This window comes from Helianthus annuus, chromosome 15 (assembly GCF_002127325.2).
Source record: "Helianthus annuus cultivar XRQ/B chromosome 15, HanXRQr2.0-SUNRISE, whole genome shotgun sequence".
Lineage (NCBI taxonomy): Eukaryota > Viridiplantae > Streptophyta > Magnoliopsida > Asterales > Asteraceae > Helianthus > Helianthus annuus.
This window is the reverse complement of record NC_035447.2, coordinates 14,620,533-14,692,621: the sequence shown is the minus strand read 5'-3', so window position 1 is coordinate 14,692,621 and position 72,089 is coordinate 14,620,533. Positions and strand designations below refer to the sequence as shown.

Genomic DNA, 72,089 nt, shown 5'->3' with positions numbered 1-72,089 from the left:
CAGAAGTTGTTCTCAGCAGGAAGTCACTCGATCGAACAGCCTGTTCGATCGGCTGGCATTCCATACTACGAACGAGTTGCAAAATCGATTAAGTGTTGAAGCATAGTATCTCATGATCCGAAGAGTAATGTTTACCAATCGAGTAGCATAATCGATCGAACATCACTTCGTCAATAGTATACTTCATGAAGTTTTGAAAAGTGTGGGACCATGTGCTAGCCGTTCGGCCAGCATTTCTGACCTGGTCGGCCTTTCGTCTAACACTTGGCTGTTTTGATTGTTTTGGCATGACTTTAAGGTATTTTGACAGCAAGTTAAACCGTAGAACGTGGGTTCTTACTTGCTTCACCGGTTCGGACAGGAATCACCCAAGTCCGGCCGGTGAACTGTTCGGAACGGTAGTTTGATGTTTAACCCGAAATCGGTGAACCTCGTAGATAGAATCCGAATCTTGAACCTCTTGACTGTTAGAATGTCTAGTTAGTTGGTTCGAGCTTCGTTTCTATCGGTTTTAAGGTTTTGAGTGTAAAAGAGTTGAAGGAAAGTTGGGAATCCTTCCATGAAAATGTTAAGATTCTTACAAATCCTTGTTTGTTTATGTGGAAATCGGTCAGATCTAAGCTATTCACGGTTGAATGAGGCCAAAGTATGATGTTCTTCAAGAACACCATGATGACATCACCCAAGAACACTTAGATCTTGGTGATTTCACGGTTAGAAATCAAGTTTTGAAAGATAGAAAGGTGTAGAATCGTGTAATGATAAAAAAAACATACAAGAATTAGAGTGAAAACTTACCGGAGTTGAGAGAAATCTGAGAAAAGGTGAAGAACAAGGGTTGGTTCGGTCAGAGCTTTCCAAAAGTAGAAAGAGTGACAATGACAGGGCTATTTATAGGCTCCAAAAGAGGAAAGTGTCAGCCGATCGGTCAGGATCTCCGATCGGCTGGGCTGCTCGATCGAACAGCATGTTCGATCGGCTAGCCTGTTCGATCAGTGATTCCTGTTCGATCAGGAACCCCCTTTTCGAGTGTTTCGCGACGATTTTCGATATTTCGATTTCGATGGACGATGATACGAATACGATAGAGTTCCTAGTCAAATTACTTTCAGTCCCAACTACTATATCTAACATACAATCATCTGTAAGCCACGTTTCGATGTCGGTTTCGATTGAGTTTGATTGCATTTCGAGTTTCGATTCGAGTTTCGATTGATTCGATTGAATACCACACAATACATAAAGTAAACATGCGCAAGTAACACATAAGGCACACACACATATAGCATTACCAAAATTTGCATAATTCGAGGTTCGAGTTCGATGATTGATTTGATTACTTGATTATCGATTGATTAACTTTATCGCATTGTTACTTCCTACTATTCACAGTCGTAAATCGGTCGCATTGATTAAACATTCGATCATTTTACTTAGACAACACTTACTGCACATAATACAAAAATAAGAAAAGACCATTATCAGTGAAAGAAGTCAAAGTTGACTTGGACTTTGACTTTGACTTTGACATTTGAAAACACGGGGTGTTACAGCCTCCCCTTGTTTAGGGAATTTCGTCTCGAAATTAGGCTCGAAGCTACACATCATCGTGAGTCGTTTACCAATTTGACGTTTCAGATATTTATTTAAACAGTTGCGGGTACTTGGCCTTCATGTCGCTTTCAAGTTCCCAAGTGAACTCCGCGCCTCGCTTGCCTTCCCATCGGACCTTCACGATAGGGATGCGCGAGCGCCTGAGTTGCTTGGTTTGGCGATCCATGATTTCGACAGGCTTTTCCACGAAGTGTAAGGTTTCGTTGACCTGAAGATCGTCGAGTGGTATGATTAGATCATGATCAGCAAGGCATTTTCGGAGGTTAGACACATGGAAAGTTGGGTGGACGTTACTGAGTTCCTCCGGTAGTTCGAGTCTGTAGGCGACTTTTCCGATCCTTTCGAGAATCTTAAAAGGTCCAACATATCGAGGCGCTAGTTTCCCTTTCTTGCCGAATCTGACTACACCCTTCCAAGGGGATACCTTTAGGAGTACGTAGTCGCCAATGTCAAATTCCAGGGGCTTGCGTCTTCTATCGGCGTAACTTTTCTGCCTACTTCGAGCTTTTACCAAGTTGTCTCTAATCTGGAGGATTTTGTCAGTCGTTTCTTGTAGTATCTCCGGACCGGTTAATTGCGAATGACCGATCTCGTGCCACACAATAGGCGATCGAAATCTCCTTCCATACAAAGCCTCGAATGGTGCCATTTGGATGCTGGCATGATAGCTGTTATTATACGAGAATTCGACCAGTGGCAGGTGTTTGTTCCAACTACCGCCAAAATCTATGACACACGCCCGGAGCATGTCTTCAAGAGTACGGATCGTTCTTTCAGTCTGTCCGTCCGTTTGTGGATGGAATGCAGTACTCAGATTAAGCGACGTACCAAGCGCTGCTTGAAATGTTTCCCAAAATCGAGAAGTAAACCGAGCATCACGGTCAGAGATGATGTCGCGAGGCGTACCATGACTACAAATGATCTCGTCGGTGTAGATCTGGGCTAGTCGTTCCACCTTATAGTCTTCTCGTATCGGCAAAAAGTGGGCTGATTTTGTTAGACGATCAACTATAACCCAAATACTGTCGTGACCTGATGGCGTGGGCGGGAGTTTCGTTATGAAATCCATAGCTATACTCTCCCACTTCCATATAGGTATCGGCGGTTGTTCGAGTAAGCCAGAAGGTCTTTGATGTTCAGCCTTGACTCTTGCGCAAGTTAAGCAACTTCCAACATAAAGAGCGATATCACGTTTCATACCCGGCCACCAGTACTTGTAGCGAAGATCCTGGTACATTTTATCGGCACCGGGATGAATAGAATATCGGGATTTGTGGGCTTCATTCATGATAATCTTTCACAAATCGGTACGCTTAGGGATCAAAATTCGGTCCAGATAGTAGAATATCCCATCTGCCTTGCTTACCAGCTGAGCTCCATCATGGTAAATCCTTTCTTTCTTCAAGGTGCGTTCATTAAAACACGCATGCTGGGCTTCGTGGATGAGGGCTTCGAGATTATGCTGGGCTTGAACGTTTCGGATACTGAGCACATAACTCCTTCTGCTGAGCGCGTCGGCAACCACATTCGCCTTGCCTGGGTGATAACGAATCTCGCATTTGTAATCGTTGAGGAGTTCTACCCATCGGCGTTGACGCATATTAAGTTCCCTCTGATTGAAGATGTGTTGTAAACTCCTGTGGTCAGTGTAGATTGTACACTTAGTGCCATATAGGTAGTATTGCCAAATCTTCAATGCAAAGACAACCGCGCCTAGCTCGAGGTCATGGGTTGTATAGTTCTTCTCATGGATCTTGAGCTGTCGAGATGCGTAAGCTATAACCTTGTCTCGCTGCATGAGAACACAACCAAGACCAAGGTTGGAAGCATCACAGTAGACAATGAAATCGTTGCTTCCGTCGGGCAGCGTAAGAATCGGTGCATTGCACAGCATGTGCTTGAGGGTTTGAAAGGCAGACTCTTGTGCGGCTCCCCACACAAAAGGCTTGTCTTTATGGGTAAGAGCGGTAAGCGGCACAGCGATTTTGGAGAATCCTTCAATAAATCGTCGATAATAGCCCGCTAGTCCGAGAAAAGAACGAACTTCAGACGTGTTCTTAGGCGTAATCCAACTTTTGATGGCTTCAATCTTCGCGGGATCGACGTGTATTCCCTGACTATTCATGATGTGACCCAGAAACTGAACCTCCTCTAACCAGAATTCACACTTGGAGAACTTGGCATAGAGTTGGTTCCCCTGAAGTAGCTCGAGAACCAAACGTAGATGTTGCGCGTGTTCGGTCTTCGATTTGGAATAGATCAAGACATCGTCAATGAATACGATGACGAAACGGTCTAAGAAGGGCTTACACACGCGATTCATCAGATCCATAAAGACCACGGGTGCGTTAGTTAAACCAAAAGGCATAACAACGAATTCATAATGGCCATATCGGGTTCGAAAAGCGGTTTTGGGGATGTCTTCCTCTTGAATGCGCAACTGATGATAGCCTGAACGTAGATCGATCTTCGAGAAACATTGGGCACCTTGTAGCTGATCAAATAGGTCGTCGATTCGGGGCAAAGGGTATCGGTTCTTAATGGTTAGCTTATTCAACTCCCGGTAATCGATGCACATCCGGAAGGATCCATCCTTCTTTTTGACGAAAAGGACTGGCGCGCCCCAAGGAGAGGTGCTCGGGCGAATAAAGCCTTTTTCGAGCAATTCCTGGAGTTGGTTTGAGAGTTCCCGCATATCGGATGGAGCGAGTCGATAAGGAGCTTTGGCAACGGGGTTAGCTCCAGGAATAAGGTCAATACGAAAGTCGATATCACGACTTGGAGGTAGTCCAGGAAGATCATCAGGGGACACGTGAGGAAATTCACGAACCACTGGAACGTCTTTGACTTCAACCTTCTTTTTCTTTTCCTTCCCCGCTACTACAATGTTGGCCAAGAAGGCTCGGTATTCCTTGCGAAGATACTTGCTGGCTTGGACGCATGACATGAGCTTGAGACCTTTCGACGCAGTTTCACCTTACACGCATAACAAATCGCCATTCGCGAGCGAGAATCGAATCATCTTTTCAAAGCACACAACTTCAGCATGGTTTTCGCGAAGAAAGTCCATGCCTACTATGACATCAAAACTTCCGAGTTGCATCGGAATAAGGTCGATTGGAAAGATGTGATTGTTGAGCTCGAGAGTACAATCACGAAGAACAGAGTTAACGGTGACAGTTCTTCCAGTAGCAACTTCGACTTCGAATGACGAGGACAGATAAGAGCGCTTACGACTAAGGAGCTTCTCGAATTCAAACGACACAAAGCAGTTATCGGCTCCAGTATCAAACAAACATGATGCATAAATACCATTCACAAGGAACGTACCATTAACCACGTTGTTATCCGCCTGAGCCTGACGGGCATTGATGTTGAAGGTTCTAGCATGGGCTGCTTGCTGCTGTTGCTGAGGCTGCTGTTGTTGCTGCTGGGGCTGCTGGGGCTCTTGCTTAACCACCCTGTTCGGGCACCTGTTTGCAAAGTGGTTAGGATCACCACATGCAAAGCAGACTCGAGCATTGACTGCAGGTGCTTGAGCTGCTTGTTGGCCTTGAGGGGCGGGGAGTAGAGCTTGGTTGACAGTAGCTTGCACTGGGGCTTGACGGGGACCAAAACGACAGTTCGCAGTGAAATGACCGTAAAGGTTGCAGTGAGCGCAAAAAAGACAGGCTAGACCCACTGGATGATGATACGAGCATGTCGGGCAGAGCGGGTGAGGGCCTGTGTATGCATGCTTCACTGGCGGTGCATTGATCACTGGAGCTGAGCGGTGGTGCTGTTGCTGCTGAGCTGGTACAGCTTGTAGAGGAGCAGCAGTTGTTGCGGCAGCACAGCTCTTGTTGCTGGAGCTGTTGTTGTTGTGCTTCTTCTTTATTCTTGATGACTTGGAGGGTTGAGCAGATGAGTCGGTGGGTGCTGCGGTGGTGGCTTGGTGCAGAGACTTGGTTTGCTTATCCCAAAAGCCAGATTTCACTCGCTTGTCATTTATCTCAGCGGCGAGTAGGTAAGTCTCTTCAATCGTTGCTGGTTTGGCGGCGTGAACAAAGTCGGCTACACAATCGGGCAGAGCTCGAATGTACTTCTTGATGTTTTGATCTGGGGTCTAGACTTGATCGGGACATATGATGCTAAGCTGCTTGAAGCGAGCAGTGAGAGCAGCGTTGTCTCCATCCTTTTGCTTGATGGTCCAAAACTCGTCCTCCAGCTTTTGGCGTTCATGAGGAGGGCAGAATTCGTCGATCATAATTGCCTTCAACTCCTCCCATGTTAGCTCGTAAGCTGCATCATTTCCGCGCTTGTTTCGTTCGGCTGTCCACCAGTCTAGAGCACGGGACTGGAAGACGCCTGTAGCATTGAGAGTGCGGAGATTTTCAGGACATCCGCTTTGTCGCAGAGTGACTTCGACTGAGTCGAACTAGTGAAACATGGCGGTAGGGCCATCTTCTCTGGTGAACTCTTTGGGTCCGCAAGCTTTGAACTGCTTGAAACTGAAAGCAGCCTTGTTTGCATCTTTGGGAGCGTCTGTTCGCGATTCTTCAGACGACTTGCTGGCGTTCTTATAAACGTTGCTCACAGCCTTTGCTACACTTTTGGCGATGATGGCGGCGAGACGCTTGTCTCTCTTCTCTTGACGAGTCAGGTGGTGTCGGGATCCAGACGACGACATGGTCTGCAACAGACATCGTAACGGGACTCAACACAACGAAGTCGAATCTCACCTCACATGTTTAGACTACTAAAGCTTAGGAACACGTCGAAACACATATCACATAAACACATAGGCACATAACCACAGATACACGTAATCATAGAGCACAGAAGCACATAGAGCACATAGATCACGGAAACACACAAGCACGTAGAGCACAGAAACATATAAACACAGAACACATTCCTATTTAATCGCAGAGGTAGTCAGAATACAGAAACCTATCATTCAAAGCTCGTGTGTCGCTCATACCTAATTGGTCGCGTATAGTATATCGAATAGTATCGTATAATATAGTCTATCTTAGTCGTATAGCATAGCATAGTATGATACCGTCTAGGTTGCAGCAACTGGAGATCGAATTGAGACAAAATGGCAATGCGAGTCGTGTGTGTTGATCAAAATGGTGGCAAAAATCGAATAGGTACCAGAATTAAACACGTAAACAGATAATCACACATAAAGCACATAAAATCGACGAATCATCAGAGTGACAACTGCCGACTCAAAACACAAAAATCGAGAACTGGATTGTCTGCGGCTACTAGACATCGACTACCCAAAGCAATTCGACTATTCGCAGTAGACTTGTCGTCATTTTTTTTACTTTCGGGATCGCGTTTCTGCCTCGATTCTTGGGCATCCAACGCGTATTCCCTAGGTCTTACTTGTGAGTTCAGGTCGTTGGAGTCCGTCGGGGCTTTGGTGAGATGAGTAAAAGTTGGAATAAGTTGCCAAGATTCGGGTTTCACCCCTGGCTCAGCAATTTCTTCCTTGTTTTTAGGAAACTTGAGGAAGTTGAGCAGATAATTCGGTCGAGAGATTGTGGTTTCCACACCTATTCCCGATAAATAATCTCCTCATTTGTGAATAAATTGCAGCCGAAACAAATAATTTAGTCGAGAGTTTTTGGGGCTTTCACACTAATGTTGACCAAATTACTCGTTCGGCGTCATATGGTGAGGTGATAGCTGTGTAGTGCAAAGCAAGGAATATGAAGCGTATATACTTGGTCTGTTGGTTCCTAACTATAGTCTAGGTCTCTAAGAAAGCGACCCGGACTAGGTCGTGTCTAGCCTAATTCCCTATAGTTATGGCTCTGATACCAATCTGTCACACCCCAACCGATGGCAGAATCATCGGGGCATGGCACTGAGCGAAACAGATTGTTCAAAGAAATTCCATAACAACTATTATTACCGAATAGTTTAAATGTCACGTCCCATACCGTGACCCATAAAATAAATTTAGTTATTACAGACATAGATATCCTTCAAACAAAACATGTTCCGACAACTCAGATTTAAGCACATAAATATAAATTGTCTTGGTTTCTAGACTCTTTCCTAGCCTCGATTTCACAGCAGATAGAGCAAGTAAGCATCCTAAACACCTGTCACATACGTTAAAATAAAGTCAATACATATAATGTAAAAGTGAGCATACAAGTTTGATAATAGCATATAGAGTTCGAATAGTTTACGCATAACCAGCACGTACACAGAGGGAAATGATGCATGTTAATTATCGACATGGATCTATCGATACCAACGACTGCAGGTTGACTGTCCGAGACAGTTCGCGATACATGATTACCACCATATTCCATGCAAGTAATTGTCCTTAACAACCCCCGTAAGAACGGGTGCTGAGTCCAAACTATAGTACTATGTTGCTAAGGCAGGTAGACAGCATTCCACGTGTAAACATAACAACAAGCATACATTTAGTCACGTAATACATGCAATCGGTTAGCGTTCAAATAGTTTGAATAGTGTGTTCCATTGTGATTTTGATAAGTAACGTATGTAACACCCAAAAGTGCTAAAGTAAAAAGGGTTCGAGTATACTCACAGTGATTGATTATGGATTAAAGGGAGCGCTGAGAGTAGGGTTAGCCTGAATAGTTCGATAGCATAATGATGAGTAACGCGGATATGTAAACAAGTGTGAATGGATCGAATAGCCTGGTCGATCGAACAGCAGGTTCGATCGAACGGGCTGTTCGATCGGCTTGAAAGTCCGTTTGAACAGTCCTGTTCGATCGGCCGGTAGGCTCGATCGGCTGGGCCATTCGAGTGGATTGTTTCTTCCTCTGATGTGTTTGTGTATGATGGTTTGAACTTTTGAAGTTTTCGTTGTAGTGTTTGAGAACACTGAAGTGTTCTTACCTTTCAGGTCGATCGATCGAACGGTCTGTTCGATCGGCCGGCTTAACCGATCGGTTAGGAACTTCAGAAGTTGTTCTCAGCAGGAAGTCACTCGATCGAACAGCCTGTTCGATCGGCTGGCATTCCATACTACGAACGAGTTGCAAAATCGATTAAGTGTTGAAGCATAGTATCTCATGATCCGAAGAGTAATGTTTACCAATCGAGTAGCATAATCGATCGAACATCACTTCGTCAATAGTATACTTCATGAAGTTTTGAAAAGTGTGGGACCATGTGCTAGCCGATCGGCTGGCCCGGCCGATCGACTGGTATGTCCGATCGGCTGGGCTGTTCGTTCGAACAGCCTAGCCGTTCAGCCAGCATTTCTGACCTGGTCGGCCTTTCGTCTAACACTTGGCTGTTTTGATTGTTTTGGCATGACTTTAAGGTATTTTGACAGCGAGTTAAACCGTAGAACGTGGGTTCTTACTTGCTTCACCGGTTCGGACAGGAATCACCCAAGTCCGGCCGATGAACTGTTCGGAACGGTAGTTTGATGTTTAACCCGAAATCGGTGAACCTCGTAGATAGAATCCGAATCTTGAACCTCTTGACTGTTAGAATGTCTAGTTAGTTGGTTCGAGCTTCGTTTCTATCGGTTTTAAGGTTTTGAGTGTAAAAGAGTTGAAGGAAAGTTGGGAATCCTTCCATGAAAATGTTAAGATTCTTACAAATCCTTGTTTGTTTATGTGGAAATCGGTCAGATCTAAGCTATTCACGGTTGAATGAGGCCAAAGTATGATGTTCTTCAAGAACACCATGATGACATCACCCAAGAACACTTAGATCTTGGTGATTTCACGGTTAGAAATCAAGTTTTGAAAGATAGAAAGGTGTAGAATCGTGTAATGATAAAAAACGTACAAGAATTAGAGTGAAAACTTACCGGAGTTGAGAGAAATCTGAGAAAAGGTGAAGAACAAGGGCTGGTTCGGTCAGAGCTTTCCAAAAGTAGAAAGAGTGACAATGACAGGGCTATTTATAGGCTCCAAAAGAGGAAAGTGTCAGCCGATCGGCCAGGATCTCCAATCGGCTGGGCTGCTCGATCGAACAGCATGTTCGATCGGCTAGCCTGTTCGATCAGTGATTCCTGTTCGATCAGGAACCCTCTTTTCGAGTGTTTCGTGACGATTTTCGATATTTCGATTTTGATGGACGATGATACGAATACGATAGAGTTCCTAGTCAAATTACTTTCAGTCCCAACTACTATATCAAACATACAATCATCTGTAAGCCACGTTTCAATGTCGGTTTCGATTGAGTTTGATTACTTTTCGAGTTTCGATTCGAGTTCCGATTGATTCGATTGAATACCACACAATACATAAAGTAAACATGCGCAAGTAACACATAAGGCACACACACATATAGCAATACCAAAATTTGCATAATTCGAGGTTCGAGTTCGATGATTGATTTGATTACTTGATTATCGATTGATTAACTTTATCGCATTGTTACTTCCTACTATTCACAGTCGTAAATCGGTCACATTGATTAAACATTTGATCATTTTACTTAGACAACACTTACTCCACATAATACAAAAATAAGAAAAGACCATTATCAGTCAAAGAAGTCAAAGTTGACTTGGACTTTGACTTTGACTTTGACATTTGAAAACACGGGGTGTTACATGTAGTGTATGCAATAAAAAAGGGGGTGTACCTATTGGCACACCCATTTGCCTATCTACACAGCTTAAAAGGTGTTTTTTGTCCTTATATGCACATCCTGCAGTGTCGAACTGTGGCCAAAACGTGGCGTTTTGGTCCAGTTAACCAGACAAAGACTGACGGGTTTCTGACGGGTCTGTTGACCGGACCAAAACGCCGAGCTTTGGCCGCGTTTTGGTCCTGTCAACCAGACAAAAGACTGATACCTGGTCTGGTAGACAGGACCAAAATGCGGCCAAAGGTCGGCGTTTTGGTCTGGTCAACACACCCGTCAGACACCCGTCAGTCTTTGCCTGGTTAACCGGACCAAAACGCCGCGTTTTGGCCACAGTTCGACACTGCAGGGTGTGCATATAACGACAAAAAACCCCTTTCTGGGGTGACTATCTACACACATGGTGTGTAGATATTTTGGGCCTAAAAAAGGTCATGATATTCTGACTTGCGATGTGACAACCCGAACGATATTTCTATTTCATATCCTTTACGACGATAGAAATCAGTAACACTTGGGATTGTGACTGTAATTTAATCGCGAAATGATATGTGTTTACTTGAGTGTGTGAATTGGGCCGGACTTAGTATAACGAATATGTTTGGGCCGCACCTCAAATAACCGAAGCCCACCCCCTTAATCACTAAATATTGGCTGATTGCCAATGTGTTTCGGCCCACTTGGCTGGACATTTTCTTTCTATTGTGTCGCCCCACAATATAATAAAATCAATAATTATTGGAGGCCATTTATCTTCGTCTAATAAAATCAATAATTTTTATAGTCTGCCCACTTGGGCTTGAGCCCGTCATCATGGCCTAAAAGGAGGAACCGCCCCATCTTATTTATTAATATTAGGTATGAGTATCATATTTTAGTTTGGCTAAAAACAAACCCTATCTGATTCCTACATTACATGCGACAAGCGGACCCCCCCCCCCCATCATCAAGACATCATCTCTGGCAATCGAGTTCTTGGTTAGTATTTATTATTGTTTGATTTGTACCATGGATGTTTCAGTCATATTTGCATGTGCTCATATATACTCGTTATGATTAAATAATGGTCTAGGATCACTACTTGTTTATGTGGGTTGGATTGGTAGGAACATCAAACTGTTAGAGGTGATTGGGTTAATTAAGTGGAACTAGGCATAGGTTGTGACTAGGGTTTCATGTTAATAAAACAAATATGTTTCGACGTGATGTTATTGGGTTTTGATTGAGTTAATATTTTAATCAAGTGTTGTTCAAAAAAAAATATTTTAATCAAGTGATGACAATTTTTAACTGATTGTAATTGATTGGTTAATAATTAATGCCTATGAGGTTTAGGGTATTAAATTGTGTTGACCTACATAGAATACTAAATGATCATGGGTGACGTATAATTTCTGGAAAACATGATTAGGATTTTAGTGTAACCGGTTACCGAGAATCAAGAACAAAATATAATAAATTGCACACCCATAAAGGAATTGCGCATAGTAGGCCATTTATAATAATGGGCCGAACTGCTTTGGGCTACACAAGTCAGTTCAGTCGCACTTAGTTTGGGCCGACGAGACTAACATTGGACCACACACACCCAAACACATAGGTCGAATAATTGTTGGATCAAACACGAGACGTTGGGCCACTAATGCACATCGAGCCGCACATTTACTTAGACTGCATTCTAGATTAGAAATGCATGAATCACTATAACGTGAGTACCAAAGATCGTTATGTTGGGCGGGTATACTACGAGTTGCACTTCATTAAACATTGTGTCTTATTTAATTGGACTGTGACTTCGTGCTAGGTCGCACTCCTTCCGATCAGAACTGGGCCGCACCCCACTAAACTGGACTTGAGAAACCATGGGGCCGCACACCTTATATAGGTTGCATATTATACCGAGTCACACCGTGTAGTTAGGCCCTTGACTTAGTGGAACCGTACACTACATCAAGCTAAACTATGTTAATGGGCCGCATAGTTTTATGATGAGAAGTAATGGACTGTTGGGTGTTTATTGAACATGAACTAATAATGTGACTTAGTACATGACTTGAATATATGCTATGTGAATATATGATGATTATGAACTAACGTGTTGCACAAATTACTGTTGCGGCTTGTATACTGTTATGTGAAATCTATGTACGCTACAAGTGTGGTATGTGTAGAGAGTACGTGCTCTATGTGCATATGAAACTGACTATTATTGGTAACTACACTAGGGTTTGATTGATCGATTGGAACGAGTAGTGTAACATAACATACCGAGCAAACCTAAGGTGAGTTCATCTATTGAGCATGCGTCCCGGTGGTTGTGACAGTCAGTGGGTATCCCGGGGAAAGATAAGTCTTTTGGGTAAAAACGGGAATGTTGGATAATATTCTCTTCCTATCACCTGTAAAGTCCCTCCGTGTTGTTCGGTTACCGGGGAGGTAACATGGTATTAGTTAGTAGCGCTACTTAGGTTTGGCAACCTCACCCCGTACCTGGGAGGACGGGTGTTGAACTAATGACCTAGTCATGACCAATGCTTTGATAGGAGCATTGGAGAAAGGGCAAAATAATCAGGAGCCGTCTTGTATTCGGGGTATCATCAACATTACTTTCGGAATTAATTTTAATGGATTAATTAAACACTTGGTAACCAACGTTTTCGTAAAACTATGAACTCACCAGCGTTGTCTGATACACTTGTTGCATGCTCGCAGGTCGTTAGGTATCTTGGATTTGGGAACTTGCTGTCTGAAGTAGCAGGAGTGGTCATGGGTCGATTGGAGGGATTTACGTAATTGGATTCTTGATACTATACATTGGTTTTAAACAGTTTAACTTTGGTTTATTATTTGCTTCCGCTGAACATATTGGTTTTCATTTAAACTTGTTGATGCTATTTTATTAGTGATTGAGAACTTTATTTAGAAACTTGTATGAGTTCAATGTAATTAGTGGCTCATTGTTGGTACGTCACACACCTAACAGGGACACTCCCTAGGTGGTATTTTGGGGGTGTGACAGTTTGGTATCAGAGCTACTGGTTATAGTGAACTTGGTTTTAAAACGTTTTCATAAAACCAGACTATAACCGAACAGATCTGAAATCGACCATGACACTCAGCTCCAGACTGCAAGGTTCGTTTCTCGTTTACTATTGCATAGCATATCTAGCGTACCCTTATGTATGACATTACACGTGAATGCACACCTGACACTGCAGTATGATTCCTTATGTTATCAACCCCTGTTATGTGAACAATTAGTGTGACACTACCCTTCGACTATTGGGATTCTTGATCCAATAAAACCTTTTGTTTGAATGTGGGGAACCTTTTAGCACAAGTTAAGAGGCACTGAGATAAGCATGCAAATCGCCTTATTATTATGGGTGCACACATAATAATAACATGAGGTGCATGTGAGTCCTAGTGAGGCTTAACAAGCGTGAAAAGGGATCCGCTCAGTTAATTGGCGTTATGTTAGAACTCAGTAGTCTATAGAGGTCGTAGTATACTTGACTCCTACTCGAACTTGCATCTTAAATCTTTCCTCTTCTTGAATAGAAACATGAGCGGACGAGGCCATGGACGCGACCACATTGCTATGACGCAGGCTGAATTAACCAACTTGATTAACACTCGTGTAGCTGAAGCCCTAACGGCATACCAGGCTAGTACGGTATGTGCCAATTACTTTCTATCCTTGTGTCGTATAATCGAATCTTACCTGTGTGTTGTACGTCCTAACGTTTTAGGTCAACCTGCGAATCAAAACAATCCACCTGCTTGTACGTACAAGATGTTCCTGGATTGTAAGCCACAAACCTTCAGTGGGACTGAAAGGGCTGTAGGACTCCTGCGATGGTTTGAGAAGGCAGAATCGGTATTTGCAATGTGTAACTGTCCTGTTGGGGACAGAGTGAAGTATGCTACGGGCACACTCGAGGATAGTGCCCTGACATGGTGGAATGCCCGGGTTCAGATGTTGGGTATTGAGATGGCGAATGCCACTACCTGGGATGACTTCAAGGAGTTGATGCGAGAGGAGTATTGTCCTCGTGATGAGGTTCAGAAACTGGAGAACGAGTACTACAATCTGAAAATGGAGGGATATGAGATTGAAGCATTCACTAGGAGGTCTAATGATTTAGCAACTTTGTGCCCTAACATGTCGCGACCTCCACATCGGCGAATTGAGTTGTATCTCAAGGGCTTAGCACCAGCTGTTAAGGGATACGTTACTGCTGCAAACCTAGACAATCTGCCCCGTATCGTTCGATTGGCACATAAGATTACTGACCAAGAGCTCGAACGTGGCAACTTGCCGCCACGTGTTTCTGCTACTACCTCGACTGCTACAGCTACCACACCTGCCAGTGATAACAAGCGCAAATGGAACGATACTGATAAAGCAACCAGTGCCAGCCAATCTCAGAAAAGGGCAGACAACAACATCCACCGTAGTTTCAGCCAGTCGTCTTCTGTGAACCAGAATCAGAGCAACAATTCAAATCAGGGTTCTTACGTGGGAAAGCTACCAAAGTGTGATAACTGTATGTTCCACCATCGCGGGCCATGCACCTGGGTATGTCATAGGTGCAACAAGGTGGGCCATATGGCTAAAGATTGTAGGGTCTGGCTCCCAAAGCCGCCGCAGCAACAGGAGAGGCAGCAGCCCCTACAGAATCGGGGAAATTAAAAGGGGTGCTTTCAGTGTGGTGAAGAGGGTCATTTTAAGAGGGATTGACCTCAGCATAATCAGAATGCTGGCAACAACAACAATACTGGGAATAACAACAACGGGAACAACGATGGGAACAGGGCACGTGGAAGAGTATTTACTATTAGCGTTGGGGAAGCTCGCAATGATGGCAATATTGAGACCGGTACGTCTTCTTTGAATGATCTTTTTGCTTCTATTTTATTCAATTCTTGTTTCGATTGGAGTTATGTGCCTTTAGGGTTCAGTTGTCAGATAGGACTGACTCCCACCCCTCTTGTAAATAAGCATGTAGTAGAATTAACTGATAGTAAATCGATAGAAACTTCTTATGTCCTTTTTGGTTGTAAACTTGATCTCGTGGGTCAAGTGTTCGACATTGATCTACTTCTCGATACCCTTGTAAGTTTTGACGTGGTCGTTGACATGGATTTGGTTATCTATGCATCAAGCAGAAATTCTCTGTAAAGAGAAAATCGTGCGTATCCCTCTCCCTAGTGGGGATTCCTTATCAGTTCAAGATCATCGTAGGGGTGCCATGGTTGGCATCACCTCAGCCATGAAAGCCTAGAAGTGTCTACGGAAGGGCTACCCTGCTATTCTAGCACTCGTCACCGATTCGCAACCTCAACCTCTTTAGCACAGCGGGGAGCTGTGAATTCATGGGAGATAAAACAGGAGAACGTCTTTTCAGCTTTTGAAACCCAACCCTGCAACGCACTGAACATCACTTCTATCCGCTTCTATCCGAGGGTACCGATGATCTGGCGGTATACCATGATGGTTCGAATCAGAGTCCCAGTTACACATCGATGCAATATGAGAAGGAGATGGCTCACGTGGGGGACTTACAGGAAGAACTACACGATTCACGACCTGCGGTGGAAGTCGTAGTCTTTGGATTTAGATTGGAGGCGTTACTTGGACGGTACCGAATGCACCACTTAGACCGATCACAAGGGCCTCCCATGTACCCTTGTTTCAAGAGTGCTAACCATGTGATGGCAACGCTGGATGGAACTTTTGAATGAATACGACCGTGAAACCTGGACGTGCACGAGCTTTGCAGCTTGCTATCGACTCTAACATACCTGATCAGACTCGCCTTGCTCAAACTGAAGAACTGAAGGAAGAGAGTTCTCAAGATTAACCCATGCGGGGCATGGGGAAGCAACCTTTAGCATATCGGACGATATTTGCTACTTCATGTAACGAATATAGACCTCACTATACCGCAACCTTAGGGAACTGGTGCAGGCAAGGCACACGGGTTTCGATATCCTATACATCTGAGTTTTGATAGGATGTATTCAAACCGGAAGACTACGTACAGATGGCTGGGCCTGGAGGCCCACATAGCAACGTATGAGAACGATGTTTGACTTGTGGGAAAGTCAAGGTGGGATATTAGCAACCAGAAACACATATATGGAAATGAGAAAAGACTACCATGGATTTTATCACTGGTCTACTTACAACTCGAAACGGAAACATCACCACCTGGGTGATCATTGATGGACTCAAGTTACCAGTACACTTTCTTGCAATCCAGATAACTGACGAATCTTCACAGTGGTGAGTGTTCCTCTGAGAGAGGCGGCTTTGAGGCACGAGGTGCCAACTTCTGTTACCTCTGAATTTGATCTATGCATGATTTATGTCAGGCAATACACAACACCCTTGGCTCACGTCAGGACATGAGCATTACTTATCACTGTAGGACAACCAGGCAGAGCAACAAACCATCCTGGCACCCGAAGACATGCTGCGAGCATGTGCGTGATTGACTTTAGTGAACATTTGGAAGGACACTTATCTTTGGGCATCCATCCGTTACCGTTTTAGTATGCATACAACTCTGTTTGAAGTATTGCATGGATGGCACCGCCACCCCCCCCCCCCTGTTGGACTGAGGTGGATAACAACCTAATCACGGGTCTAGGACTTGCACTCGAAACTCTTGGGAAGATTATTTAGATTGGAAATCGTGTGGCGGTAACATGTAATCGCCAGGAAACCTGATAACTTAGGAAACATTGGGCGTTCGCTGCAGACAAACGAGTCATATTGGAAGTCTCACCCTGGGAGGGTGCGGTACGCCTTGGGAAGCGTGGCAAGCTTAACTTATGTTTTGTTCGGCCATTCAAAATTTTGGAAACGTGTTGGCAAGTGACGTACAATACAAGCTTGAATTACCTGTCGAGTTTAGTAACGTGTTGATATCACTTATGTCTCAAACCTAAGGCAGTGTTCGTCCGATGAGACACTTGTGATACCCTTATTAGAGTTGGAAGTTAATGACAGGTTGCAGTGGTTGAGAAATCCACTGAAATCCTGGACCAAGACGTCAAAATTCGTTATCATAGTCGAATTCCGATCATGAGAGTTTGTTGGAACTCAGTACGTGGACCGTAGTCTTTGTGGGAACGTAATGATCAGAGAGAGCTTTAGTATCTCCAGTTGTTCGCATGGTTGAATCAACTCCTGATATCATTGAGGAATTTCGGGACGAAATTTCTTTCAAGTTGGGGATGATGTGGTACCCAAGGAAAATCCACAGTCATCCTGGTCTACACTTCGCCGCTTTTGGATTACTTATCAAATTTCAGGATGAAATTTCTTTCAAGTTGGGGATGATGTGACAACCCTAACGATATTTCTATTTCATATCCTTTACGACGATAGAAATCAGTAACACTTGGGATTGTGACGGTAATTTAATTGCGAAATGATATGTGTTTACTTGAGTGTGTGAATTGGGTCGGACTTAGTATAATGAATATGTTTGGGCCGCACCTCAAATAACCGAAGCCCACCCCCTTAATCACTAAATATTGGCTGATTGCCAATGTGTTTCGGCCCACTTGGCTGGACATTTTCTTTCTATTGTGTCGCCCCACAATATAATAAAATAAATAATTATTGGAGGCCATTTATCTTCGTCTAATAAAATCAATAATTTTTATAGTCTGCCCACTTGGGCTTGAGCCCGTCATCATGGCCAAAAAGGAGGAACCGCCCCCATCTTATTTATTAATATTAGGTATGAGTATCATATTTTAGTTTGGCTAAAAACAAACCCTACCTGATTCCTACGTTACATGCGACAAGCAGACACCCCCCCCCCCATCATCATCAAGACATCATCTCTGGCAATCGAGTTCTTGGTTAGTATTTATTATTGTTTAATTTGTACCATGGATGTTTCAGTCATGTTTGCATGTGCTCATATATACTCGTTATGATTAAATAATGGTCTAGGATCACTACTTGTTTATGTAGGTTGGATTGGTGGATTGGTAGGAACATCAAACTGTTAGAGGTGATTGGGTTAATTAAGTGGAACTAGGCATAGGTTGTGACTAGGGTTTCATGTTAATAAAACAAATATGTGTCGACATGATGTTATTGGGTTTTGATTGAGTTAATATTTTAATCAAGTGTTGTTCAAAACAAAATATTTTAATCAAGTGATGACAATTTTTAACTGATTGTAATTGATTGGTTAATAATTAATGCCTATGAGGTTTAGGGTATTAAATTGTGTTGACCTACATGGAATACTAAATGATCATGGGTGACGTATAATTTCTAGAAAACATGATTAGGATTTTAGTGTAACCGGTTACCGAGAATCAAGAACAAAATATAATAAATTGCACACCCATATAGGAATTGCGCATAGTAGGCCATTTATCATAATGGGCCGAACTGCTTTGGGCTACACAAGTCAGTTCAGTCGCACTTAGTTTGGGCCGAGGAGACTAACATTGGACCACACACACCCAAACACATAGGTCGAATAATTGTTGGATCAAACACGAGACGTTGGGCCACTAATGCACATCGAGCCGCACATTTACTTAGACTACATTCTAGATTAGAAATGCATGAATCACTATAATGTGAGTACCAAAGATCGTTATGTTGGGCGGGTATATTACGAGTTGCATTTCATTAAACATTATGTCTTATTTAATTGGACTGTGACTTCGTGCTAGGCCGCACTCCTTCCGATCAAAACTGGGCCGCACCCCACTAAACTGGACTTGAGAAACCATGGGGCCACACACCTTATATAGGTTGCATATTATACCGAGTCACACCGTGTAGTTAGGCCCTTGACTTAGTGGAACCGTACACTACATCAGGCTAAACTATGTTAATGGGCCGCATAGTTTTATGATGAGAAGTAATGGACTGTTGGGTGTTTATTGAACATGAACTAATAATGTGACTTAGTATGTGACTTGAATATATGCTATGTTAATATATGATGATTATGAACTAACGTGTTGCACAAATTACTGTTGCGGCTTGTATAGTGTTATGTGAAATCTATATACGCTACAAGTGTGGTATGTGTAGAGAGTACGTGCTCTATGTGCATATGAAACTGACTGTTATTGGTAACTACACTAGGGTTTGATTGATCGATTGGAACGAGTAGTGTAACATAACATACCGAGCAAACCTAAGGTGAGTTCATCTATTGAGCATGTGTCCCGATGGTTGGGACAGTCAGTGGGTATCCCGGGGAGGGATAAGTCTTTTGGGTAAAAACGGGAATGTTGGATAATATACTCTTCCTATCACCTTTAAAGTCCCTCCGTGTTGTTTGGTTACCGGGGAGGTAACATGGTATTAGTTAGTAGCGCTACTTAGATTTGGCAACCTCACCCCGTACCTGGGAGGACGGGTGTTGAACTAATGACCTAGTCATGACCAATGCTTTGATAGGAGCATTGGAGAAAGGGCAAAATAATCGGGAGCCGTCTTGTATTCGGGGTATTATCAACATTACTTTTGGAATTAAATTTAATGGATTAATTAAACACTTGGTAACCAACGTTTTCGTAAAACTATGAACTCACCAGCGTTGTCTGATACACTTGTTGCATGCTCGCAGGTCGTTAGGTATCTTGGATTTGGGAACTTGCTGTCTGAAGTAGCAGGAGTGGTCATGGGTCGATTGGAGGGCTTTACGTGATTGGATTCTTGATACTATACATTGGTTTTAAACAGTTTAACTTTGGTTTATTATTTGTTTCCGCTGAACATATTGGTTTTCATTTAAACTTGTTGATGGTATTTTATTAATGATTGAGAACTTTATTTAGAAACTTGTATGGGTTCAATGTAATTAGTGGCTCATTGTTGGTACGCCACACGCCTGACAAGGACACTCCTTAGGTGGTATTTTGGGGGTGTGACATGCGAGATACTGAAAGGCAAACAACAAGGCAAACAACAAAAGAAGAAGATGAAGGGCGTCAAGATTGAAAAAGATACCAGAGAATAAGACAACGAGGTCGAAGACGATGAAGAGGAAGATGAGTTTGAAGATTACAGTGGTAGTAGTGATGATGGATCTGAAGAAGAAGATCAGTGGGATGAGGTTTCAGAAGATGAGGAAGATTAAAGTTTTTTTAATGTTAATGCGATTTTATACGAAACACATGTGATTTTATATTCATCTGTTTATATCATTTTTTCATGTGATTTAGTATATAAACATGCGATTTTACATCCATCAGTTTATAATTAGTCTTACATGCGATTTCACTTTTAGTACGTGCGATTTTTGTGTTATCTTGTTTTTTTGTGACAAAGATGTCTAAATCATTCATGCGATTTTATATTATAATGAAGCACAAGATTTGTTCAAAACATGTACCCAAAATATAAAGTAGTTGTTACTGTCTAACACAGCTACAACCATAAAACGATTAAAGAGAAATTTAGTTACTTGAAACAAAGATTTTGTCACGTTCAGCAGAGCTGAACTCCATCTTCTCCTTCACAGTGTTTAGAGCATCTTTCAGGAAAGAGAAGGCTAAGTCATCAGCTCGAGATTGCTCCTTTATGTGATTCAAAGCTGCGTCTCTGAAGCTTGATGGTGGTTCTTCAAGTAGTCACTCCCATATCTCTTGATTTTTCTTGATTTCTTCAAGAATTTTCCCCTGCACATCAAAAATCAAATGAGATGAGGTGACATCGGTGCTTATTTCTATCAACGTGCGAGTTGACAATAGCTCTTTTATTGCAATGTTTTTTATTTTTTCTGAATCTTCAGATGCCATTTTTTGTGGGTTTATTGTGTGTGTTTTTGTGTTCTATGTCTTAATATGGAAGGTAGTTACTTGGATATTTTATATTAAAATAGTAAATTTATTATGTAGGTAGGGTGGTAAGTTCAGTAGTATTTATTGTAAAATTGATCATTACACGTCAAATTACAGTCACATCGGTAATAAATTAAGTTTTTTTATATAAAATAGTTAATTTTTATTTATTTTAGTTTTAATTCGTAATTTTTTTTTTTTTACATTTTTTAGGTCAAAGTAATTTGAAAGTATTAGCAGCATTTTATTCAAAATCGCATTTGATTCGAAAACGAATTCGCAAACTTTAAGAAATCTCAAAGATGATTAACTTTTTTTGAAATCGCATGTATAAAACCATGAATTCGCAAACTATAAGAAATTTCAAAGATTATTAACTTTTTTTAAATCGCATGTGTAAAATCATGAATTCGCACATCATAAGACATCTTAAACATTATTACCTTTTTTTGTAATCGCATGTAATGTTATATGATTTCGCAAACTTTACAAAAAACACAACGTTTCTTTTTGTCTGAAATGTTTTTCGCGCGTTTGATATGTATTTCGCATATTTTATTTGATTTTCATCCTACATCATCTTCTTCGATAGACGGTCTATCGATTTGTTTCACTTCTGAACTTCCAAATTCAGCAGAAATTCAATTCGCAGAAGGAGTTGGTGAATAAAAATTGATCGATTTTTTATTACTTGTTGGATTTTCGAATACGATTTTGAATAAAAATCTTATGGTATGATTTTTGAGGTTTTGTTTGCTGATTATCAGGGGTTTTTGATTTCGTAATGGACGATTTTAACCTTGGCGGTTTCATATATATGTTTTAATTTGATTAATTTAATAGTTAAGGAGGGGGTTTAATTAAGATAATCTGACGGTTGTGGTTATAGCGTACGTAATGTACAATTAGGCATACTGTATAATAACCGGCCTATATATATATATATATATATATATATATATATATATATATATATATATATATATATATATATATAGAGAGAGAGAGAGAGAGAGAGAGAAAGTATAATGTACAAAACGCCTTAACGTACATAACGTACGCGACGAAATTACGCTAGTTCATTTGACAATCATGCAAGTTATGAAGTTAAAACCCTAATCACGCTTTGTACATAATCACGCATAAGGGTGCATAATCACGCATGGCAAAATTGTTCAAAATATAATCACGCACGTTGTAAACTTAATCACGCATGTTGTAATTTCGTCGCGTACGTAATGTACGTTAAGCAGTTTTGTACGTTAACCTTTCTCTCTCTCTCTCCCCCCCCCCTCTCTCTCTCTATATATATATATATATATATATATAGGGGACCGCTAAAATGAAAACCACCTCCAGTTGTAAGAAGATCCATGAGAACTTTTTGATCCGGGGCGAGTTGGACCAAAAAAAAAATTCATAAACGTAGATGCGTGTATTATAAACACATTTGTAAAAAAAAATGTCGTGAGTGTACCCGTAAACACAAACTTGTGGTGCTCAAAACTACACACACGACATTTTTTTTTAATTTTTTTTTACAAATGTGTTTATAATACACGCATCTACGTTTATGAAAAAAAAAATTGTCCAACTCGCCCCGTACGATGTAGTTTTCATGGTTCTTACAACTGGAGGTGGTTTTCATTTTAGCGGTCCCCTATATATATATTTCATACTCACCATAACTTAAGGTATAATCAGTAATTTTAAAGGTTGATTGAGGGAGATAAGGTAGGCTTTAAAATTGTGATTGATTTGATGTAAAATAGACCGTGTGCCCTAGTGTGCTCTAACTTGAAAACTCCTTAATCATATTTAACAAAGTGTAACTAAGGTAAACATTGCTATTTAAGTGCCCCACCGTGTGCCTTAGGATCCCATCACTAAAGGCTACCAACAAATGGTTTTATAATAGTCCAAATTAGTGTCAAACAAGAACCATCAAGTTGCTTAAATGGTTTATAATACTCCAAATTAGTGTCAAACAATAACCATCAAGTTGCTTAAATGGTTTATAATAGTCCAAATAAATTATATTATATGTTTAATGATTGCAAAAAAGCAAATGGATATTGAATGTATTGTCACTCTCAACTCTCTATATTAAAGATTAACTTTGTAAACAAAGTAAAATAAACTCTTAAAGGGTAGTAAACCATCTAATCAAGTAACTTAATAAAGTTACACTAATCTATTACATAAAGAAAAACATTAGAATTGGACATTATGATCCGATATTGTAAGATATTGTATCTTTTATTGGTTATGGCATCTCATTACCTGATAACCCGCAAAAGATACTAAATTTTACAACAGTGAAACAGGTATATAAATCCTCATTACCTCAAATCCGGGCACAACATGTCCGGTCAAATCCTCATTATATTTATTGAGTTTTACCCTTACATATATCTCTCTCTAAATTTTTGGGAGAATGTTGGGCTCAAATAGATTAGTTTAACATAGTTAAAATTATTTAGTTTTATCTTAAATAATAAATGAATATACATTATTAATAAATCCTTAGTTAGAGAAATTAATGGTTTAATTTTATATCTATTACTTAATAACTAAAATTTTAAATTTATTAAATTAAAGTATTTGCAATTAATGATTGTGATTGGTTATATATTTAGGCAAAAGATCAAATACAAATAATCTTAACATACTAAACATACAAATTAAAGGAAAACTCAAAAAGACAAGGTGGCATTTTTGTAATTACCACCAGCTATCAAAGTTACTATACAAATGTAAACTCAACCAAAAATACATAAAAAACACATTTTTTTAACATTTTTTATTAAAAAATCGCTACATTTTGTTAGCAAAAAAATTTTTTTTTTTTTTTGCTGCTACTAAAAGTAGTGATTTTTTAATAAAAAATGTTAAAAAAATAAAATAATTTGTGTGTTCTTTTTTATTTTTTTAGATTTTTTGGGGGTTTAGTTTTTAGCATTTTAGCTTGGGTGGGGGGGGGGGGGGGGGTGTTAGGTTTTTTTGGAGGTTTTTGAGGGGTGTGGGGGTTAGGTTTTTTTTAGGTTTTTTTTTGGGGGTTGGTGGGGGGGGGGGGGGTTAGGTTTTTTTTAGGTTTTTTAGGTATATTTGTAGAGTAATTTTGATAGTTATTGATAATTACAAAATGTCACCTTGTCTTTTTGAGTTTTCCTTCAATTTGTATGTTTAGTATGTTAAGATTATTTGTACAAGAACTTTACCCTATATATTTATCAAATTTTAATCAACCCTTAGTTAAAGGAAGAATAATTGTTTTATTTTTTTAAATTTGGATGCTTATAATTAGATAATCTTTAGTCATTAGCTGACTTAGGGAGGACGGAGTGGGAGCCGAGGAGGGTCTGGTGATACCCGGCCTGGTCTGGGAACATAGCGTTTTTTTCACCGAAATTCGTGCCGAGCTCAGCGATGATTGGGGATTTCACACGCGTGCATCGCCTTCTACGTCTCTCTTCTTTTTCTGAAACTAAAACTCCATCATGGTCCGGTCTTGTTTAAAGATTAAAGGTTGGCCCAAACCAGATTGGGTCAAAACCGGGTCAGTTCTGGCCAAGTAAGTCATAACCGGTTCAGATCGAAACCTATTTTTAAGAGGAAAATGATCAGGTTTGACCAGTTTCAAAGTATAGGGTTAAAACCAGTGTCAACCCTTCGGTTTGGGTCCAAAACCGGGTTCAACCAAACCGATTTAAAACAGGTTCGGTTCGGTTCCCAGCCCCTTTTTTGTGCAGTGTGACATGTTAACAGACATTACAAAACATTCTGGATGTATATCACAATCATGTTCAACAAACATATGTATCTATAATCATAGTAACAACAAACAAACAAAGCTCGTTGATCGAAAAAAAAAAAACCAGCAAAAGCCTCATCTACATAATATGAAAAACATCAGAAAAGCTTGGCTTGATGTGTGGGTCCACTTCTCATCATGTTGCAGAACTCCTCATAGTTGATTCTTCCATCCTGTTCAAAAAAAAAAAAAAAAAACTATCATATCGTATCATGTCATATAATTACTTACTAAAAGTGTTATAACTGATTATCTGCTTATCCAAACTATTTAAAAAAGATATAGATGATGATTACATTATCGGTATCTACTTCAGAAATGATATCTTTGATAGTAGATTCGTCGCCCATGCCATATTGCTTCATGGCCGTTTCGAGTTCATCCATGGTGATATATCTGTACCATTACCATACTAGGTTAGATCACAAGTTATAATCCACAGAAATTAATAATTTCATAACTCTTGAGTCTTGATCCAAGAATGACCTTTGACTTTTGAAGTCAAACTTAAGACTTTGCAAACTCCAATTTAACAGTAAAGGAAACCATATTGTATTGCTTGTTAAAAGGCTTGACACTAGTTAGGCCAGGGGGTGTGGCTTCGCGCCACCCCGCCACCTCATCAAAATTAGCGCCCTCTGGCGCCCCACCCCAACTCGAGCCCGCCATTGAGGGGGCGCTATGGCCCTCTCACCAGCCCACTAACGGGCAATATAGCGGCTGTTTCGAGGTTTTTGGTCAAAAAGACCGTTGGCAACGGTCATATTATAAAAAAAATCTAATATATACACAAACTCAAACTCAAACACACACCAATCTAAAAAAAAAAACAAAAGTTATGATGAAGGTAACCAACCGACGAAACCACTACTCACATACGTTCAAAAAGAAGTTATCCGAGTGAGGACACGTGACAGGGACACACACCATAACCTTCGAGCTGATCTGACCGAGCACCTATGGTTTTATCGTGAACAAGGAGGAGACGACGGAGACAACGAGTGATTTTTTTAGTGACATTGTATTTTTTATTTAAATTATGACATTGTATTTTTTTTATTTAAATTATGGCATTGTATTTTTTATTTAAATTATGGCATTGTATTTTTTTATTTAAATTATGAGTTTTAAATTAATATATGAAAATTAAATAATGTTTAAATTTAAATAAAAAATAATTAGGTAATAATGATGGGGGCTTTAAACCATTGCATACAAGTTAAAGGAGGGGCTTTAAAGCCCCCTCATATGATGTGGCGTCTAGGTGGATCTGACGTGGCGTGATAAAGCCCCTAGGGGCTTTATACCACACCCTCCAGCCTTATCGAATTTGGCTTCAGAGTTCTAAAATTCTTCAACACCGACACTTAATCAGTATCATCAATTAATTGTCACGACAATCCTACATGCACATAATCTTTGGTATAAACATTATGTTTCCCGTGGTTGGTTCCAAGCCAAATTTTCAACAACATGGATAACATTCACAAATAGTTATGCGTTAAAAGGAAAAAGCAGGAATGAAACTAACCCGCTGTTATCAGTATCGAAGTGACAGAAGGCTTTGTATAAATGCTCATCTCTTTCAAGCCTGTGCCTGTGCATGGTAGCGGTTATGAACTCAATGTAGTCGATTGTTCCATTTCCATCCACGTCAGCCTGAAACGTATAACAACTAATAAATTATAGAGAAAACTGCACAAGAAAGATATGAACTTTACTTTTCTTCGTGATTTTAGCAACCAACTTCAAATCATGTAACAAAATAGAAATTAACAGATTATCGCAACCTAACTATACCCTTGGTCCCAAAACTCTCCGCATTACTATTTTAGCTTGTCCCAAAAATCCGTCCGCTTTCTAAAAAGGATAGTTGTAAATTGTAGTTTACTACTTTTTTTCCCATTTTACCCTCCTTGACCATATCAATGAAAGTTTTTCAAGTCAATGGTGTTTTAATGTAAGGATAAAAATGGTATTCTACTAACTAAAAGATGTATTTATTTTATATCTTAAATGTAGCAACAAATGACCGTTACAAACAAACATAACCAACAATATCCCACTTGTAGAGTAGGATATATGATCATCATCATCATACTCAGTAAATGTAAATCCCACCAATAGCAAAGCTAACGTAGGGTCTGAGGAGGGTAAGATGTAGACAGCCTTACCTCTACCCCGTAGGAATAGAGAGGCTGCTTCCAGTGAGACCCTCGGCTCGATAGTAGTTTTGCATCAAGCCTTGGACATAAGGCACATAACACTCAGCAATTAAGACAAAGGCCGATTAGTGCATGTACCCCCTGTCTTTCGGCTATCAACACCACCACATGATGCATGATTAACTATCCCCCTCTTTTAATGTTATTTTCACAAATTAGTAAAACAATGTTAAAATTAGTGCACTCTCACTTTTACCCCCCGCCCGCACATATATACATTATATGCGCATACCGCAAGCGGGGCGTAAGAGTAGGATATATGATACGACAGCTAATACCAATAGACGATAAATATACAACAACAACAACAACCATACCCAGTAAATCCTACAAATAGCAAAGCTACTTATAGGGTCTGGGGGGGGGGATGTAGACAGACCTTGCCTCTATCCATAGGGATAGAGAGGCTGCTTCCAGAGAGACCCTCAGCTCGAAAACGAACAACAAACCAACAAACCAACACACCAAGTCAAAGAATATAGAAATAAGAAGTCCCCCATACCAAGAAATTGATCCGAGTGACACAATATAATGTAAATCATGTATAATAGCATGCATACAACATCATTTGGGCATAAACACAAGAAGGCAATCACCGGAAAAGCCCCTTAAAGAGTAAGAAAAACCTACCTCCTTAAAATACACCTAAGACCTTACTGCAATATCTCCTAGAAGTCCTTAACCCTAATCCTACGCCTCCACGAAGTCCTGTCTTGGACCATGTCCTCAGAAAGATGCAACTCTACTAAATCATGCCTAATCTGCTCATCCCATGTCAGTTTGGGTCTGCCTCTTCCTCTCCTCCCCTCGACAGTAAGAGTTTCCACTACTCTAACCGGTGCCATCGTTTCCCTCCGCTTCACATGCCCAAACCATCTCAATCTCCCCTCCTTAATCTTCTCCGATATACTAGCCACTCCTAATCTTTCCCTAAAAACCTCATTTCTTATCCGATCTAACCTCGGATATAATAGACGATAAATATCAAAAAAAAATATTGCAAACTTGTCAATAAGTTTATTGGTTGCTAAAACCGGTAATAAATTGTTAGTTTGTTTCTACTTTGCACCTAATATAAAGTTTACTAATATAAGAAGAAATAAAAAGGAGTAAAGTTTGTTTCTATTCGTCGAAGTTTGCCCTAGATTATGTTGAGTGGAAAAATATAACGCTTAGGGAACTTATATAATAATACGAAAACATAAATAAAGAACTCTTACGGCTTCCATGAGTTGTTTGACTTCAGCTTCCGAAAGCTTGGAACCGAGTCTGGCTAGTCCTGTCTTCAATTCCTCATAAGTGATCGAACCGCTTTTGTCAGTATCCATGTTTACAAACATCGCTTTAAGACCTTTGATTTCTTCTTCAGACATGCTTTCTGCAATTACCTAAGAACGTTTTCCAATACTTTTTCAGAAATTTATTGATTTTATTTCGTTGGTCACATATGAACGATGCAAAGATAACAAAAATGTGGATCCCACAAAATCGAGTCAAATCGTATAAAAAAAATAACACCCTAATTAAGAACATTTGATGAATCACAGACATAGAAATTTCATGCAAATTTTTGGATGTGTGTTTCGAAAGTAATTATACATTTTACATTTTTTTTATAAATACATATTAATTATATATATGAACTGGCCGAGTTACATCAATATCGCAGGTAAGCGAGCAACAAGCTGCGCCACTACCCCCTTTCTGAATAGCAAACCCTAGCCTATTAAAGACAAACCCCTGCCCCCCTGTTGATGAGCAACTGCCGTGGACAACCTTTTGGACCCTAGTCAACAAACGGAAAATCATAGCAATAATAAAAAGATAAACTATTTTGTTCTCTTATGACAAGATTATGTTCCATAACGACATGGTGTTAAAAAGCGGCAATGTCATATCAAGAAAAGCAAGATTACATAACGCGTTCTAACAAAGCCCGTCATAGTAATTTGTCAATTGCAAGATTTATATATTTATTTCCTAAAATTTGTAATAAAATAACAAGTTTCGAGCTTACTTTCAAAGCGAGTTTCTTGAGCTTATTCATTGCTCTGAATTGCTTCATTCTGGACAGTACAGCACTATCTATCGGTTTGTCTAACGCTTCTCCGCCTTCTCTAAGCCATGGATGCTCTAAATTTAAAAAAAAAAAATGATTATCAGAAATGAAGATGCATAAAGTTGAAATGTAACTCATTTACTAAAAAGCACATTAAAATAAACTAATAACGAATACCGAGAACTTGGGCGGAAGTAATTCTTTTTCTTGGATCTTGTGTCAACATTTTACGAACAAGATCTTTTGCACTCCTTGATATCGAGGGCCACGGTTCACTTTCGAAGTCAATTTCCCCTTCTAGTATAGCATCAAATATTCCCTTTTCAGTCTCTAGAAACATATAAAGAAAACAATCAATATTCACTCAATAGAAAACCGAAGTAACAACGGAATGCATTGATATTGTTACGTTTCTATTACCTGCCCAAAATGGAGGCACACCGCTTAATAGAATATACAACATTACCCCTGCACTCCAAATATCTATCTCCTTCCCGTAGCTACGCCTCAGTACTTCCGGAGCAACATAGTATGCACTACCAACTATGTCGCGGAGCACCTTCCCTGAAAGGTATTTCAAGTTGATAATAAAATAATTAAAATTTAAATTTAAAATCCCGAAACAGACCAATAATGAAAATTCAAATTATCAAGAAAGATGTAGCTTAGGTCTCAGTGGCAATTTAGGGCTGGGAAATCGTGTCTTGTCGTGTTTACCAGGTCTCTGACGACGCGAATAACACGAGTATTAAACATGAATACAACTCGTTTAACCACTTTATATCTAGTGTTATAACCAGGGGCGTAGCATTTAAGGGGCCGGGAGGGGCGCCCGACCCCCCGAACTTTTCGCTCAGTAGTGTTGTACATGTAGTTTTCGTATAGAAATTTTTGGGTATATACGTTTTCGACCCCCCGGTTCTATAGAAATTTTTGGGTATATACGTTTTCGACCCCCCCGACAAAAACTTCAAGCTTCGCCACTGGTTATAACTTATAACACAGTTGTATGTTTAAATGTACCATGAAGAAGAAACGATGGATCCTAGCCTCCTAATTTTATTTATTATTTAAAAAGTAAAAAAAATCACGTAGTGTACTTTTCAGTTATCCGTAAACACGTCTAATCATGTCTTATAAACATAAAGGATCTACCTAAAACACAATTACTTCCACAATATAAATATCAACATACGAAACATAACTTTATACCTTCTTCGATAAACACGGACAACCCAAAATCCGTGGCTTTCAACATCGAATTCTGATCCTTACTCGAAAGCAAGAAATTCTCGGGCTTTAAATCCCTATGCATCACACCCATAAAATGACAAACATGAACAACATTCACAATCTGCCGACAAATCGCAGCGGCAGCCTTTTCAGTATAATGCCCCTGAGCTATAATCCTATCGAAAAGCTCCCCACCGGCACACAACTCCATCACAAGATGCACCGATTGCCGATCCTCATAAGCCCCTTTAAACTCGACAATATTCGGCTGCCCACTCAAATGCTGCATAATCTGTATCTCTCTTTTTATATCCTCTTTATCATTCTTACTTGCCAGTTTCCTTTTCAAGATTGACTTACAAGCATACACATGACCAGATGAATGTTCCGTACAAAGATATGTCACACCAAACTGACCCCTGCCCAATTCTTTCCCAAGTGTATAATACCTTCTTATGTCCTCAAATGGCTTACCCAATATTGTACTAGTGTCTGAGGTTGAACCCTGAACCTGAACATGAACTGGTCTAGGGTTTGGTGGTGGTGGTGGTGGGGCTGGGCTGGTGGTTTGTGGCGGCTGCTGCTGACGTGGCTGCTGCTGTTGATGATGATGTTGGGTGTAATTTGATGTGGGTTTTTCGTAACTTTCAGAGACTGATTGGTATTCTTGGTGTTTTGAGGGTCTGTAGCCGTTTGAATTGGGGTTGTGACGGTTTTTCTTGCTGAAACAGCCACCCATTGTTGCAGATGAAGAAGAAAGATTGAAAAGGGTGTGGATTTATAGGGTGAACATTGGTGAAAAATGAAGAAAGGTGACAGCTTTGTTAGGGTTTGAGAAAACCCAAAAGGGATTTGGGGATATTTTAGATCGGATTGTGAGAAAAAGTTTTGTGAGTGAAACTTGAAAAGTAGACGGAATGATGGTTGGATCAAAGGTGGGCTATTTAACATGTGTTGTTGACTTTTGACTCGTGTGTTTTAGGTTCACATTCACAGTCCCTGTCATAAGTGGCAACCTTGTAAGTTTAGGGGAATCTAAATTGTTTTTAAGGATGTTTTAATTGTGTTAATGATGTTATTTCATTCATAAATGTGTTATATGTGTTATGTTGGATCGTTAAATTGTGATATGTGATGTGTTATTAATCGTGTTGTATTTTATGTGTTGTGTTATTAGTTGTATTAGACGTATGCGTCGTGTCATTAAATGTGTCATGTAATGTAGGGTAAATTACAAGTTTTGTCTTTTATGTTTACATCAAATTTCAGGCACGGTCCTTTTGGCCAAAAGTTTACAGGCGGTGTCATTTACCTTTCAAAATCTTGCACGTTTTGTCCTTTAGGCCAAACCTGGTTAGAAATCCCAGTTAAAAATGTCATGTGCATTGCACATGAGGGTAAAATGGTCATTTCCCTCAAAACCCTTTCAATTCCCCAAAAAATTGCAGGGAGATGGACGATCAAAAATTTGCAATGTCGACGCAAATGAGGAGGGAATAAGCTTACTGATTAGCAGAAATATGTTAAAGCTCATGAGTGGAGATGTGCGTTACCTCAAGGAGGCCGCAAAGTCGACTTTCGCAATATCTGTTGAACTTGCCTCTGTTGGTACAAAGAGTACATGAAAAGACTTTTGGTTATATTTGATGTTGCCTTCAAGAACGAGTTTTAGATGGTAGTTGTCGATTTCAGTTCGTCTTGTGTTGATGACACATATGAAAAATAAAGGAATATAGAGTAATAAAGGAATATAGAGTGTGAATATGTTTGTATCATGATTATGGAAAAGAGAAGATAAGAATGTAGAGAAAATGTGGAATAAAAAAGATCATTCATCTCCTTGCAAATTTTTGATCGTCCCCGTTTTAAAAATATATACCCTGTTTTTGCAAAACCAAATCCGTAAACAAACTGGAACCAAATTGAAAACAAAAGGTGTGAATATTGTTTCAGACATTGTCAAATCGAACAAAAGATCAACAATAAATACCCAGTAAGCGTTTTTTATAAACCAAATCGGAAAAACAGTTTTTCTGGCGAAACTCCGGCAAACCAGAAAAACGAAACAGTGAATATCTGGATCGAAATAACGGTTAATTTCTAAATCCCTTTAACGTTTACGAAGAATCGAATACAAAAATCCTTGTTAACCAGGATCCAAGAAAGAAATCAGATTTATAATTGATTTGGGAATTTCTACTTTTTCAAAGTCAAAGATCGATATATTGATACGGAGATATCAGAATGGGGAATTGAAAGGGTTGAGTGGGAAATGACCATTTTACCCTCATGTGTATTGCACATGACATTTTTTAACTGATATTTCTAACCAGGTTTCGCCTAAAGGGGCAAAACGTGCAAGATTTTGAAAGGTAAAGGACACCGCCTGTAAACTTTTGGCCAAAAAGACAGCGCCTGAAATTTGATGTAAACGTAAAGGACAAAACTTGTAATTTACTCTATAATGTAACGCGCAGTAAACATGCATGTGTTAGTGTTTTAGTAAGTGATGTGTTTAGCTAAAAGGCATGTGTCCTATTGTTATAGCATATCAACGCATTCCCGTTTTAAATGACACGTCATGATAAAAAAAAATATTTTGACTAAATTGCTTCGGTAAAAATTAATTAGATTTTTTATTTTCCAGAAATTGACTTAATAGCGTCGTGATAAAAAGAACCAACATAAGAAAATTATGAAACAGCATGACAAGCTTAGTTAAAATTCGATTATATATACTCGATCACATAAAAAAACCCATTCCCACAAAAGTGAGTTTTTGAGCCTTTATAGAGCATACAACTATACATCTTTAAACTAAATGCTCATTTTTCGTTTATGTGTGAATAGCCGCTTGGTTCTTACGACTCTAGAACTTGCCACGACAATTCATTCCCGGTCCTTACCAACTTAAGCCCAAGTAAGTAAATGATGGAGGCATTAGGACTAACCATTTTTCTTTCAACACCATTATTTTTATTTTTCTTTTCACCTACCCAAAAATTCCCCCTAGTTAACCCTTTTGAGCCTAAACCTTTTCATTTCTTAGCCCAAAACCCTTTTTACCCACCAAAAAACCCTTTTTATTTTTTACCCTTTATTTTAAGTAACAAGCTCGGTTTTCATGTGGCTAATATATATATATATATATATATATATATATATTACAATGAAGTTAGAAATAAGCAAACAAAGCTCCTCAAACAAAAGCTTGTTTGGCTAAATACTTCATTTAAAGTAAAAAGTCACAAAAACAAAATGTTTTACGAAAACCGACGCTTTGTACGACTTTCGCCCTTTTCTACTAACATGGACCCGTTTTGGAGGAAATTTTGGTTTCAAAGTAAAAAACTGGTAGAAGGTGGCTTTTGGCTTCCAACCCTAATATTCGAAATCCTCTTATTTTTGCCAAATATTGGTTCACGAATTTTCTCTACAAATCACATGCTTTATTCTTGCAGATTGAAATCTGAGTTTTATCTAGTTGAAAAGTTTAAGGGAAAATCGAATTGTTTCAATCTGAAAATGTCTTACACAACTCTAAGATAATCCAAGCATTTGTATTAAGAAATTCCCCAACATGTTAGTGATTAGTTTTCTGTGTTGTGATGCATTTAACTTAATATGCTTGGTTGGTACAAGAATTTCACCATGTACCATTTTACAACATATAGCTACTTATAACAATAACAATCAAACTCTAACTCAGTACTTAAAGTTTCACGAAATGCCTCAAAAAAAGTATTTGATTATGTATAAAAAAACTAAATTCACGACTTGATGTTTTGAATCCATTATATAAAACCCTAATTCCACCTTAAATTGGAAGTATAAACCTTTCGACCCCAATTGCAACGAATTCCATATTGTAATATGAACTGTTATATATAAGAATTTATACATGCCTAAAGATGACACGTTCGCAGTTCTTGTCATCCTAGTTGTCATGGGGCTTACCAGTCACTATAGTGATGAGGTATTTGTTAGAATAACAAAGAAGCTTAGTTTATTATGGGTTTTGACTCGTTAGCTAGTAAATCTGTAGCCCAACTATATTATTTGTATTTCTTTTTCATTGTTAATCTATCATTCACTTTTCATAATAATAAAACGCTAGTCATTTTCCCCTCCTTTCTAATACACCAAATCAAAACGTAATGTTTGAAAACTAATTCAAATAGTAATTAAATGTATCAATGCAAATAACATAGGAGTCGGTCGACACCCTAGTCTCCCAAAACACTTCGATTACGAATTTCAAGTTCGATCCAACAAACCGGTGGTTGTTATACACTTTTTCATTGTCAAATCAAATAACATGGATCAAATACAACCCTAATACCATGTTAAATTGATAATCAAGTATAAAAAAAGGGAATGACTAGTGTTTTATTATTATGTAAAGTGAGAAATAATAGTATGTTAATCTCATTGAAAAGTAAGAAACAAGATGTTGTTTCAAGATATTATGTTGAGGCTGAGTATCGTGTATGACTATGACTAAATGTGAGATTGTTTGGTTACGATGGCTTCTTACTACTCTCTTACATTGTGATAACCAAAGTGCTATTTATATTGCTAAGAACTCTGTTTTTCATAAGCGAACACAACATCTTGAGATTGATTGTCATTTTACTCGGCATCATCTTCAGCTTGGACCAATCTCATTTCCCTTCATTCAATCAACTTTGCAGATTATAGATGTTTTCACCAAGGCTCAGTCGGCGTCTCAGTTTCGATTTTTATGTGACAAACTCTCAATCCTTGATAGAGGATGATTAATAAAGAAGTTTAGTTTATTATGGCCTTTGACCCTTATTTATGTTTCTCTTTCATTGTTCATCTATCATTCACTTTTCATAATAATAAAAATCTAGTCGTTTTCTTCTCCTTTTTTTCCCGTACATATTTATCAATTTGCAATATTAACATAAATAATCATTACATTGGGTTTTTGAACTGTTATTTTCACTAAATTTATAGTTCCCCCGATTACAAGCGTCAGGATATAATAGGAAGTTTATTTGGGTAGGAAGACTAGGAAGTAATCTTGACCATCTATTTATTAATCAAGGGCTAAATGAGTGAAATTGAAGAAAGAAAGGAGACGCGTGGGTTTGTGTAGTGACATTCTAGTCAATCCAAGACAATAGTTTCTCTCTCCTCCAATTCTCCCCATTTTTTAAACGTTAACAACTCTTTCATACGACATTATTTTTTATAAAAATTGCACAAAAAAACGAGCGTTTTTTATCTTTAAAACGAGTATACTATTGCTATATTTTCGATTTTTTTTCGAAAACCCAGTTGCGTAAAACGCAATGGACAAAAAGCGTAAAAAATAACTTTTTCTAAAACGCAATGGACAAAAAACACAAAGAAATGTCTTATTTATAAAACGCAATGGCCAGAAAATACAAAGAAATGTCTTATTTTTAAAAGGCAATGGCCAGAAAACACAAAGAAATGTCTTTTTTCTAAAACGCAATAGCCTAAAAACACAAAAGAAATCGTTCTTTCTAAAACGCAATGAACTGAAAACACATAAAAATGTGTTTTACCTAAAACGCAATGGACTAAAATCACTTCAAAATGTGTTTTACTAAAACACAATGGACCAAAAAACACATAAAAATGTCTTTTTTCTAAAACGCAATGGCCTTAAAACACAAAAGAAAGTGTTCTTTCTAAAACGTAATGGACTAAAAATACTTTAAAATGTATTTTTCTAAAACGCATTGGACCAAAAAAAACACATAAAAATGTGTTTTCCTAAAACCCAATAGATAAAAATACAAAAGAAAGTGTTTTTTTCTAAAACGTAATGGACTAAAAACACATAAAATGTGTTTTACCTAAAACGCAATGGACTAAAAACACAATAAAATGTGTTGTTTCTAAAACTCAATGGACTGAAAATACAAAAAAAAAAACAATGTTTTTTCATTACTTTGTAAAACGCAATAACTCAATTCAAAAACCCAGATCGTAAAAATGTAATTCAAAAATTTCTTACATAGATCGAAGTCGAAGTCTTCAGATTACTTCAACGATCGACGAAATTTGTATGTTAGAAACACTTATCAGCGATTGAATCGAACGAATCGAGTGATTCGCTTCAAAATCACGGAAAAAATGAGATATTGTATGAAATTAAACTGGATTTCTTCAAAAAAGTTGAAGAACACGTTGATTGGGTGTTTGAATCATTGATTGGTGACGAAAATCGAACTATAATGTAGTGATTATTGAGATAAAAGTGAAAAAAAGGTTGAAGATGGTGAGTTTTGAAAATTGTGGGTTTTGAAGTTACAGAGAGAAGAAGAGAGAATATTGGATAAAATTGACAAAAATATCCTTTCTCTTTATTTTAAATTTTGCCACATGTCATAATCCTATTACTTCCTATCATTTCTAGCTAAAATAAACTTTCTATTTAATCATTCCCCGATTACAATCCAAACATATTTTTATCCACATCTTACACCAACTAAAACTCCTTCAAACTGACAAAATTTGTTAATTTCACCAATTTCACAATCCTCCAATATCTCATTCCAAAGTATGATGTAATCCTTCCATATGCTTTTTAACAGTTTCATTTAAAATACTTAGGCGATAGTTTTGTATATTACACACTAAATGATCAAATTTGCATAATGTGTTGTTATCAACCAATTTAACAATATAATAACTACATGTAAATTATAATCTTGTTTGATTTCAAATTTAAACTTATCTAACAAGCTATTAACAACCTTCGTAACTTTTTTTTTAAATTATTAGAAGTGATTACAATAATAAATCACCACAATCACCATGCTTAGTTCATAGCCTCAATTCTATCAAAATTACTCAAAAGAAGACTTGAAGGCTTACCAAGTTTTTTTTACTAAAACTTGAATCACTTCATATAGAGTTTTAGACAACTCTAATGCTTCCAAGTTGATCAAAACTCAAGTTATTAGCCTTTTACAACGATCACTTATAAGGTTCAAGAATAGAATCCTAGTCAAGCTCAAATCCTTTTATATCCCATCTAAGGTTTCAAGTTTGACCATTGTAGTCAAAGTTGAATATTTTCATTTATGCTTAAATTTCTAGTCATGTAAAGTAAGCCGTATAGAGCTCATAAATATTAATCCAGGTTAAATGAACTGGCACATGAATGCTTATAACAATCAAATTCTAACTCAACACCATGTGTAATGGTTAATGCTTTCATCACATCAGCATTATAACACCCCTTTAAAAAATTTGTAACGGTTAACGTCTCTTAATGCTCATTTAATTCAATGCTTCCCATTTTTTCTCCTTTTTGGGTAATATTCTAGAAATGCACATTTCTCTTCATGCCCCTATAACGCTCAGGAGACGGTGTGCTAGGCATTATCAAACACTTTTATGCCCCTATAATGTCCATTACACATGACCTAATTAAATCCAAAATCATAATTTCATGTTTTAATCCCATTAAATAGAACTAATTTTACATTATATTGAAAGGGGTAAACATTTTTGGACTCGGATGCGTTGTATACCTCATTGCAATTAACAACTATCATATATATTGTTATAAAGCTCAATAAATAGTAACTTTATTTTTATAATAATATATAGCTTTATTCTTATTTTTATTTAGTATATTATAATAGTTTATTATTATATTTGTTTTTAATAACATACTAGCTTACAACCCCGTGTATTACACGGGTTAAATGACGAAAAAATGTAAATTATAAACTTGTATATAATCCTTATTAATGAAATGACTTATTTAGATAAAATAGTTAAACAAAAGAACAATTATATTTTCGCTATTCAAAATAATTTTCTAAGTTTTCACTTCTCTTTTGAGATACTACAATCCATTTTATTTTATGTCTTAAAAAGAAGTAACACTAAAAAATTAAAAAAAAATAATCATAAAATTGTAAGTATTTTTAAAAATAATTATAAGTTATTAGGTTATGGTAAATGAATTGTAATTAAATTCTACTATGTATATTACTGATATAAATACTATATATGGATCATGAGACAATATATGAATATCATCATTGTATAGAAAATATTACATTTAAAAAATCATACTAAAAATAAAGTACACGTTTAAAAAATAGGACTAAAGTTTTTTAAACTATAAATTTGAGCGTCTACAATAACTTTTTAATTAGTAGTCGACATTTAAATATTCAAATTAAAATTTTTATAATATTATATAATGTCTTTATTTAGCATGATGATAATGTTTTTAGTTACGTAATATGATTGAAACCAAGTTTAATATTTAAAACTCAATGTTATTAGGAAGTTGGACCATTTTTAAGATGAAAACATATTGGTATTAACATAAATTTAAAATTGTTATAAAATATTGAACACGTGTATTACACGGTTTAAGTAAATATAATGTTATATACTTAATAACAAAAAAATATATCTTTTAAAAACCATTTAATGTTCGCTTTAAAGATAATTTTGTACTTTATTTAGTTAACTTGCTTGTAATTTTAGTCTTCTAAGTTATATACTATAAGTACTTGTACATGTGTTTTGATACTTTATTACATTTCTACAAGTTGTGAGAGCTTAGAGAACTCGGTCTTACAAAAAGTTTTTTGAATTTTTTACAGGGGGTGTGAATGAGCGGTTAGAGACTCAGGGCGTTAAACTTTTTGATTTTAGATTCAAGTGGTTAAAACCACTAAAACATAGGGACTCAAAAAGTAATTTACTATTAATTAAATTTGAAATTATAGGTTTGATCTCTAACTATATTAAATAATGTTATACTTATTATATTATTTGATACATTTATATTTGTTATAGATAATTATTAATTAAATTTGAATTTATACGTTTATCTCTAACTATATTAATTAATATTATATTATATTTTGTGTATAAAAATTAATATGTAATATTATTATTAAAAGAGAGGAGACACCAGAGAGTGACACATGTACCAAAAGATTTTTGTTTATTAGTATAGGAAGATTTTTAATTTTTTTCTTTTCTAAAACTATACATTTCCTTTTTCATTTTTTTAATAATTCTTTTTTCTTCTTTTAGAATATATATTAATTTATCAATTAATTTGATACTTTTTTTAATAATTTATATATATAACTTTTTTCTAAAAACTTAAGTACGTAGTTATGCTTGATTTTTCCCATCGACATTCTGTTATAAGTTTTGATAAAAACAAAGTTGTACTCAAAATAAAATATTTATTTGGTATCACAAAACGGTGCGATGAAAAACTAAACCGTTCTAATGGTTTGAATTTCTAGACCACATGCTTTATTTTCGAATCACGTTTGTTTTACATTATCATTTGCTCGGTTTCGTAGCAACGCGCGACGTAAAAAAAACTAGTTGCAATTATAATATAAGGATTTATACATAGTAGGTCCGTCTCCGAAAATCAATAAAAAAAAATTTAGCATTGGGTGAGATAAAAAATTTAAGCCCTATTCACAAATCTAGATGTAGTATAAACTCATCAATTATTCAATCATTAATTTATGTCCTTTAGTCACAACTTTGTTATTTTTCATGGTTAAATCGACCAAGTGTACCCCACATGAGTATATTTTGGTTATTTTACCCTAAAAATAAATAAATAATCAAAAACCCATCTCTCTCAAAACTCGCTCTCCTTCCATCAACTTTCTCTCTCTACAATCAGGGGCCACCACCACCGCTAAAGCACCACCGCCATAGCACCACTGCCATCACATCACCACCCACCCACCTGCCACCACCTCCTCACTCCCGAAATATCTCCCACCAATTTCACACCTGATCTCCTAATTTCTTCACTCCAAATCCAACACCAAATTCTGTTAATAAATCTACAAAATTCGAAATCAAATTCACTGTATTTCATTTCAATTGATTGTGAATCTGTGGTCATAATTTTGATCTGTAATCGATGGGTGACGAAGTGAGCAACGACGACTATGATGATCGAGTTTCAGTATGGGTGCAAGGGTTACCTACCGTCGTTGGTCTGATGTCATCGCACCATAACAGTTGCCGTCTTTGAAACCCTAAATCCAGATCCGCTGATGTCGTTCCACAAATCAAGATCCAGAACCCGCACATGCTTGGTACGGTGGTGGTTATGGGTGTTTGTGGAAGATGGGGTTTGGGGGTAGGTTGGTGGTGGTCGAGTGGTGGTGGCAGATGTTGGTGGTTGGGTTGATTGGAGGTGACAGGTGGTGGCAGGTGGCTTGGGATTCTTAGTCACCGGAGGTAGGTAGTAGTGGTGACAGGAGATCTTGTGGCCGGAGAGAGGATAGAGAGAGTGTAAGGTGTTGTTTGTTTTTAAGAGGTAAAATGTTTGCAGTTTGCGGACCACATCTATAGGCATCTCTAAAAGAAGAGGTGGACCAAACCTCTACAGTCTGCAAGAAGAAGGTTGTTTGTTTTTTTTAACGTATGCAGACTTCTAAAATAAACTGGTGGTGATGTACGGACGGTGGTGGTGGGTGGTGTTGGTGCTGGACGGTGATGGTGGTAGACGGTGGTGGTGGCTGGTGGACGGTGGTGGTGGTGATGGACGGTAGTGGGTGGTGGTGGTGATGGACGGTAGTGGGTGGTGGACGGTGGTGGTGGTGGTGGTGATGGCCGGTGGTAGTGAGTGGTGGTGTTTAACTCTCTGCAGACCTTAGAAGATCTTAGAAGTGGCTGGGCCAAGTCTTCATCAAGAAGAGCTCGCGCAAACGTTTTTTTTTAATGAAACGTCTTTGGAAAAACAAACAGTCTGCGCGTGACAATGTCTGTGCGTGGTCTGCGCGACGCAGACAAAAGAGCTTGCGCAGAGCTTTTCAGAAAAACAAACAACACCTAAGTGTGTTTGTGTTTAGAGTGAGAGAGTAAATTGTTTTGTATAAATAAATGGTAAAATGACCAAAATACCCTCATGTGGGGTCCACTTGTTCAGATTTAACCATGAAAAATAACTGAGTTAGGGATAAATGACATAACGTGTAAGGATTTGCAAAATCGAGTACGTTATTTGTACTTTTTAAAGACAAATGACACACTTTGCAATCTGGTGTCAACAAAAAAGACGAGTTTTGTAATTTACTCTTTACCTTATTATGGTTAAAGCTATCATCAAGACTCTAGACATGTTTACTTAGCCGTGTTGATTGCTTTTGTTTCCGTCGTTTAGATTAAAGTTTGCATGGTCGATAATATATCATCGATATATCACGTAACAAATGCGTTCTCGCCATCACCCCTACGACTCCGCCGCAAAGCGTGGTCTCCGATACTAGTTAAAATAGAAAACACATTTGGCTATTTGGACTTTATCTCATAGTGTAGGGGTAGAAGCTGTAAAACACTAAAAGTTATCCGGTAAACGAGTAAATCGAAAAGTTTTCAATCAAGTATACTATAGGGGTTCATTTGTTAAAATTCTACAACATTAAGGACGTCTCTTGTAAATTCTCTAACGCTAAAACAAAACAAAATCAAATCAAAAAACCTAAAAAAACCCCCAATTTTCCGACCTGCAATCTAACGAACCACAATTTGATTCAAGTTTTCAGCAATCAAGCTAATCGGTACGTATTTCACCTCCTCATGTTTAATATTCTTCAATTCCGGTATGGATATATGCAATACATTTCTCCAATTTAACAATTTTGCAGTTTTATACTTTAATTCAAGAATTAGGGTCACGAACATATTGTTATTGATCGAATTGTAGTAAATTGGTGTAGGGTTTAGTCTGTATTGAGAAAATATTTAAGGGTTTAGTGATCGAATTGTAGTAAATTGGTGTAGGGTTTAGTCTGCATCCTCTGAATTTAATCTACAGGTTTCAGTAACCTTAAGAAGCTTCATCGGAACCACCACCACCAACGCCACCGCCACTAAGAAGCCTAAGTCGAAACCCTAGCTCCTCCACCGTTCGATCGTACCGACGCAAGGTTCTGGCGAATTGAGTTGTATCTACTCATCACTCCGTCGACGGAGGCACGGCATTTAGCGACTTGAGTTGTATTCCGGTCGATGTTTGGATGCATCAGAGGTTTCTTGAACTAGGTTTGCCAATTTCAATTTAATTGCATTTTTCTACTGAATTTGATTGATATCAGGCATCTAGAAACATCACGATTTGTTTGGAATTGAAACTCTAATCAGTGTTGCAGTTAGTTATTCTGATATTTCTGTTTGATTTGCTTGAAATTTAAATTGAAGGACGTAGTTTTAAATGTAAAAGACTTATGCTAATTAGATTCCTTTTCATTAATTAAGCTAAGAGCTCGCGGGTTGCTATTATGTTCTTGATGAAATGGATGGCCCAACGAGTAGCAATCATCGTCGGAATTTGTAGGTTACCCCCATCTGCAAAAGCAGCTTCCAAACATGGCTGTACACCAAGCTTTGGACCCTAAAAAACTTATTGACATGCCAGTTAGGAATATACTATCTTTGACCATGCCTATGATCATGTGTATCCACCTCATTAATCCACTAACACCTTCGCCGAAGTTAGTCTATCTGTTGCTAACTATTTTGCTTACTAAGTAGGAAACACCACCAACGGTGAATGCCACATATAACATATTTATACTCAAAATTATTGTTTCTTTTTTCTGATTTAGAGTTGATTTTGCCAGGTCTTAAATTTCTTCTATTGTCTGATCACAAATTTGTTTCTTTTTCATAGTTGTTATTAGGAAGTCCAATGCTTAGGGTTGTAAAGGAACCGGACGAACATGAACAAGGTCATTAAGGAATGAACATGTTCATGAACGGTTCAGAACGCTTACCGGACGAGATTTCTTGTTTGTGTTCGCTCATTAAGGAAATGAACATGTTCATAAACTGTTCATGAACACTTACCGAACGCAAACGAACACAAACAAATGCTCATGAACATAAATTAACACAAACGAACGTTATATATTCATTTTAAAATTAAAAACTGTATTTTTCATTAGAAAGATTATGAAGAAACCACCAAAAATATACAAGTACGTAACATCACTATCCGAACATAATTGACATAAATATAAAAAACGTAATTAACACAAAAATTAAAAAGTTTGTCAAGCTTTAACACCAATTGAAATGGTCAAATGAGGGATGTTGGCGGGTGGCTTATAGTATGACTGTGGCTTCAAATTTTTAAAAACTAAAACCAATACATAAACTTTTAAATGAACAAACACAAATGACATAAACGAGCGAACATAAAAGAATACATTACCGAACGTTCACGAACATAAACGAACGAATGCAACCTCCGTTCATGTTCGTTTGCTTAACTTATCGAACATAATTTCTTGTTCGTGTTTGTTCATCTATTAAACGAACGAACATGAACAAACTTCCCGCCCAACGGTTCACAAACTGTTCACTGAACGTTCGGTTCATTTACAGCCCTAGGCAATGCTTTTATGGATGATGTGCTATTGGCTTCATGTTAAGTTATAATGTTTATTTACACATATTTATCTTTCCTTACCGTTGGTCATTTCCGCATTATGTGCAGGTTTAGTTTAGTAATCCGATCAGGTGAGCTATAAGCCTTGGTGTTGCGAGGTCTCACAATGACGTTATCACCTTCACCATCAACTGAAAATCAGTGCTCTACTGTTGTCACCGGTGCTGCAAGTTTATCGAAAACCGACGATTTTTCTTCCGAGCATGTTGACGACGAGAACGAGAACGAGAACGATAACGAGGAGGATGAGGAAGGGGATATGGATTTCAATCCTTTTCTGAAAGAAGCTCCTTCTCTAGAAGCTTCTTCTAGCCTGAGCTCCGAGATCGAAGAGTTTGAAACCGATGTCGTTGACAGTAGAGAAAATCATTCACCTTTGGTTAATGTCGCAAATGCCCCTGATGAATTGCAAGATGACGGTATTAGAAACGTTGAACCAAACATTGCCACAAATACAGTTACCGATGATGTTACTGTTGAACAAATGGTTAATGGTGATAGTGATGACGAGGATGCCATATGGCGGCGAACTCGGGCTCGGTATTCTCTTGTGGGGTCCACTCTCGATGAACTCGAGACCTTTCTTCAAGAAACGGATGACGAGGATGACCTTCATCATAACATTGACGATGAAGAAGAATACCGGAAGTTTCTCGCAGCGGTTTTAAATAACGGAGATGCAAGTTCCGGTGCAGCGCAAGAAAACGATAATCTCGATGAAGATGAAGATAACGATGCGGATTTCGAGTTAGAACTCGAAGAGGCACTCGAGAGTGACGTTGACGAAAATTTACATAACGTAGCCCAAGAACGGGAACACGAGCGTGTTCGTAGGCGACCCGAAACACGGCAGAAAAAACGTCAAAAAACCGATGTTCGACAACATGAGTTTTCCGGTCATATGAATCGACCGTTACGTCCTATCTTACCGTATGCACCGATTTCTCCAAATGCATACAATACCTGTATGATTCAGAGTACTTCATCTGCGTGTAATTATCCCGTCTGTGCGTTCACGCCACATCAGATAGGCCAGTTACATTGTTTGATATACGAGCATGTACAGCTGCTCGTTCAGCTGTTTTCTCTTTCCATTCTAGATCCTTCTAGACAACATGTTGCCACACAAGCTCACCAGTTGCTTTCCGAGATGCTTCACAAACGCGATCACATACTTGCTTCTCAACGGGTACCGTATCCTGGTTTTTGTTTTAGCTTGCCGTACATTTGTTCAGCCGTAACATCGGAGAACACCGCTATCTCTACGGATGGTTCGTTCTGGGTGCCTTTCGTCAGCGATACCGTGCTATCAGTTATTGATGTGGCCCCACTTAATTTAGTTCAAAGCTATCTGGACGATATTTCTATCGGTATGTCTTCTATTTGAACTTTTATCGGGTTGTAAGTAGGCCTGTAAATGAACCGAATGAATATGAACAGAGACATGTTCGTGTGCGTTCATTTAACCGAACACGAACATACAATCAAACACATTTTTTTGTTCATTTCGTTTATTAAGAAAATTGGCATGTTCGTGTTCATTTATGTTTGTTCGTTTTAAAACCTAAACGAACAGTTCACGAACGTTAATGAATATACACAAACAAACTTAAACGAACATAATTTAACAAACAAGAAACAACACAAATGAACATGATTGACTAAACATAAACGAACATAATTTTTTTGTAAGTTAGTGATTAATTACGATAAATTCCATTAAAAAACTAATTTTTTTTAACTAGAAAACCCAATTACCGATTAGTAATATTTATGTTAGTAGTCAGAAAGTTCCTTTTATGTATAATATTCATATAAATATAACTACTTATGTATTTAAATTGAAACGAACATAAACGAACGGAAATAAACAAATGTAAATACAAGAATATAAAAGGATGTTTTTTTTTAACATAAATGAACGAACAAAATGTGTGTTCATGTTCGTTCGTTTAATCAAGCGAACAAAACTACCGTGTTCATGTTAGTTCATTTATTAAATAAATGAACATAAACGAATTTCCCGCCGAACAAGTTCACGAACAGTTCATGAACGTTCAGTTCGTTTACAGGCCTATTTGTAAATTGTAACTTGAGTTTTTGTACCAACCGTGCTTCTTATCAACAGCTGTTCAAGAGCATCGGCAGAGACAGTTAGAAGCTACGTATGACGCCATGGTTGAACGGGAGTGTTTGTTTCCTTTCAATGGTGTTCATTCTTCGGCTGGTGTTTATTCCGATCCTACAATGGTGTCTGATAACGCTAGTGACCCAAAATCGAAGAAGACGATTGCTGCTGCACTTGTTGAAAGGTCTAAAAATCAATCGATTGCTTTAGTTCCGAAAGACGTTGCGAAGTTGGCCTTGAGATTCTTTCCGCTTTTCAATCCAGCGCTATTTCCACATAAGCCGCCCCCTTCGTCTGTTGCTAATCGCGTGCTTTTCACCGATGCTGAAGATGGGTAGGTTACAAGCTTGCACGTTGTCGAATGTGCATACCGTTTTATAAAAAAAGTATAGTGATGAGCTTACTGTTTTGTCGAAATATGCAGGTTATTAGCTCGAGGGTTAATGAGGTATAATACCGACTGGAAGGAAATTCAGAAAAATTTTCTACCCTGCAAAACACCGCATCAGGCACGTTTCTACAAATGTTTATGTTCTCTTTTTATCTTGAAGTTCATTTAAACACTTTTTTATTCATTGAAGTTCTCGTTTTTTTTGTTGGAAGTGTCAAAGAGCCTTTGAATTGGGTTGCAAACGAACCGAACGAGTGTTCGTTTGTTAAGGAAATATATGTGTTCACGAACACGTACCTAATGAGATTTTATGTTCGTGTTTGTTCGTTAAGGAAATGAACATGTTTGTGTTCATTTGTTAATTTTAGGCAACGGACGTTCATGAACACGAACTAATGGTCATGAACGGAAATGGAAACAAACGAACACAAACAAGCATTTGTGAACATAATATATTATACACTGGTACTTATTAAATATTTTATATGTCGGAATTTTGAAGTATTTAAATAAAATATAAACACTAAAAACACTAATGAACTATCGAACACAAACGAACACGTTACCGAATGTTCACGAACATAAATGAAGTTCGTTCATTTAACTAAACGAACAAAATTTCTTGTTCTGTTCTTTCATTCATTAAACGAACGAACACGAACGAACTTCTCGTCAAACGGTTCACGATCTGTTCGCTGAACGTTCGGTTCGTTTGCAGCCCTACCTTTGAATCTAGCCAAGCTTTTCACAATGTGTGATGTTATTTCGTTATCACGGTGCTCAATTGAGTGATAATCTTGCTCATTTACTTTTTCCAGATCTTTGTGAGACAGAAAAACCGTGCATGCTCTAGAGCACCCGAGAATCCAATAAAGGTACGTAATTTACGGATCGCCTCATCATTGTATATGTATTATTATAAACGCACAAAAAAGAAGACCGTTTTGGCACGCACAAAAATTATATTGTATTATGTGTGTGTGTGTGGGGGGGGGGTATTAAACTATTAAATATTAATATATTGTAATTGATGTTTATGATATTTATTTTGCAGGCAGTTCGAAGGCTTAAAACGTCACCGTTGACTCCTCAAGAGAAAGCTCTCATAGAGGAGGTATTAATATTATTTTTGTATTAATTTTGCTCAAAGTGAAACAATTATTAATGTGATTATGTTGATGTAACAATGCAGGGATTAAAGATATACAAACTCGATTGGATGGCGGTATGGAAGTACATGGTCCCACACCGGGACCCGTCGATGCTCCCTCGTCAATGGCGCACAGCTGTCGGAAACCAGAAGTCATACAAAGGAGACGAACATACTAAGGCAAAGAGACGCTTATACGAATCACAACGAAGAAAGTCAAAACTCGAAGGTTCAAGATTACAAGCAAATGGTGTCGGTCAACATAGTCAAGGCTGGTCAAACAATGATGAGGCTAATCCGTTTCATGGTGGCGAAGAAAATAACAGTGGTGATGATGGTGGAAATAACGAAGATGAAGCATATGTCCATGAGGCGTTTTTGGCTGATTGGAGACCGGTTTCATCCGGTATTTCAAACACGGGCGAAAACCCGCAAGCTGAATCGTTCACACAAAACGGATTACCGAACGACACAAGGCTGGTGAATCCTAATAACAGTTCATCTTACCCCGTTCCTGCTACGTTTTTGAGACCCGAAGTAAATATACCATATCGAGCTCGTCGATCTAGTTGTTCTCGCGTAGTGAAACTAGCTCCCGACTTGCCACCGGTCAATCTTCCACCTACGGTTCGTATAATGTCGCAGTCGGCGTTTTCGAAATTCCAAGATGAAGCTTCTAGTAAGGTGAGACAAAACGGCGTTTTAAGTCAACCGAGAGCTGGTCAACAAGACGAGAGAAGCTCGGTAAGATGTGGTACGAGCGATAATAATGCGGTTGAAAAGGGTGATTCGGATCTTCAATTGCATCCGTTATTGTTCCAGGCTCACGATGATGCGAGTTTACCGTATTACCCTTTGAACGGAAATGCCAGTTCTTCTAGCTCCTTTGACTTCTTTCCCAATAATTCTCCGCAGTTAAATCTTAACCTCTTTCGTTATTCTAATCAAGCGAAACATACGCTAAATTTCTTCAACAACTCGCTGAAATCTAACGAGTTAAGTTCACCGTTGACCGGCGTTGACTTCCATCCGCTTTTGCAAAGAAACGATGACGGAAATGGCCAGTTGAGTGACCCACCGTTGGATTTATCAACACCGAATCCAACGGCTATAAACGTTGTACCGCGTAGCCCTAACGAATTGGATTTGGATATCCGGTTAAGCTCTATTGGCCGGAAAGAGAATGGTACAAGTGGTCGTGAATCTGGAGTCGCTGAACCACAGCCTAGTGGTTCGCACGATTTAGCCAAGGAAAATGGTAATGATCCGGATTTCGGTCCAGGTTCGGGGGGTGGTGGACATGATGAAATCGTGATGGAACAAGAGGAGCTAAGTGACTCGGAGGATGATGACGTGGAAGAAAGTGTGGAGTTTGAGTGTGAGGAGATGACGGATAGTGAAGGAGAAGGCGGGTCGGATTCTGATCGTGTTGAAAACGTGCAAAATGAGGTACGTAATAAGATCTTTCAACTAGAGGTGTGAACTTTTGACACGACCCGTAAACACGACTCGAACCTAACACGGAATTCATGGCTTTGGGTTTAGTTTAAACGGGTTTGGGTCAGTTTTGGGTTGAACCCGTGGACCTTTATATAGCTAAAAGGGTCGGGTTCGTGTCAACCCGGGCGGGTTAACCCGTTTAACCCATTTATATTATATTTTACTTTTTTACAATATGTTAATGTCGTAATTTAAATCGTTTACGTATTTTATGCCATAACTATATCTTAAAAGAGAAAATGAATAAGATTATATAATTAAAATGTAACTATTCTATATATACATTTGTGTTTCTTGTCTTAAAATTTAAATTTTATTTTAATATATTAATTTGCGAACAAATTAGAAAATAAAAAAAATTCGGGTTGAACCGGTCATGTTCGGGTCAACCCGCGAATATTCAGGTCGTGTTCGGGTTCATATGTATGACATGATTTTCGGGTTCGGGTCATGTTTGAGTTCGTGTAAAATATTCGTGTTTGGGTCGGGTTGGACCTGACAACCTACAGACACAACCCGTTTAGCACCCTTACTTTGAACCGATTAAAACTTCTGTTATTGTTTGCATATTTTACCGTTTTGCCACTTTGTTACTTGTTAGGATCTTAAATCACACACATCGACATCGTAATAATTGCAGAAACAATAAATCAAAGACTGTAAGATTGCTAAATGGATTATTTTGTATTGTACTTAGGATGTGCAAGATGATTCTTTGCCAAAAGTTACGGTACATGGAGACGACAGTGATCAAGATGAACCGAGATGTCAAGAAACTGCTGGTTCTGATGAACCTACAAGTTTGTTAGGTTTAAGGTTAAACGCTAAACTTCCGGTGACCAGAAGTTCTCATGGCAGCAGATCTTCTTCAAAGAAAACAGCATTGCCACATCAGCAGTTGGATGCTGCAACACAGGCGAAGAAACCCAGAAAACGGGCACAAAAACTGGATCTGCGGTGAAGTTATGCGCGCAATCTAGGTACAAAAATACACAGGGACTAACATTATTACAGGTTAAAATGTAAAGAATGCTGATTGAGATTGGTTTTTTCGTAAATATGAATTAAACTTTTGAAAGAAAAAAAAACTATTTGATTCTTGGTTTCAAGCCCATTTTTGGAATAACAATTTGACATACCATCATATCTTAAAAAAATAATGCCATGTGCCCGTGTTATTTTTTTTTTTATATAAAGTTAGTTATGTAAAATAGTCAAAAGCAAGGTTTTGAACCAGACTCCTTGGCGGTTCAGTTCAAATGTGTTGGACCGCCAATGGGTGAACCAGCAAACTATTAGGTCATGCCAAATGGATTCGCGTTCCTCGTTTTATGTAGGGTAGAAGGGAGGAAACTTTTTAATTTGAGTAATCTTAGACAAGCGATGATTTGAAGTTAATATTAAATTGTGACATGTAATACAAACACGAATTGCAGTTAAATTGAGTTATGGAGTCGATCTCTGTGATCCTGTTCTTGTTGTGCAGTCGGTCACATGAACCTGCGACTGCTAATCACCATGATTATGGTTCCGTAAGCATTCATGCACGCTCCTTCAGCTTCCAATTACACACCCGACTTCCATTAACTCTCGTTAAATTCATTTATAGTTGTTTTAATACTTTTGTTAGAGATGACCATTTCGACCCGTTTACCTTTTTTTTTTAAAGGAAAATTTTATTAGAAAACACCAACCCACGAAACGGGGCAGCCACACAACAAGACACAAGAACTCTAGATAAATACAAAATCACACAACTCGGTCCAAGATACGGATCTAGCTTTTAGTCTACTTCTAGCCCAAAAAAACCCCACCGACTTAATTTCGCTAATAATATCTTCCACCCGAATTTGATTATTGGAGAATTTAAAACCATTCCTAGCACGCCAAATGCTCCAGCACCATGATTATGACAATCCCATGGAAAATCTCTTTAGCCACTCCTTTCAGCCTGACATGATCATGAAGCTCTAGCAACTCTCTAACAGTGTAAGCCGAAAAAGGGGCCACTCTACACCATCTCGAAATGTGTTGCCAGACCCGTTTACCTAAAAGTCCATTTGTGTTTGATCCCAAATGGGTTTATTAAAAAATATGTTTATTTTGTAACTATTTAAGAAATGTGTATTTTATACGTTAGTATTTTAATCAAATTGATGTACGTTTTAGAATTAACAAATATAATTTATGTATAGGAGGAAGAAGAAATACGAGACTAGAAAGATTGAAAGTCAAAAGTCAAAACTAATAAGAATGGATTTCTCATTCTGATAACATGATACAAACCGTAATTGTGGTTTGAGATCATGTTCTAGATTTTACATATTATATTACTAAGGTTAGAACCCCGTTTAATACACGGGTTGAATAAATATAATGTTCCATAATAGAATCAAAACCCCTGAAATAACTGCAAAATTAGAAAATGAAAATGGTTAAATTACATCCCAAACAAAGGGGTTAAGTTTAAAAAAAGAAACTCGTTGTAGCTTGAATTATGAAAGACCCCTCTGAACCATTAGCGTGTTAGGGGCATCATGCGGGAACGTGGTGCGAGTGTGTGGCTTGAAGTAGGAATGAGCATGGTACCCGTTCGGTACCGAAAATGTACCCGGTTCGGTAAATTCGGTACCGGTACCCAGTACCATTTGCTCACATCCCTAGCTTGAAGCATTGGGTAAGTTGAGGATTGTTGCCCTTCCTATCAATGAGGGTATGAAAATGATATGCCTTTGTGTGATCGGGTAAATGTGAAAGAGTGAGGGTTAGAATCATATCTTTCCTCTATGCACATCTTCAAGCTCTTTGATAGAAGAAGACCATTCATAGATGACACAAATGTTTGCCACGATGGTCTGGAAAAAAATATATTCCTAAGTATTGAAAATCCATAATTTATAAACCATAGATCAATATTTAACCAAAACCCAAGCTTACCCATGCATTACAATCAAAGGGCCAAACTTGTAAATTTCAAGCTGAGATAAGAGCCGCATTCACTTTCAAAGATCATAAAACTTGCAGTGAACTAGTGTGAAGATTTTGCAGAATTGGTTCTGGACAGAGGATACATACAGATATCGATATAACATCAGTTTCTAAATAAAAAACCGGGTCAATATAAATTAGCAGCGGCGGCTAGGGAAAATGCATTTAGCGGGCTAGTGTCCATTATTAGTTTACTTTATTATATAGAGTATAGAAGATAGATATAGATATACATTATGGGCCAAAAAAGCACTTGCGAATTGACACCAACGATAACATGTTTGGCACGCGTTCATATTCACAAAAAAACTTGACAAAATATGTGGAAACGATTGATCCACAAAAGCGCGCGCGCGCACATGCTTAGCTGTCAATCAACAACGGTACAAAGACGTAAACGTGACTTACAAGAAAACCATTAGAGCTACAATGCAGCCATAGTTAACAGCAAACCAAAATGATCACTCGGCAAAACAGGAAGCTCCACCTCTTTCCCGCCTTTTTTCTGCTTCATATACGTCACTTCCGGTATCGCTTCAGTCCCCACCATTTCAACACACTCAACTTTAAAATCACGCAAACCGACCAAGAACCGATCAAGACGTTTTTGCAGTTTCCTATTAGCAGACAACATCGGGTTTGACTTCGTGTCATAAGTCCAGCCAATTTCTTTCGGGTTCAGTTCAGTCCACGCATCAATCCATCCATCCGGCAGTGGAAACTCGCCGTCTAACTTGTCATCCCAATTCATATCACCACAAAATATAACATTCGGGTTTACTTTGAGAAAGGCGACGGCTTCTTGTGCTTGTTTTACACGCTCTTTACTGTACATTTGGTCCCATTTTGGCGGGCCGGGACAAGGGCTCTCAAGATGGGTTGTAGCGACTACCAAGGGAGTACCTCCTTGGGCCGAAACTTCTGCAATGCATAACTCTCGGCCCATTGCGGAATAGCTAAATTGCTTACAACTGTAGGATTTCACAGGCAATTTGCTAAGCTGCAAAATGTCGTTACGTTAAGTTAAATACAAACTTCCTTCGTAAACTAGATCATAGGCGTTATCATTTATTAAACAATTTAGGCAAATTGGAAATAAATAATCTCACCTAACTCAATTTGGCCGATAATAATCCCAAGTCAGTTATTGGTCGATAATAATCCGAACCAGTCAATTTTTTTTGTAAAATAGTCTGCCGTTAAAATAGCTTAACGAAGTTAAGTTTTTTTCCGAATTACAAACCGATGTTTTAGGGCTTTTGATCAGAACGAGGATACGAGTCGATTGATGTAAAACTTACCTCGAAATACTGCCCCAACCCACGAAAACGGTGCTTCAATTCGGGTGCTTCAATTGATGTAAAACTTACCTCGAAATACTCCGTTAAGCTATTTTAACGGCGGACTATTTTACAAAAAAAAATTGACCAGTTCGGATTATTATCGGTCAATAACTGACTTTGGATTATTATCGGCCAAATTGAGTTAGGTGGGATTATTTATTTCCAATTCGCCAACAATTTATTATCATATTGCCCACTTGCCATTGGGTGTAGACAAGTCGACCCCGAGCACGGCTCGTTTATTCTTTACTAACTAATTTATATACATTTATAATTATAATTGTTACATATAACATAATATATTTAGTTATTTTTATCAAAATAACTTATGTTATAAAAATATGAGTAAAATGCCATTTTCATCCCTGAGGTTTGGCCACTTTTACGACTTTCGTCCAAAGGTTTGTTTTTCCGCATCTGAGTCAGCATGGTTTCAAAATCTTGCCTTTTTGAAACTAAACCAAAAAACAATATAACCAATACGTTTGTTTAGGCTCGCGAGCCAGCTCGAGTTCGATAAGTAAAGCTCGCGATTGTTTATTAAACAAGCTTATTTTTAGTCCCAAGCACGGGCTCAGGCTCACTTAAGCACGACTCGAGCTTTTCGCAAGCCGATATCGAGTAGCTCATGAGCGAATCGGCCCGTTTACACCCCTAGCCCTTGTTCATCAAGACAGTGTGATATGAACAAAGCTAACCTGCATGCAAAAGTATGGCCTGGTGTTTGCCGTATCAAAGGAAAGCGAGCATTTATACGACTTCCACCAATTGGATCTTTGAAGAATGGCATAGATATCAGGAGTGACCTCCTACACGATAAAAATCACATTTAAAAGTTCGCCTAAAAAGAAAAAAAAAAATCATCTTTACCCAAAGAGTCGATATTAAGAAATTGTCGGAGACAATACCTGCAAACATATAACATCTGGATTATGCAATTGAATAATGTCACCAATTGCTCTCATTCTTATACGAAGCTCGATATCTTCGGCAAACCAAACATTGTAACTCAAAATCTTCAATGTCTGCAAATCCTCTTTTGGCTGAACTTCATCTGCAGATTATTCGACCCATGTAAATTAAATTACCAAATAACATATTATCAATGTAGATTGCGATAGCGCGATTCCAAATTTTTAAACTTACCAGAGGCAGCCAATGATTTACCGAAAGATTTAGGGTTGCAGGACACTCCCAAAACAGTACACTCATCAGCAACTGTAGCTGTATAACAATTAGATATAGCTATAAAATAGCTGGATTTATAGGTTTTTGTTAAATATACATGTAAAATAGCATATATAGCAAGGTATTTTGATATAATATACATATAAAAATTTTCAAAATTCTTTTTCTAATGTATCGCTATATATAAAATAGGGGTCGCTATTTGTCGCTATTCGCTATGTAGCATACAGGTCCCTTGTCGCTATTCGCTATAAACAACTATGGTGGAGACGTGGAGTCACGTCTCCAGCCACATCATCACTTTTGGGCGTAAAACACCATAGTTAAAAGGGGGCGCCAAAAAGGGGGGTGTTACCCCTCAACACCTTTGAGGGAGAAATAGATGGGGCCCATGTGGTCTTGCACCAATCATCAATTTTAATTTTTTCTTTTATTTAATTATTAATTAAACCAAAACATGACAGTTAAAGAGCAGGTTAGTAAAGTCCATTGTCTGCATAGCAGTGACATAACAAGGGTTATGTTAAACCACAACACATGATCTAAGTAAATCAACAAAGCACAAACACCATCCATCACTTGTGGTTTAGTGGTTGGAAAGACTTAGGTTTTCCTTGGAGACCCAAGTTCAATCTCCACTAGTGCCAAATTTGGTGGATTCTCCCAGACCCTAGGTCAAGAGTTCGAGCTCGAGCCACCCCGGGTTTTAGTCCACCATGCGTTACGCCAGAGAGATTCTCTCTTGTGGCGGCGCAAGCACCTGTCACTTGCAGTGGGTGGTATGCTTTCCCGGGGAACGCCGTTAGCCAAACTCTGACGCCAGCGTGGACCCGGTTAAGACAACATAGTCTGGCAAGTGGGGTTAGGGCCCTCTGTTAGGAGGGTGTGAGATCTCTCACAACAAGTTAAAGATTTTCACCGTTCAAAAAAAAAAAACAAAAAAAAAAAACAAAACAAAGCACAAACACCCATGTATAAAATAAAAAAAAAGATTCTATATGTTTTATCATAATGTCTCCTATCCTATATAGTTGCTAAAGCATAAGCCTAAAGAACAATAGAAGCCAATAATCAATAGAAAAAAAAAAACAAAAAAACAAAAAAAAAAAAACAACGGTTTAAATAAACTCACCAGAATCAACCACCTTTCTGTTAGCAGATTTTATCCCACGAGACACACCAAAATCATCAACTGGGTCATCACCACTTTTCCTCTTAGAAGCAGTACATTTTTGTAACAAAGGCAAGAAAACATTCCCAACACCCACCTGCAGTTCTTCATCATCAAGACTCAAACTTGAAGACAACAATGAGTTCTTAGTCCCACAAATTTCACAGTTTGAAACTTTATAAGGGTTCAAAAAGGTGCAAGCTTTACAAGACCATTTTTCTTGATTTGACGAAGATGAGGATGAGGATGAAAAAGGTGAGTTGGGTTTTGATGATAAGCAAATCTGGCATGTGGGTTTTAGAGAATCTGTGTTGATGAAGGTGCATTTAGAACAGGCCCAGGAAGAAGCCATTGATTTGGGTGAAATTGAGAATGAAATTAGGGTTTTTCTAGGGTTCTTGGAGATCAAAAGAAACGAAAGGGTTTTAAAAGTTGGGATTGAGATTTTGAAATATGACATTTGTCCGCTCAAATAGTAGATTAACGAAAAAAGTGGGAGGATCACACTATTATATATCAAAAAGTATATTTTTTAACCGCCAACTAAATCACCGGATAAGCATGATGTCATTAATCGAGCAGATGCATCATCTCCTTTATAACGAACAGAGTTGAATGCATACCCGAGCCACCAAGCTACCACTTCCGGGGAACACCCGCCGCCCGAAGACCCACTGCGTAGGGCTGGCATATCGTGTATACCTGTACACGATAAGACATGACACGATAAGACACGATACACGAACACGACACGATAACTTATCGTGTCATTTTTTTCAAACACGAACAGTAACACGACACGAATACACGGAAACTACCTGTTAATACCTGTTAACACAACTGTTCGACTGTTATACACGAAAATTACCTGTTAATACTTGTTAACACGAACACGACATGCTATCTGAGACTCTGAGAGTTACAAAGGGAGTTTAGGGTTTTATTTTTTTTAATTGAATGAGGAATGAAAATAGAAAGGAATTAAGGAACCCACACGCACATGGCTAATGAGTTTTATTTATTTTAATTTCTTATCGTGTACTAACGAGTATTAACAGGTAAACATGTATTTAACCTGTTTATACATGAAAAATTAACAGGTAATCTCGTGTCTACCTGTTTGGTACACGATACCTGTTAAGGCCATACACGATACATGTTAACTTCGTGTAGGTTCGTGTCGTGTATTCGTGTAAAATTGTCAGCCCTACCACTGCAGTAAAACCTGATTCAGCTCGGTTTCAAACTAACAACCTCAGAGAAACCGAAACCAAATGACTAACCACTAAACCAACTTTTCAGGACCGAAAATTAAAATATTGTGTTAGCTTGATAATACGTGTGCATTATACAAGTTTAGGATATAAATTATTTAACTTAGGGGCTGTTTGGCAACTTCTGAATGGTTAAGGGGATGTTTGGCAACATCTGAATGGTTAAGTGCTGAACCAGTAAGAGATCTGAACCATTAAGTGCTGAACCAGTAAGAGGTCTGAACCATTAAGAGCCTGTATAATGCTTAACCGTTCAGAGGCAAATGCCTGACCAATTCAGATTAGAGGTTAACCATTCAGACTCTATATAAATCTTAACCATTCAGAGGCAAATGTCTGAACCATTCAGACATCTGATCGTGAAACAAACAGTCTGAACCATTAAATGCTGAACTAGTAAGAGGTCTGAACCATTAAGAGCCTCGTTAAGAGGTAAACAAACAACCCCTAAGTGTTGAACTAGTAAGATGTCTGAACCATTAAGTGTTGAATTAGTAAGAGTTATGAACCATTAAGAACCAATATAATGTTTAACCATTCAGAGGAAAATGTTTGACCAAGATTATAGGACTTAATCATTCAGACTCAGTATAATACTTAACTATTCAGAGGCAAATGTTTAAACCATTTAGACATCTACTCGCGAAACAAACAGTTTGAACCATCAAGTGCTAAACTAACCAGTAAGAGGTCTGAACCATTAAGAGCACCATTAAGAGATAAACAAATAGCCCTTAATGATTTATACATAAATTTACATAACTAAATTACTTCAATATATATAGCTTCAGGGGTAATGGATGTAGCAAACCATGAAACTTTCTTTCTGATGGTAACTTCATCTAGATGTTTGTAAATGATCAATACAATTATTATATATTACTATTATTATTACTATATATTATTATTATTATTATTACTATATATTACTAAATGAATTGAAATGAATAGTGATTTTAATATTATAATAACTAGGATTGCGACCCGCCCCAATGCAGCGGGGATACTTTAGTTATAATTAAGTCAATCTAAGACCAGCACGTTATGTTAAACCTGTCAAACGGGGAAAAAATAGACAATGTAAAAACGTTCACCCACCCACGCATGCTACGTCGTGTTAACTCGCAAAATTTAGAACGAAACGTAAAAACGTTAAACCAAAGACACACTTTGCGATGTGTTACGTCACAAAATTTAGAACCAAGCATAAAACGAAAAATTTGCGGAAAATGAAAACTATAAAGGATCAAAGTTGAAAATAAAAAGTTATGAGGATAGATTGCAAAAGATAAAAAGTTTTGGGTTAAAAGTAAAAAAAAAAAAAAAAACAAATAGTTTTTGGTTAAAAGTAATTTATGAAATACTTTTGGGTGAAAAGTTAAAAAAAATCAATTTTTTTAGAAAACCCCCAAAGCCAACGTTACGACAACCATATGCATAACCATTTTTCTTTGAAAACCCCCTAAAGCTCACCCCGCGTTGCGGCGGGGCGTAAAACGGTGTCAAATAGTACTAATGTCACACAACCGTCATCGACCACCAACACTGACTCGACCTAGGATTTGCGTGTTGCGACAAACCTGTCAAACATGGAAAAATAGAGGTAAAAACATTGAACCACATATGCACGTTGCGTCGTATTAACTCAAAAAAATTAGACCTATACGTAAAATGAAAATTTGCGAAAGATGAAAAGTATAAGTGACAAAAGTTGTGAAATTAAATTGCAAATAATGAAAAGTTTTGGGTTAAAGTTAAAAAAATAAATTATGTAGGGTTAAAATTGGAAAAAGGTAAAAATCTTGGGTTAAAACTAAAAAATCAAGTTTTAAAAAAAAAAAAACTCCCAAAGCACAAAGTACAACTAATGATGCACAAAACACTTGCAAACTTATATATGGAATAATATATAGTTTTTTAATACTTTTATTATTTTAATATTATAATAATAATTATTTTCTTTACTTTTTAACTTTAATTCTTTTTTTAATATCAGGGGTTGGGATGGTGTCAACCGGTATCGAACAAGTACTGGTATCGAAAATACCGGTACGATCATGTTCGGTATCAGTACATGAAGGTAAAAACCGGCACTAATACAAAAAATCCAAAAGTTGGTGCCGAATTGATATTGGAAATCTTTTGGTTCGGGAAATTCAGTGTTGCTACCCGGTACAATTTGCTCATCCCTGATCACGGTTACCGTACGAACAACGGTATCGTACAACTTTTTTTTTGTTGATTTTCTTCAACTTTTAATTTTTTCTTTTTTTAGTTTCAGGGGTAGGGATAAGCTCGGTGCCAACCGATACAGAATTGGTAAAATGAATAGTGATTTTAATATTATAATAATATATAGTTTTTTAATACTTTTATTATTTTAATATTATAATAATAATTATTTTATTTACATTTTAACTTTAATTCTTTTTTTAATATCAGGGGTTGGGATAAGCTTGGTGTCAACCGGTATCGAACCAGTACTGGTATCGAAAATACCGGTACGATCCTGTTCGGTATCAGTACATGAAGGTAAAAACCGGCACTAATACAGAAAACGCCAAAAGTTGGTGCCGAATTGATATTGAAAATCTTTTGGTTCGGGAAATTCAGTGCTGCTACCCGGTATCATTTGCTCATCCCTGATCACGGTTACCGTACGAACAACGGTATCGTACAACTTTTTTTGTTGATTTTCTTTAACTTTTAATTTTTTCTTTTTTTAGTTTCAGGGGTAGGGATGAGCTCGGTGCCAACCGATACAGAATCGGTACTGATACCGAAAATACCTGTTAGGGTACCGGTATATGAAGGTGAAAAACGGTAGTGAACTGGTACCAGAAACGCCAAAAGTCGGTATCGAATTGGTACTTAAGATCTTTCGGTTCTACAAATTTGGTACCGGTACTCAGAACAATTTGTTTATCTCTGACCACGGGTTTCATACAAACAACATCGTTACCATACAACTTTTTGGGTTGATTTTCTTTCGGTTATCTTTTAGTGTTTTTTTCTACATTTTCTTTTTATTCTTGTCAGCAGTTCCGCTCACAACACGCTCGTAGACTCGTAGTGATTTCAAAACACATGTAAACACAGACTGAATAACAAAAGAAATTCTCCACAATGCGGTGGACTTCTTAAAACCTAGCTTTATTAAAAAATCACTTTGATATTTATAGTTTTTATATCTGAAAATATTAATTATTTGTTATTTTGAATAACAAAGTTTTATTTGGATTAACTTCATTACTTCAAATAGGCATACACGTAATATGGAATCCCACACGATGAATCACTTACATAAAATATAATCAAAAGTTGAAGTTTTTAGACTTTTGCCAATCAAATATCCATACATAAAAAAAAAATACGATAGTGATAATTTGTTGGTTTGGTCATAACCTCAATGTTTCGAATTTTATTTATTTATTGTCCAACATATTTATTTCGGTTAAGAATAACATATATCTCAGTGGCGGACTCAAAAATTATTTGTTGGGGGTGCGGATGAGGTGTTCAACCATATTTTTAAAGGGTGCGGTCGGGTTTTTTTGCCAAAAATATACACTAAATTTTGTTTTTCAAGGAGTGCGGCCGCCCACCTTGGCCAAATGATGGGTCCGCCAATAATATATGTTTCTGTTAAGAAAGATTTCATCTTACACTTGTAAGGAAGCGACGTTCAGGGAATAAAAGTATGTTTAAATCAAATAAACTCTTGTTATAGAGAACAAATGTATTAAGAAATCAAAATAACAAAAAAATGATAATATGAATCCAACAAATCAATACACACGTGGACATGGAGATTTGAATTATAAATATTACTAGGTTATAACCCCGTGTATTACACGGGTCTAATAAATGAATTTTATATACTAAATAATAAAACAATATATCTTTAAAAACCTCATTTATTGCACCGGTTGAATAAATATAATTTTATATATTAAATAATAAAAAGTTATATCTATAAGAACCATATTGTACGGGTTCAATAAATATAATTTTATATACCAAATAAAAAAGTTCTATCTTTAAAACCACGAGTATTACACGAGTTGAATAAATGTAATATTGTTTACCAAATAATAAAATAATACATCTTTAAAAACCTCATTTATTACAAGGGTTGCATAAAGGTTATTTTATATACCAAATAATAAAAAAGTTACATCTTTAACAATATGCGTATTACACGGGTTGAATAAATGTAATTTTCTATACTAAATAATAAAAAATATATCCTTAAAAAAACCTCGTGTATTGTACGAATTGAATAAATCTAATTTTATATATCAAATAATAAAAAGTTATATCTTAAAAAACCTACTGTATTACACGAGTCCAATAAATGTAATTTTGTATAGTAAATAATAAAAAAGGTATATCTTTAAAAAACCACGTGTATTACATGGGTTTAATAAATCTAATTTTATATACCAATAATAAAAAATCATATCTTTCAATATACTAATGGATAATACTCGATACGCGATGGATATGGTGATTGTGAAGATGGTTCTTGAAAAGAAGATATGTTATTCAAGAAGCAAATCAACATCTATTTATTTGAGTGATAAAATGTTGGTACCAATTCCGACAAATTGATTTATAAATTATATAATAAAATTAATATAATAATTTTTTTAGTAATGAAAATAAAAATATTTCATATATTAATACAAAGTTTGATTTTTGTGATAAATAATTTGTTTTATTTAAAAATATTTTAAATTAACAATTTAAATTTCAGAATAATATTTTATTAGAAAAATAGAAGAATGGTATTCAAAATTTAAAGTATGATAAAATTTGATATTAGCTCATTATTCATTTCTTTATTTAATTAATATAAGATAAGTTTGGAAGTGAGACGAGAAAATCATAAAATAAATGCTTACAATGAATGATAAGTGTCACACATTAATATTTTATTATATAGTATAGTATAGATTTAGATTTAGATTGATATAAGTAGATTATTATATTGTAGTAAAATTTGTTAACGAAGTCTCAATAAATTTAACCATTTATTTAAAACTTGTATATGTCACGAATTTTTAATAAATTTAACCATTTATTTAAACTTGTAAATGTAGAAATGATAAATAATATTAGTTAATTTTATTTTAAGTTTCGTAAAATATATTTGATACCAAGCTAAACAAAACGTTTTGTATATGCCAAATAATAAAAAAATATATCTTTAAAAACTTCGTTTATTACATGGGTTGAATAAATGTAATTTTATATACCAAATCATAAAACAATATATCTTTAAAAATCTCGTTTATTACATAGGTTGAATAAATGTAAATTTATATATTAAATAATAAAAAATTATATCTTTAAGAACCTCATGTATTGTACGGGTTGAGTAGACGTTGGGGGCTCAGATGTTAAAAGATTCATTTTTTGGCTAAAAGGTAAAAGTGATATAACCACAGGGGCAAAAATCGTAATTTACTCTAATATCAAATTAGATAACTAAGTTTGAATTTGAAGTAAATAGATAAATATAAAAGTAATAATTAAACTAAATAATATTTAGTAGGAGGATTATCTCTAATTAATTAGAAGAGATTAAACTAAAATAATAATTATTCATAAGGTATGGCCTAATATGATGACAAGTGTCCTCAAAATAGTTTCTTTTATTACATAGTATAGATACAACTAGTTAGCTCCGGGTTGAGTAAAAAACAAAAAAATGTAGTTTAACAATAGTGCATGAACTAAGATTCTTGGCTGCTTAGGGTGAACGGGGCACTTCTCGGGGAGGGGGGTCGGGGACTAGTTACTGCACGGGGAGGAGTGCCGCCATCATCATTCACCGCATGGAGGGGATGGAAGGTCGGGGACTAGTTACCGCATAAGGGAGAGAGGGAGAGAGGGAGAGGGTGGCCCACCAGATTTTCAACCAATCAAGTTATTTTCCTTTTTTTTCTTTTTGAATAAAAAACAAGTCCCCTAAGAGAGGAGTGCCGCCATCAAATTGAGGGTGTGAGGGGAGTTAAGGGGGGAGTTGACGTGGCGCGTGCTGATTGGTTTTTTGTAAGAGAGGTCACTCCCCTAAGAGAGGAGTGCCCCTCTCACCCTTATTATCCAAATACCCACTCGATATCCGAGGGGCATAAGAGTCATTTTCCATATTGTGTTGAGAATGCTTAATGGACTCTCCTTGGATCCCAGAATTTCATACCAGATTACTGATATGATATCTCTACTCCAGGGATTCCAAAGTACTTGCTTGAATAATTGTCACAACCACATACAACCTATGCGAGATCTAAACCCCTTTTTTATTCGATTATAGCACTATAATAACGATATAAATTTCATATTTAAAAATAGTGTAGTCGATATATTAAGACTATACATTTGGTAGATAAATATATTTATATCAATTCTAAAGTCATACATACAATTATCACTTATGTATGCAATATATTCAGAACACTAAAGATGAAAAGAAATCTATCACTTAACTACAAAGAATATTAATTCAATTATGGACCTACTCACTTCAATACCTACCTCCTACAATAAACATAACTTTAACTAACATCACCCTAATTGATCTTAACTAATCCAATCTATGAACATTCAATCCAAAACAACCTTCATTTTTAGTTGCAATCACAGGATCTTCATTCAAATCAACATAAAAAACCACATTAGCACTGCACTCCGTCACCATATCTACTTCCGGCTTCATTGTCAACGCTTCTGTTACAACTTCACCCTCTTCTACAGCTTCATCTTTCTTATTCGCGTCTTCTACCAACTTCTTTACCGGTAAAACTTCGTCGTGATTCAAACCTGGCCGGCCTCTTTTGTTTTTCGCATTCCAAACGATCGTGAAATCAGCCACATCACCATCTTGCCTCCTCGAACATTCTTCATCGTTTGAAGAGTCGTCAAATAATGTAGGGTCATTCAGCGTATGACGGACAACAACCGCGCTATAGTCTTTGAGTTTTTTTGGCAGTGCTTCTCGCCAGTCGGAATAGGTGTGACGACGCATGTGATTATAAAGGGTGGAGTCCGATGTGAGATACTTGCGACATAAGTAACACCTAAAGTTGCCATAATCGTCGGCACATGGGAGAACCAGAGTAGTTTTACTCCCCATAACACCATATACCAACACATATACGTATGTGTATATATATATATATATATATATACATATATGGCTAGATTTAAGAGTTTGTATACAAAGAGGATTTGTTAGAATGAGTGCCCCTACAATAGGAAGTTTGCCCTTTTCCGTTAAAGAATAATTAACGAAGTTCGAATTTTTTAAATTTTGTAAAACTATTTCTATCGGAAGAAACTTTTGTTTCAATGCAAATCATAATGAAGTTCGAATTTTTTAAAGGGGAATTTACGAAAATGGCCAAGAATCATGTTGACTTACCAAATTGGCCACCTCATGCGTCGGAGGAGCGGCGCATCATGCGCGGGATGCGTCCTTCAAGCACGGGATGCGTCTTTAGAGCGAAAACCAATAAAAAATGGACACGTGGCCACGGGATGCGTCCTTCAAGCGCGGGATGCGTCTTTGAAGCAAAACCCAATAAAAAATGGACACATGACCACGGGATGCGTCGGGCAAGTTTCCGGCGAGTTGCAGGTTTCCGCCAAGTTTTCCGGCGAGTTTTCCTGAATATTATTTTCCAGCAAGTTTTCACTGGTACAGTCCATTATCACTCCTGAATATTATTTTAACTAATACACGTCCATTATCACTCCTGATACACGTGTATCAGTTTTCCACACAATAATATTCCGACAAGTCCCTCAAGTATTACATTATCCTCAAGACCATGATCTCCCATGATTACTATTATAAAAGCATCATGGTGTTGATAAGGTCAGAAGTCGGTATCCCCAACACTTTCTTCACAAGATCTGAAACAACTACATCTCGCATGATTACTATTTTAGAATATTAGAATTAGAAAAAGATCGATGGTGATCCAATAAGTTAAAGCTTGAAAATCAAAGCAAGAAAGTGAAGAAAAAGTGAAGGCAATTCAACAACTCTTGTCCATATAATTGTTCATCCTTAAATTGTGGGTATGCATGCCTTTATAAAAAGTTGCAGACGCAAGAAAAGGCTGCAAGCCTCAAGTATTGAAATGACACTTGTTCATTTTCTATTGGGTTTTAGTGACACTCTGCAAAAGACGCATCAGGTACTTGAGACGTCTGTATATGGACGCTTCAGATGGCTATTTTTGTAATTAATGCGGGTCCATGGCTATTTTCGTAATTTCTCTTTTTTTAATTTTGTAAAACTATTTCTATCTGAAGAAACGTTTTGTTTCAATGAAAATCATAAAGTCAATATTAGTTCTAGAATTTCAATAAATTCATACCAATCTTATAATATTCATAATTATCAATTCAAATACTTAAAAATGATATTTACTTTGTATTATATATTTTATTATTGAATATAATGTAGAATATTAGTTTTATGCAGGAAAACTGGTGTTTAACCACCGCGTTGCGGGCACATGGGTCATAAAACCGTGCTAAGTATTAAGCAAACGACGACCAAAACCAAAAAATGTCGTAAAACAAAAAGGCGAATTTATACCACCAGGTGACGTAAAACGTAGACGAACTTAAACTTATACCAATTAAGCTTTAACTTAAAGACATAAAAAATGCCAAAACTTAAAAGGCAAAAAGTAAAATGTACAAACCTCAGGGACTAAAAAAACTACATTTATTATTGACGTAAACAATAAAAGATTAAAAAAAAACCTCACTAGACCCAAAAAAAAAAAAAAAAAATCTAATCAAAAAACTATTCATAAGAACCTACCCTAATTCTATATATATAATAATGCAAATGTGTTGTAAAAATGTTTAATAAATAAATAAGCATAATAAAAAATATATTTCAATAATTTAAATACTCAAGTAACATTTTTAGGCATATGGGGTTGCAGGGTTATTTTAAAAAAATGATTTTTTTACTTTTAATTCAAAGGTTTTTACCTTTTGCATTTTTAACCTTACATAATTTGTTTATTTATAATGAGTTAACTGTCATTTGTCCCTGTGTTTTGGTGGAAAATGTCACTTCAGTCCAAAAAACAAATTTGCGCCAGTTCAGTACTCAACATTTTTTAAAAGTGCTACTCCAGTTCAAAAAGATAACGCCTTGTGCCAGTTCCGTCATCAACTTTTTTAACGGCGCGTTATCTTTTTGAACTGAAGTGACACGTTTCAAAAATGTTGAGGACGGAACTGACACAAGTTTATTTTTTGGACTGAAGTGACATTTTTCACCAAACCACAGGGACAAAAATGGCAGTTAACTCTTTTATATTTTAACCCAAAACTTTTAATTATTTGCCATTTAACCTCACAACTTTTTACTTTCAACTTTTGTTCCCTATACTTTTCATCTTTCGCAAATTTCTATTTTACGTTTAGTTCTAAATTTTTTGAATTAATACAGCGCAATGTACGGGTGTGGTTCAACGTTTTTATGTTTCGTTCAAAATTTTGCAAGTTAACACGGCGCAACGTGCATGTGTGGTTGAACGTTTTTATGTCTATTTTTTCTTATTTGATAGGTTCGTCGCAACACACAGGTCCTAAGTCGAGTCAGTGTTGGTGATCGCTGGCGGTGGTGTGACATTGGTACTATTTATTTGGCACGGTTTTACGCCCCAAATTCTAGTTTGTATTCATTTAGTAAATATTATATTTATATCTTACAACACAAGTATTAGCTACATTAGTTTTCTTTTACACCCCTTGTCTTTAGTAAATTTATCATATGGCCCTCAACTTTACTAAACTTATTACTAAAAAAACAATTTACATTAGAACTTTAATAAAGTTAATTATACTCCCCGCAGTTTAATCAATATTTTCAATACATTTATTTTTTTAATTTATTTATTTTTTCTTTTCTTTTTCAAGCGTGACAACTTGAATCGGTACCGTTTGAACAACTTCAGTAGCGGTACAATTATTCGTTTATATGGTCTCTGACATAAATATTGTTGAAAACGAAGTTGTATTCATAAGGGTGCCTTTTTTTGTATAGCGAGTACTTGTATCGTACTAGTACCGTGATGAACCAGACTGATACTATCCCAACAATATCGGTACAACGCCGATTACAATCGACAACATCGATACGCTTTCGGTACTAACGGAGCCATTACTTATATTCATTTTTAATAGTTTCCCATCTATTTAAAACAAGTGTCGATATTCTTTTGGGCATATCACGAATTTATTTTTTCGATTGTTATATGAGAGTCAGTGTCGTACCGATACCATAATAAGCCAAACCAATACGGACTGAATTCCCACCGCAACAGTCAACACATGAAGGAATTCCACGAGTTAATATAATAAAGTAGATACTTTTATTTATTTTGTAATTATGTTTTACCACAAAAGTCGTCGCTACAAGGTCATCCATGGCAACAACAAATATAGTGACAATTAGAAGACCCTGTAATCACGAACCTATGGACACAAAACTTATAGTCTTCACATGAGTCTTTAAAAGGTCATCGCTATAAGGTAAATTCCTTATAGCACCAAAATGAGTGGATATGAAATTTTTAAGTATTTTGATATTATATTTTTGGTCGCCTAAATATGATAATATGAAATTGTTTTCTTATATAAAAACATAACGAAAAAGTTAACTTGATATGATATAAAGGGAAAATGACTATATGATTTACCACGGGTCAAAGCCAAAACATTATAAAAAATAAAGAAAATAGACGTTAAAGAATCAAAAATCAAGAAGCATAAGAGACGTGGATATTGTATAGTTCGTTAGGTTGTAATAATAAAGACGTTACATATTGATTTTTTGAATTTCTCAATATTCAACTTAACAAATTCATCTCCACCTCGACGCTCCTTGAGTTCTTTTTTTTGATTGACCACTTTCATATAGTTCTTGATATCCATTTATCGCGATCAATCAATTTTAACATAATGGCCAATAGAAGGGGAATGCCAGGGAATGCCAAACAGAATTGGTGAAAAGTAAGTTGATTACCCTGTTTCTTTGTTGACAAATGATGGTAGGAAACTTAATGTTCTTAGTGATCACTGAGATGACGACCATGTTGTTCAGATCGAAGGATTGGGAAAATAAACAAAGATCAAAGTGTGAATCATTTTTGCGATAAACATGGTTGTTACAAATCGTAATCGTGGTCTCCAAGACAAGTGAATCACACAAAGTTGGGTGATATCAAGGTACTACAAGTATGGAGATGATGAGGAGAAATATACTATTTACCGCCTCATTGATATAACTAGTAGGTATTTTGGACACGTGAGCCAGCCCAAACTAGCCTTACGTGATGCCCCTATGCTAGGAACCACGTGACCGAATCCAATGATTTATCAAGGTGTGTTGAGTACTTTTCAGAGTCAATACATTAATGCATTGTAAACTCGTGCCAGCTTCAATGAAAAAAAAACAAGTATGATATGCCCTCACAATAAATGCATCAAATAAGAGCTTCTCCAACGCGAACTTTCAGACAGACACTTGATACTGGCGTGATGTCCAAATCCGGGTCCAAACCTGGACATCTCCATTAGAGGTGTGCGTTTGTTAGTGACGTTCGAATGAACAACTAGAATTTCATACAGGAAAAGATGGGAGGGTGGTGGGCCCTCTCTTACACACATTATATACAGTGTTGTAAAAATGGCGACTAGGCGGCGATTAATCGCTAGTCGGCCAATGACTGAGTAATTTTTCGTTAATTAGTCCATTAATCGCTAGTCGGGCCTAGTAGGTCCTAGTCGGGTCTAGTCGGCCAGCCAAAAATGGCGATTCCGACCAGATTCCAACAAAAAACCAAAAACCTGTATACTCCGGCCAAAACCTCTAAATTCAGGCCAGTTTTCAACCAAACCATATGAATTCCAACAATTAATATTGTATATTTAAAAAAATGAATTGAGTAAGAGTTAAAACCTAGCTACTTAAAATATATTCCAATAAAAATGTGTATACGTATACATAAAACTGAAAATTATTTATAAAAAACCCGATCCGATTAATTTTGAGTAATCCGAGTACTCGCTACAGGGGCGGATCTATAGAGGACCAAGGGGTAGCCTCCGCTACCGCTTGGTCGGAAAAATTTTGACGTTTTTAGTGTAAATTTTGGAAAAATTTGACGTTTTTTCGATTTCGTTACCGCCTATTTATAAAACGTTCCCGCTTGGTCGGAATCCTAGATCCGCCACTGACTATCTAGTCCCCACCTCACTGGCCGACTAGCGACTAGCGACTAGCGAGTTCTACAACCTTTGATTATGTTTATGTATGTATTATTTTTTCTGTAAGGGTGTTTGAATGTAGAAATAACAATTCTTTTGAGGAAATTGGTGTATTTGAAATATGGAAGGAATCTGATGCATTTGAAAGTAAATGCATTGGAGATACTATAATCACCATGCATTGGAGATACTCACATGCATCTATGTATACTAGTGGGGAACCTGCGCGTTGCTACAGGAGCGATAATTTGCAGCGCGAAACTCATTTTTTTAGTATTCTATAGAGCATTTTTCACACTTTTGAACCCCAATAACTTTAGCATTTGTAATAACATATGGAGATCAATTTACAAATCATGAAATATGTACAAAGATTCAAATATAGACATTGTAGTGTTGTTGACATTTAGAGTTTGGATCTTGCAAGAACATCAATATTTTTAAGATTTGATAATATATTGTACATTCTTGAAGAATATTAAAATAAAAAAAAGAGTAAATTGCCATCATATACAGTTTCAATCCTGCAATCTCATCATCCTACCGTCATGTCATCTATCCATCATATACACGGTATGTGTGCATTGATCAAGCAGTTATCTTCAATGCTGCTGATGTCCATAACAACTATCTACGTATTCAACAATCGCCTGCACATCCTAATGATGAGGAAGTTCTTCTACTTGGCGGTTTTGATCGTGCTACAGAGCGTTACAATTACAATGGTGGAGTGTCTAAGAATGTGGTAATTAAGAACTTGAAGATGTCAAAGTATAGTGAAAGTGGAGAAGAAGGTGAATTATGTGTGATTTGTCAAGATGAGTTTAAAAGGAAGGAGGCATTAGGAAACTCAATCCACCAGCTGACGCGTTAGCAAACTCAATCCACCAGCTGACCCGTTTGACCCGTTAGTAAACTCAATCCACCAGCTGACCCGTTAGGAAACTCAATCCACCAGTTGATGCGTTAGCAAACTCAATCCACCAGTTGACGCGTTAGCAAACTCAATCCACCAGCTGACCTATTTGACCCGTTAGTAAACTCAATCCACCAGCTGACCCGTTGGTAAACCCAATCCTCCAGCTGACCTATTAGTAAAGCCAATCCACCAGCTAACCTGTCACTAAATTTTGAGTTTAGATGTGTTGTTTCACTCAAGTGATTAACAAAAGGAGCCCACATTGATCCATTTTTTTTCAACATACTATAGTTTTTAATTACAGGGAGTTGGGTAAAAGAAATTCAAGAATCTCACTCTTCTTGCGTCCCACCATATTGTCACCATGCTTAACAAAATTAACAAGTATAAAATTATTTAATTCAATATATACGTATCATATTTAGAATGAAAAGTTCATGTTTGTCCGAAATTCTAGATAACTATAAATAATAACAATAACAATAATTATAATTAATATGTTTTAAACACATCTATCATATGTAGAATTCAAGAACGTAAAAGGCAAAAAAGTTTTCGTGGGTCAGCCCGACCCGTTTTGGCATGTTCTAAAAATTAACTGTTTTGACCTTTTAATCTTGTACGTCTGATATGCCTTATCTATAAAATCGATTGGATTGAGTGGGGCGACGGTTGATGTCTCATGTGAAACAGAAGCATTCAATCATGTGAAGACAGAAATCCCCCAATTACCCCTCTAGTGTCTTAAAACTTTGAATGAAATACAAATTTAACCCTTCTAAATTGGCTTACACATCCTTGTACATGATGCTTCATAACTTGTAAGCATGATAAAATTACAATCTTGTCCATCACATTTGCTTTATATAGTATTATAGATTATAGATTTGGTCTAAGCTAAGTCTTTTACTCAACACTGTAACACCTCGAAATTTTGTGTCCAATAATGTGTTAACACGTGTCATTAGTTTACACGTGGCACTAGATATGAAATAAAGGACTAAAGTTGACAAACCTTGAAAGTATGTAAATTCGAGGGTTATAAATGCCAACAAAGAGTAAATATACTGTATATTAAACCTAAAACGATGCTCGTACCTTCAAACGAATAAATCATGGATCGTACGGAAGCGAAACGCGGAAGAAAGTGAGAGATTACAAGCTGCAGGGGTTAACTGTGTCAACATGTTTAATTATACCTCTGAGTGACCCTTTGACGAACCCGAGGCTTTGTAACAGTAAGATACGCTCACTATAACGTACTATATAAATTTCGCGAAGTTCCGTTTTAAAACGAGAAAGTTATGATCAAATTCGTACGAGAGGGGTTAAAAGCGTCAACAATGAAAGTTAAGGCTTTCCGGATAATAATTAAACTAACCGGGGGCTTAATAGTACGGGTAAAAGGCACGAGGCCCTTAATTGTAATTAACCGAGGGCCAAATCGCAAAGTTACCCCTTCAAACCCGAAAGGTCAGGTTATTAATTACCGAAGATTTCGTTAATCATTACAAAAGATTTAAAAAGATTTAAAAACAACCCTTACGGGCCGCAAAGGTCCTGCCTTACGGACCGTAAGGAGGTGAATGATTAAGCTTGTCTCCGCCACAGGCTTACGGACCGCAAGGCCCAAGCCATACGGTCCGTAAGCGATGCCCAGCGACAGAAAGTTGGCTGTTGGCTGTTTAAAGCGGTAGAACATTAATGTATGGGTTTCCCAGAGGTATGGGCGACCCCTAATCACTCCCTAGCACTATAGGACACATGTTGATGATCAGGGAGCATGGGTAGACCTTGTTGTGATGATCTTGATGATCTAAAATGCCTATAAAAGGCCACTTTGAGCAACAAGTATTCCTCACA

At 37.3% G+C, this 72,089-nt stretch overlaps 3 protein-coding genes across 5 annotated transcripts; 1 reads left to right on the top strand and 2 right to left on the bottom strand.

Annotated features, from left to right (window-relative positions):
* Window positions 1-24,844: 24,844 nt before the first annotated feature.
* On the bottom strand, window positions 24,845-31,313 carry LOC110910790 (calcium-dependent protein kinase). The gene is made up of 8 exons (XM_022155382.2): window positions 30,365-31,313; window positions 29,573-29,716; window positions 29,330-29,482; window positions 29,111-29,226; window positions 28,314-28,481; window positions 26,400-26,527; window positions 25,165-25,264; window positions 24,845-25,041 (listed from the first exon to the last, which is right to left on the bottom strand). Exons 1-8 carry the CDS (start codon window positions 31,122-31,124, stop codon window positions 24,967-24,969), a joined length of 1,644 nt encoding a protein of 547 aa, XP_022011074.1. The 5' UTR covers window positions 31,125-31,313; the 3' UTR covers window positions 24,845-24,966.
* A 10,533-nt stretch (window positions 31,314-41,846) lies between these two features.
* On the top strand, window positions 41,847-50,191 carry LOC110910791. Of its 2 annotated transcripts, XM_022155383.2 has the most exons (9): window positions 41,847-41,970; window positions 42,228-42,454; window positions 43,911-45,232; window positions 45,991-46,324; window positions 46,415-46,499; window positions 47,200-47,256; window positions 47,436-47,495; window positions 47,574-48,980; window positions 49,729-50,191. In XM_022155383.2, the coding sequence occupies exons 3-9, from the start codon at window positions 43,969-43,971 to the stop codon at window positions 49,990-49,992; spliced, it is 3,471 nt and encodes a 1,156-aa protein (XP_022011075.1). In that variant the 5' UTR covers window positions 41,847-41,970; window positions 42,228-42,454; window positions 43,911-43,968; the 3' UTR covers window positions 49,993-50,191. The 2 variants fall into 2 exon arrangements, with proteins under 2 accessions (XP_022011075.1, XP_022011076.1); XM_022155384.2 differs by lacking the exon at window positions 42,228-42,454 and having other exon boundaries at window positions 41,873-41,970.
* A 2,065-nt stretch (window positions 50,192-52,256) lies between these two features.
* Window positions 52,257-56,203, bottom strand: LOC110910792 (tyrosyl-DNA phosphodiesterase 2). 2 transcript variants are annotated; one of them, XM_022155386.2, is made up of 5 exons: window positions 55,683-56,203; window positions 54,509-54,586; window positions 54,271-54,416; window positions 54,061-54,171; window positions 52,257-53,019 (listed from the first exon to the last, which is right to left on the bottom strand). In XM_022155386.2, exons 1-5 carry the CDS (start codon window positions 56,179-56,181, stop codon window positions 52,444-52,446), a joined length of 1,410 nt encoding a protein of 469 aa, XP_022011078.1. In that variant the 5' UTR covers window positions 56,182-56,203; the 3' UTR covers window positions 52,257-52,443. The 2 variants fall into 2 exon arrangements, with proteins under 2 accessions (XP_022011078.1, XP_022011079.1); XM_022155387.2 differs by having other exon boundaries at window positions 54,509-54,580.
* Between the last annotated feature and the right edge of the window lie 15,886 nt (window positions 56,204-72,089).

Bases quoted from the DNA above. Each gene is read 5' to 3' on its own strand.
- LOC110910792 (XM_022155386.2), bottom strand. From the start codon at position 56,181: ATGTCATATTTCAAAATCTCAATCCCAACTTTTAAAACCCTTTCGTTT. The intron at 54,587-55,682 runs GTGAGTTTATTT...ATTGTTATACAG, and splicing joins CAGAAAGGTGGTTGATTCTG to CTACAGTTGCTGATGAGTGT. The intron at 54,172-54,270 runs GTATTGTCTCCG...TTTATCGTGTAG, and splicing joins CAGATGTTATATGTTTGCAG to GAGGTCACTCCTGATATCTA.
- LOC110910791 (XM_022155383.2), top strand. From the start codon at position 43,969: ATGACGTTATCACCTTCACCATCAACTGAAAATCAGTGCTCTACTGTT. The intron at 45,233-45,990 runs GTATGTCTTCTA...TCTTATCAACAG, and splicing joins TCTGGACGATATTTCTATCG to CTGTTCAAGAGCATCGGCAG. The intron at 48,981-49,728 runs GTACGTAATAAG...TATTGTACTTAG, and splicing joins TTGAAAACGTGCAAAATGAG to GATGTGCAAGATGATTCTTT.
- LOC110910790 (XM_022155382.2), bottom strand. From the start codon at position 31,124: ATGGGTGGCTGTTTCAGCAAGAAAAACCGTCACAACCCCAATTCAAAC. The intron at 29,483-29,572 runs GTAATAGAAACG...ATATGTTTCTAG, and splicing joins TGTGCCTCCATTTTGGGCAG to AGACTGAAAAGGGAATATTT. The intron at 29,227-29,329 runs GTATTCGTTATT...TTTTAAATTTAG, and splicing joins TACTTCCGCCCAAGTTCTCG to AGCATCCATGGCTTAGAGAA.